The 72089-nt window shown below is 38.0% G+C and overlaps 2 protein-coding genes across 2 annotated transcripts; both read right to left on the reverse strand.

Annotated features, from left to right (window-relative positions):
- Positions 1-23814: 23814 nt before the first annotated feature.
- On the reverse strand, positions 23815-28549 carry LOC107766051 (protein BOLA2-like). The gene is made up of 3 exons (XM_016584765.2): positions 28351-28549; positions 24320-24342; positions 23815-24213 (listed from the first exon to the last, which is right to left on the reverse strand). The coding sequence occupies exons 1-3, from the start codon at positions 28411-28413 to the stop codon at positions 24018-24020; spliced, it is 282 nt and encodes a 93-aa protein (XP_016440251.1). The 5' UTR covers positions 28414-28549; the 3' UTR covers positions 23815-24017.
- Positions 28550-49566: 21017 nt separating this feature from the next.
- On the reverse strand, positions 49567-53584 carry LOC107822166 (sm-like protein LSM3A). Its single transcript, XM_075224969.1, has 3 exons — positions 53417-53584; positions 52020-52115; positions 49567-49974 (listed from the first exon to the last, which is right to left on the reverse strand). The coding sequence occupies exons 1-3, from the start codon at positions 53531-53533 to the stop codon at positions 49894-49896; spliced, it is 294 nt and encodes a 97-aa protein (XP_075081070.1). The 5' UTR covers positions 53534-53584; the 3' UTR covers positions 49567-49893.
- Between the last annotated feature and the right edge of the window lie 18505 nt (positions 53585-72089).

Consider the following 72089-nt stretch of genomic DNA (forward strand, 5'->3'; position numbering starts at 1 on the left):
AGCATAAGCCCCATATTCGTCATTCTTGCATTAGGAATTTCTACCCGTTAGTGGACCACCTAGGTAAATGCTGCATCCCTAGTGCTTTTATCTATCTTGCATACAATTTAGAATCATAATTTTAGCATAACCTAGTTTTACAACTGTAGTTGATAAATTGTAGCTCTTAAACAAAAGAAAACCAAAAATGTTAGAAGATCAATTATGAGCTAAAACACTATCCTAGACCATACAAATACTCGACTCCAATTTGAAGTTCCCTGTGGAAAATCGACCCCGATATCGCTATTGGGTAAAAGTATTAGCGCCCACTCATCCTTAGGTTGAGTCTGCTGCGATCAGTCGGATGTCCATATGCAATACCGAGTGATTGAGCACTTTAGGGTGGGAGCACATGGTGAATTTCATACATTCTGTGCATTGGCATGTAGGGTTAGCTGAGCCTTATATTTTACATTGTTCAAATCTGTATTTATTTCACCATTGAAATGTATTACTGAAAGAATAGCATGCCTACTTTACTACACAACTTATTTCTGTTTTCTATTAAGGTTACGTTCGTCACTACTTATTAGTCCAAAGGTTGGACTTTTTCCTTACTGAGTTGGCGTACTCACGTTACCCTCTGCACCTTGTGTGCAGATCCAGGTACTTTTGGCCCTGGTGGTAGTCGCTGATTGATGTTGCAGGCTGTGGAGTTTGTTGAGGTATCTGCATGGCATTCGCAGGCCTTAGCTGTCCTTCTCATTTTCCAGTTGTATTACAGTTGCCTATTTAGACACTTTAATAGACTATGTATTCACCTTAGATGCTCATGTACTCTGTGACACCCTAGTTTTGGGATGGTTGTATCGTAATATGAATCTTTCTTTTATGTCTTAAACGATTTATTTAAAATGATGAAAGTTTTTCCGCAAATGATTTGATTTTAGTATTGTGGTTTTGGATTGCGTTGAGTTGAGGCTTGCCTAGTTCTACGATAGGCGCCATCACGACGGGATGAGTTTTGGGTCATGACAGTTATGCTTTCTGAATGAAACTCGTCATGTTTGTGCCGTTAGAGAAGCATTTGCTAAATATGCTCCTGTTGGACCCAAAGAGACGCTTTCTATGGGAAATTCTGCAATGGCCAAAATTAAAGGATATGGGAAGATATTTTTGAAAATGACTTCTGGCAAGGTGGTGACACTATACATCGTCCTTCATGTTCCCGAGATTAGGAAGAACTTAGTCTCTGCTGGACTTCTCATTAAGAACGGGTTTAAATGTGTTTTTGTATCTGATAAGGTTGTAATAAGTAAGAATGAAATGTGTGTAGGAAAAGATTACCTCACTGAGGGCCTTTTCAAGCTAAATGTAATGGTCGTTGAGAATAATAAAATTACAGCTTCTTCTTACTTGCTTGAGTCAATTGATTTATGGCATATACGTTTGGGTCATGTCAATTATAAAACCTTGCAGAAAATGATTAACTTGGAAGTATTGCCTAAGTTTGAATGCGACAAATCAAAATGTCAAATATATGTGGAATCTAAGTATGTTAAACATCCTTATAAGTCAGTTGAAAGGAATTCAAATTCTTTAGACTTAATTCACACAGATATTTGCGACATAAAGTCAATACTATCTCACGGTGGAAAGATGAAGCAATAGATGCATTCTGGCAATACAAAAATAAAGTTGAAACGCAACTTAACAAGAAAATCAAAATGATAAGAAGTGATAGGGGTGGTGAATATGAATCTCCTTTTGAATAAATATGTTTAGAATATGGAATTATTCATCAAACAATGGCCCCTTACATGCCCTAATCCAATGGGATTGCAAAAGAAAGGATCGTTCATTAAAGGAGATGATGAACACATTGTTGATAAGTTCTGGTTTACCACAAAACTTGTAGGGGGAAGCCGTTCTTACGGCTAACTGGATACTAAATCGAGTACCCCATAGCAAAATACAATCCATTTCATATGAAAAATAGAAAGGAAGGAAGTCCAACTTGAATTATTTTAAAGTGTAGGGGTGTTTGACAAAAGTGCAAGTTCCTAAACCTAAAACGGTAAAAATAGGATCGAAAACCATTGATTGTGTTTTCATAGGATATGCGACCAATAGTAAAGCATATCTCCCGACATTCATAATAATACGGTTATAGAATCAGATAATACTCAGTTCTTTGAAAATATATATCCGTATAAAAAGGAATGCCGAGTTCTTTGAAAATATATATCCGTATAAAAAGGAATGTGAGTCGATTGGTGAATTATCTAAACGACCTCGGGAAGAAACAAAAGAAAGTACATTTAATCAGGAGGATCCAAGATATAGTAAACGTCAAAGAACTTCTACTTCATTTGGACCAGATTTTGTGACTTTTTTATTGGAAAATGAGCCTCGAATATTTAAAGATGTTATGTCTTCTTCGGAATTATTATTTTGGAAAGAGACAGTCAATAGTGAAATAGAATCCATATTAAACAACCATACATGGAAATTGGTTGATCTTCCTCCTGGAAATAAACCTTTGAGTTCTAAATCAATTTTTAAGAGGAAAAATGAAAGATGATGGCACTATTGATAAATATAAGGCAAGACTTATAGTCAAAGGGTTTAGACAACGAGAAGGTTTTGACTATTTTGATACATACTCTCCAGTTACAAGAATTACGTCCATACAAATGTTAGTGGCATTAGTTGAGTTTATGGTCTTGAAATTCATCAAATGGATGTTAAGACGGCCTTCTTAAATGGAGATTTGGAGGAAGAAATCTACATGGAACAACCTGAAGAGTTTGTAGTTCTAGGTAAAGAAACGAAGGCATGTAGACTTGTTAAGTCTCTTTACGGACTAAAACAAGCACCCAAACAATGGCATGCGAAATTTCACCAAACAATGTTGTCAAATGGTTTTAAGATAAATGAATGTGATAAATGTGTATACATTAAAAATGTTCCAAATCACATAGTCATTGTTTGCTTATATGTGGATGATATGCGGATAATGAGGAATAACATTGCTAACATAAATGTGACTAAGTGTATGCTAACTAGAAAGTTTTATATGAAGGACTTGGGAGTTGCTGATTTAATTCTGGGGATTAAGATCCATAAGATTCCTCAAGGTCTGACATTGTCACAATCTCATTATATTAAAACAGTACTTGGAAAATTCAAGCACTTAGGGTTTAAAGTTGCAAAGACTCCAATTGACGTGAATCTTGCATTAGCAAAGAACAAAGGCCAAAGCATATCACAATTGGATTATGCTCGTGTGTTAGGATGCTTAATGTATATCATGAATTGTGCACGACCAGATATAACTTGTGCTATAAGTAAATTGGGTCGATACACGAGCAATCCATGTCAATCTCATTGGATGGCACTGAAACAAGTTTTAGGATATTTGGAACATACCCAGGACTTTGCTTTACACTACAGTAAATATCCTATGGTGATTGAGGGATACTGTGATGCAAATTGGATCACCGGTTCAACTGATTATAAGTCCATAAGTGGATATGTATTCACTATTGGTGGAGGAGCGGTATCTTGAAAGTCGTCCAAACAAACTTGTATTGCCCGCTCTACAATGGAGGCTAAGTTCATAGCCTTAAATAAAGCTGGTGAAGAAGCTGAATGGCTCCGAAATTTCTTGGAAGACATTCCATTTTGGCCCTAACCGTTGGCACCATATGCATATATTGTGATAGTCAAGAGGCAATCTCGTCATATACGACGAAGACATAAAACCGTTAGGCAACTACTCTCTAGAGGAATTATAACGATTGATTATGTAAAACCAAGTGATAATATGTCGGATCCACTTACAAAAGGCCTAACTAGAGAGGTAGTTGAGAAATCATTGAGGGGAATGGGACTATGGCCGAGAACAAGTCATTGTGGCGGTAACTCTACCTAGAAGACTGGAGATCCCAAGATCTAGGCTCAAGGAGATCAAACAAAGTCATTAATGACGGTTCAACATTGTCAACTAAAATTTTGGTCCATTCTCGTGATGAGACAATGTTCGGTACCAAGGATAAAACATTAAGGATTTTTAATAATTTCTAAATTTGATACGGGGTATATCAATAGTGTATCGACGGGATGACATGTTTAGGAATCACCTATGTAAGCGTGAAATGTTAGCTGCTTCAAGGAGAATTTTGTAAGGCCAACTTCTCTACGTACTTATGAAACCAGGCAGTATTCATGGCTGAAACGAATACAACAATGAGAAGCAATGACGGTTAAGAGTTGATTGTGTGACATGGTTGTCTAGGTATACACCAAAGCTCGACGGTTCAAAGATATAAAATCTACCGATTGACCGAGTATATCTGACATAAGTTCACTACGGAAAGTTCAAAGGAAAACTTACTTATCGAGATGCGATTAATCATTGCTTGCGAATCACACAGTTTTTCATGCATATTTCCGTGATGCAGCCATTCCAAATTGATGTGGGGGATTGTTGAGTATTTTAAGCTAAAATAAGCTTAAAAGAGGGTGAATGAGAAATGGAGGGAAAATAAAATATTTGAATTTTCCTCCTTGACAAAGGGACATTGTCCCATATTGGAAAAGGAAAATATTTTTGATGGGTATATATATAATTGCTCTTCTTCTAGCTCTTAAAGAGTTAAGAAGAAGGCAAGCCTTACGCCGTCGTCGTTGTCGCTCGCTCGACTCGGCTTCGGATTTGGATTTGGATTTGATCGATTGACGTAATATTATTAAATATCCGATTTTTGTAAACGGGAAATTAATATGAAATCCAAATTATTCGTTTCCTCAATGTCCGTTTTCCGTTTTTTGTAACAGAAAAATTAAGTTCCCTTCCCGTCCGTTTTTCATTTTTGTAACGGAAAAATAAGGTTTTGAATTCCCATTTTATTATTGCGTAAATAACCATTTACGTTATGGCCGTTTTGCATAAATGATAGCCCTTCTGAAGAGTTGTACCTCTTCAATTTGAACTCAACATATTGGCTATATATATCAGCTCATTCTCTCAGATTTTCCATACGAATTTCTGAATACTCCTCCTTTCTTCTGCATTGATTTAACTACAAAGAAAGCAACAGTAAGTGTAATTTGCTACCGATCATTGTGTTCGCTGAAACACTAGGGTTTGAAGTACCGCTACACCAGTGTGTAATTCGTTCTATCCTAGGAGGAAATAATCCACAACCTTGGGTACTGGAGGGATTAAGTTCCTTAAGGAAACACTGTGAATTTAGTGGGCTCAGATTAAATTATGTTTCTGTTTTTCATTTCTATTTATACGTTATTTTATATTCTCCAGAATTATTTTACAAATACAGTATACAAACAAATATTTCTTTGTTACGAGTGTTGTAGACCATGAGCTTCATTTTCAGCTCGTGAGAGATGGACTTAGAATTTGACAGATAACGAGAAATTAAGCCCCCATTTGGCCATAGATTTTGCCAAATATTTTCCAAATTATTTTTGGCAAATACCTATTTGTTTATAGATTTTATCATATTTTGGCAAATTTTCAAATCCCAAAACCAGCTCAAGAACTATTTTTGGACAAAAATATTACCGTTTGGTTTTTAAAAAAATTACAAAAATTTTCCCAAACTTTTGTATTTTATAAAAAAATTATTTTCTGTTATTATGACTCAACTAATCCATATCTACCCTTTTTCCCTCATCAAACTAACGCGGCTTTGCCCTTCTCTATAAACAAAAGAAACCCTTCGCCAAAGTTGTGTCAATCTTTGGCAATCCACCGCAAAGACAAAATTTGAAGGTAATTTGCTAAAATATGTTAATGTTTGTATAAATTTTCTTCAGATTTGTTTCGCTTATTTTGTATGAATTTTTTGTAGATTTGTTTCACATATTTTGTATGAATTTTCTTCAGAGTTGTTAGGTAGTTTTGATAGTTTTTAAAACTTATGGATATATATATAGATATATATATCACATTTAATGTTTTTTTTTTTGAAAAAAGTGAATTATGTTTTGAAAAATTATGTCCAAACGATTTTCATCTTCAAACCAAACTTTATCAAATCAGATTTTTTAAAACAAATTTAGGAATGTATGATCAAAAACTAGCTAAATTTCATGGATTATACTGTACCATCAAGGGTGTATGGAAACTGGAGTAGTTGATTGGGATTCCTCGCAAGAGTTGCGTTCGAACTTTGGAAATCCATAACCTTTCAATAAGGAGCGATTTATGTCTTTTGGTGAGGTTATTCGACGTAAATCTAAATTAATTAGAAACTTCAAACAGGAATTATTGAGAAAGTTTTCTGAATTGTGCCTTTTCTTTTCCCCTTTTTGGGTACAAGAGCCACTATAGGACATAATTTTTTTCTTTTCCCCTTTTTTTTTGGGTACAGAGCCACTATAGAACATAAACAGGAGATATTAATTAAATCGATATCCATTTAGGCCTGCAAATTAAAGAGCAAGGTTCAAGGAACTTGGAGTTACAAGCCACGGCCATCTATATTGATTATTGTTGTACTTTGAGAACTTTATATTCTTTTTCCTTTTGGTTGGAGAAAACCTCTCTAGAAATGAAAAGTTCACCCTTATCCCTTTTTCCTTTTGGTCTGAGGAAGCAATATGACATGGAACTGCTATTGCTTTCAATAAAATGTAGCACTTTGCCAAATATCCATATAATGCACTAGTTGTTTCTCCTTCCTATACATCTTCCAAAAGGTCAGGTTGAGTTGTCCAGCCTAAAAATAATTCTACTTTCTTTTTATCTACATATATAGTCTTTTTGAAGGAGAAAATTACAAGTTCATAGAACTTGGATGTAGTGAGACTCGCTTTGCTTTTATACTATCAAGTCAAGCAGCCTCTTCAAAAAGGCAAATGTCTCTATGCTTTCCGCTTCAAGTGACATTTCTATCTATTAGTCAAGTGATCAATTTGCAAAAGGCAAGATGGGACGCACCTAATTTATGTTGGAGAGCACTTTGGTGATCAGCTAATTCCAACATAAACTGGGACTTGTTCATCCTTTAGATGAAGAAGACACGTGGTCCCTTTATTCGCTTTAGCATTGTTAGTGTTGGATGTATGTGAACTGAAGGATAGCAATTATTTACCCACGTTAGATAGAGCGTAAATCGTAAAATAAGAATTTACTTGTTTTTTTTTGAAGTGGAAGCAAAAATTTGAAACGAATTGCGGCTGGAATCACTAGTCGGCAGTATTATTACAGGCGCGCTTAAGCCTTGAAGAGAGGCTCAAAACATGTTGAGCGCTACGTGTTGCTTTGTGGGCGCTTTAGTATCGCATCAAGGCTCTTAGGCATACTTTTACTTGCCAATGAGTGTAAACCTGAAAAGACAATATTAAACAATTGATATTTCACTTTATCACAAATTTTTTTCAATTTCTTTGTCCATATATTTGTTATTCATGCTTATAATTATTAGTCTTAAACTACATATACATATTTTTACTTTTTCTCCAGTTGCGCTTTTTCTCATTAAAGCTCACGCTTTATTTGCGCTTAAAGCCCCAACGGATCTTAGAGCTTTCTTGCGTTATTCGCCTTTGATAACACTGCTGGACGATGGTAATTGTCACATTGTGTGGAGGAACCTTCTAGTCTACAGTCTAAACCCTGGTCAAACTTTCTGAGAAGACTAAAAGCAGGAAAATATTAGGTATTTAGTGTTTTTAGTTGTACACTGTATGTGTACTTATATAGGGAATATTAGGGTTTTATTGGGCCTTAGAGCACCCCTTATGGATGGACCCAAAATTTCATATATGAACAGTCTCACGTGGAAAGTAGAAAAGAAAAAGAAGCTACTTATAAGGAATTGGATACTCTTAATTAGGGGTGGCAAAATGGTTCAAAAAAAAACAGTTAACCGCCCATATTATCCACTAAAAAATGGGTTGGATAATGAACTTTTTAAAAATGGGTCAAATATGGATAAAAATCATATTATCCATTTAGAAAATGGATAACCAATAAGTAACCAATGGATAACCAATGAGTTTAACTTTTACATTTGTAATCCCTCAAATTGGAAGTTCCTCAAGTTAGGGAGACTAAGAATCTCCCAAAAGTGATCATATACAAGAAGTCATGGATAATATGGGTAACCCATATTATCCGTCGGTTAACCCTTTTTTTTATCCGTATTAAATATGGGTCGGGTTGGATTATTGATCCGTTTTTTCATTACCCGTTTTCGACCCGAACCATATCCGATCCGACCCGCTCGTTTGTCACTCCTACTCTTAATGATGTAAGACCTTTTGAAGAAACCATACGAATTTTGCCCAAAGCAGACAATATCATATCATATTAAGAATTCCCTATGTTAAAGACTAACTTTTATTTTGATGTCACGCGTCTTTTAACTGTAACACTAAATATCCAACTGAATAATGTGACGGTCGTACTGTTGCTGAGGTCTTTTCTTTTGCTATTTTGGATGGCAGTCAGATTTGAATTGGGGACCCGTTATACCATGTTATATTGTCAACCTACCTCGTTTAAAAACTTAAGCTATACAAAAATTGTACCTTTAATTACTACTAATTAATTACTTATGTCTCTACTGTACACATTTTCTTTTTCTAGAAATACAGCAGTGCCAACTTTTAATAACTAAAATTATTATAAGACTAAACATTGTAGCAATAACTACACAATTACTTCTCCTTCATTGTTAACTTAACATAGTCATAATCTGGTTCCTAATTACAGTACCCATGAATGATTAGTTATTCAGTGCCCTCTTTGTTGACTGAACATACTCTGGTTCCTTGATACTCCAGCCGTCCTAACTTACGTAGTACCGTTCCGATTTTGAGAATGAAACTTCTTAATTCTGATATAAAATTTTTAAGTTGTTTTCTAAAAGAAAATTAACATATTTAAAAATTACATAAAAGTACTATAAGTCATAATAAATTAACAATTCAAAATATTTAAAAAGCACATAAAAATTTATGGTCAAGGTTGTATACAGTCAAAACCGGGCGTGCTCTTTGCATGATTAATCGAGATCGAAATACGATAGGTACAAGGTTCGACCTCGTGTTATATCGAACCATGGTGCAAAGATAGATCGTCGAGCTTGTGACCTAGAGACCGATGAAGGTCGAGATAGGCCAAGATCGAGACCGAGCAAGATAGAGATGGAGCAAGATCGACGGAAACCTACCGAACCAAATAACGCAAAGCCGAAATATCCGCAATCGAGCGAGGATCACGGCGGAAATTCCGGCACATATCAAGAAGAGGTCGATAATTAGCTAATCATGAGATTTCCTACCTCATATAGAACTGTACCAAGAGTAGGACTCATCTACTATATAAATGAGGTCTGATTATTTGTAAAACACATCATATTCACGCAATACAAAGCAATATACTATTATTTTCTAGCTTTCACTATCTTGTTATTCTGTTTATAAGTCGGTTGAAACATCTTTTGGTTCAAGGGTGACTGAACTTGAGGGCCATGGCTATTCAATTTGTGTGGTTTGTATTTATTCTTTTGTCGTCAATTTTATAATTAATTTATTCTTCTTAATTTGTACCAAGTTATATCACGTATCTTTAAAACCGCGTGTAAATTCAATTTTTATCCGATTTTAGGGCAAAAAGTTTGGCGCCCACAGTGGGGCTAAGGATAATAGTGCTTACTCAGTGCAAACTTTCATAACACACACTATTTTTCACTTGTTCTTTGGAGTAGCTTTGATTCCAGGACAAGAATGTCGAACTCTCAGTCAGCACCCCTTCACGTTGACAACGATTCCGACTACCACGACGAGAATGATAATATAGCACAAGGAAACGACGTACCCCCGGTTGACCTCGATGGAGTTTCGGTTGTAGACCCAATCGACGTCAGCTCACGTGTAGCCCTCAATGCCAATTTGGTAGTCGATCCCGAGGACAGCGTCCGCAGGGGAGTTCAATCAGTCGCTCAAAATGCACGTGGCGGTGAAGACGGCGGGATCAACCTGTGAGTGATCTTCGAAATGTTGCAGGCCCAACAGGCAGCGATAGCCCAGCTCTAGAATCAGAATAACCCACCGAGCAGGATCAAGCCCGGACCGTCACAGGAAGTTGTCCACAGGATCGAATCAGTTTCAAAGAAATCGAATGATAAAGAATTAGGGACCAATCCTGCAATCATGACAATGCTCGAAGAAATGACAAAATGAATTGAGTCGGGGGAAAAAAAGATCGAGGCAAATGATAAGAAGGTGGAAACTTGCAACTCCCGGGTCGATCAAATCCCGGGGGCACCCCTAATATTGAAGGATCTGGATTCCAAGAAGTTCGTGCAAAAGCCTTTTCCCCCGAGTGCGGCTCCCAAGCCGATCCCCAAGAAATTCCGAACGCCAAAGATTCCTAAATACAACAGAACAACCGATCCGAACGAGCATGTCACCTCTTATACATGTGTTATCAAAGGGAACGACTTAGAGGATGACGAATTGAATCTGTCTTGCTAAAGAAGTTCGAAGAGATCCTGTCGAAGGGGTTATGATATGGTACCATAATTTACCGGCTAATTCTATTGACTCGTTTGCTATGCTTGCAGATTCTTTCATAAAGGCACACGCCGGAGCCATCAAGGTTGAAACCAGGAAATCAAACCTTTTCAAGGTAAGGCAGAAGGACAGCGAAATGACCGGAGAATTCGTGTCTCGATTCCAAATGGAATGGATGGACCTGCCACCAGTCGCCGATGATTGGGCAGTTCAAGTTTTCACCCAAGGACTCAATGTCGAAGCTTGGTGGCTACGCAGTAGTTAAAACAAAATTTTGATAGAATATCTGGTTGTCACTTGGGCCGATGTGCATAATCGATATCAATCGAAGATTAGGGTCGAAGACGACCAACTCGGGGCTCCTTCCAGGTCCATTTATCCTATCAGAACCGTTGACAAAATTAAGAGGGATGTCGACCGAGAACCAAGGTCGAACAGAGATCGATACCATCCATATAGTGGAAATCGCAAGAGCTGCGGGCCTGGGTGGAATCCTGCACGAAATGAAAGGAAAAATGATCGAGGTCAGGGCTCTCGAGGGATCATGAGCAAGAATGGCTTCGACAAGCCTATCAGACCAAAAGAAGCACCTCGATTATCAGAATACAACTTTAATGTTGACGTAGCCGCATGTATCAACTATTGGATGCATCAAAGATACCAGATGGCCTCGACCTCTACAAAAGAATCCAGACCGAAGAGATCCCAACCATCTGTGCGAATATCATGGCACCCATGGCTACAGAACGAAAGATTTTTGGCAATTAAGAGAAGAAATTGCCCGGTTATTCAACAACAGGCATCTTCGGGAGTTTCTGAGCGACCGAGCCAAGAATCATTTCAGAAACAGGGATTCCAATAAACAAAACGAGCAAGAAGAGCCTCAACACATGATTCATATGATCATCAGAGGGGTCGATGTTCCTCAAGGTCCAATGTTTAAGCGCACCAAAGTATCAATCACGAGGGAAAAGCGGACTCGACCTTACATGCCAGAAGGAACTTTATTTTTCAACGATGAGGATGCGGAAAGAATCACATAACCCCATAATGATGCACTAGTAATATTTGTACTCATGAATAAAACTCGAGTTAAACCTGTGTTAATTGATTCAGGAATCTTGGCCAACATCATTCGATCGAGGATCGTAACACAACTCGGCTTACAAGACCGAATCATACTTGTAGCCCGAAGGCTAAACGGGTTCAACATGGATTGTGAAACCACTAAGGGAGAAATAACATTGTCGGTAAATGCGTCCAGAACTATCCAAGAGACCAAATTTTACGTGATCGAGGGGGACATGAGGTATCACGCTTTGTTCGAAAGACCGTGGATCCACAACATGCGAGTTGTGCCCTTGAACCTTCACCAGGTGTAGAAATTCACGACATCATAGGGAATTAAAATGATCTACGGGGAGCATCCTGCCGCAAAGGAAATGTTTGCCATCGATGAAGTAATTCCTGTATTGACACCCTTATCAACAAAGGAGCCGGATTCGAAAACAAAATAAGAAGCCAAATAGCAATCATCGATGTTTTCCTCGACCCAACAGGACAAACATGGGACTGACAAAGACGAGGATTACGGGGTTTCTCGGTCCTTCATAATCCCCGATGATTCCGACACTACCAAATCGACAGTCGAAGAGCTGGAGCAAGTCACACTGATCAAACATCAGCTCGATAAAAAGGTATATCGAGGCACAAAGTTAACCCTTGAGCTTAAAAATAACTTATTCAATTTCTTATAACTAACATGGATTGTTTTGCTTGGTCCCACCTTGATATGACAGGGATCCCACCAGAGATCATCACTCATAAACTGAGCCTGGACCCAAAATTCCATCCGGTGAAGCAAAAGAGGAGAGCAAAGACCAAGATCAAACATGTTTTCATCAAGGACGAGGTAACTAAGCTCCTTAAAATAGGGTCCATCTGGGAAATCAAATACCTGGAATGACTAGCAAACGTAGTAGTAGTAGTCCCTAAAAAGGGAACAAACTAAGAATGTGTGTGGATTACAAGGATTTAAGCAAAGCATGCCCTAAAGACTCTTTCCCTTTGCCTAACATCGATCGCATGATCGATGCTATAGCCGGCCACGAGATCCTTAGTTTTCTCAATGCCTATTCCGGGTACAACCAAATACGAATGAACCCGGAGGATTAAGAAAAGACCTCTTTCATCAATAAGTACGGCACGTACTGTTATAATGTAATTCCATTTGGGTTAAAAAATGCTGATGACACTTACCAATACCTAGTAAACCGAATGTTCGAAGAACAAATAAGTAAATCTATGGAAGTTTATATTGATGATATGTTAGTTAAGTCCATGCGAGCAGAGGACCATTGAAAGCATTTGCAGGAAAACTTCAATATATTGAAGAAGTACAACATGAAACTGAATCCGGAAAAATGCACGTTTGGAGATGGATCGGGTTAATTTATCGGGTTCATGGTATCTTACCGGGGAATTGAGATCAACCCCGATAAGATCAAAGCCATCAAGGATATCACAGTAGTGGACAATGTGAAGGCCTTACAAAGGCTAACCGGGCGCATAGCTGCTTTGGGGCGGTTCATCTCGAGGTCTTTCGATAAGAGTCATCGATATTTCTCATTGCTAAAGAAGAAAAACAACTTCACCTGGACTCTGGAATGCTAACGGGACTTGGAAGAACTCAAGATATACCTATCGAGCCCATATCTACTTCATACACCAAATGCGGACGAACAACTATACCTATATTTGGCAGTAATAGAGATAGCGGTAAGTGGAGTCCTAGTTCGAGAAGAGCAAAGTACGCAATTTTCGATTTATTATGTTAGCCGGACCTTAGGTGAGGTCGAAAGTAGATATCATCACTTAGAAAAACTGGTGCTCGCTTTGTTGAGCGCCTCTAGGAAACTAAAACCGTACTTTTAGTGCCACCCTATTTGTGTTGTGACAACTTACCCATTGCGAAATATAATGCATAAGCCCGAACTCTCAGGGCAATTGGCCAAATGGGCCGTAGAAGACAGCGGGTACGATATTGAGTATCGGCCCCAGGCAACCATTAATTCTCAAATTTTGGCATTCGTGGCTGACTTCACACCGGTCCTGATACCTGAGGTCGAAAAGGAGTTATTGATAAACTCGGGGACCTCTTTGGGAATCTGGACCCTCTTTAAGTACGGTACGTCAAACGTAAATGGGTCTATACTTGGCAGTGTACTGAAGCCACCAACATGCAATATAGTCAGGCAGTCCATTAGAACTGTAAAATTGACTAACAATAAGGCCAAATATGAGGCCATGATTGCAGGTCTTCGACTGGCAAAGAGTTTAGGGGCGGAGATGATCGAAGTTAAGTGCGACTCCCTCCTTGTGGTAAATAAAGTTAACGGAACGTTCGAAGTCAGAGAAGAACGGATGCAAAGGTTACTAGATAAGTTACAGGTGACATTACATCGATTCAAAGAGTGTACTTTGCAGCACGTACCTCGAGATTAGAATAGTGTGGCCGATGCACTTGCAAACTTAGGCTCTTCGGTCGAAGACAACAAGCTCAAATCGGGGGTAGTCGTACAACTCATGTGATCGGCAGTAGAGGAGGGTCATGCCGAATTAAACTCTACAAGCCTAACTTAGGATTGGAGGAATAAATATATAGAATATTTGAAGACTGGCAAAGCACCCTCAGATCTTAAAGAGTCGAGGGCCCTGCGCATAAAGGCAGCTCAATTCAGCTTGTCCGAGGACAGAACCTTGTTCAGAAAAATGTTCGATGGCCCACTAGCTATATGTTTGGGACCGGGAGATACTGAGTACGTTCTGAGGGAAGTCCACGAAGACACCTACGGGAACCACTCAGGCACCGAATCATTAGTTCAAAAGGTAATCAGAGTTGGCTATTACTCGATCGATATGGAAAAAGATGCGAAGGTGTTCGTACAAAAATGTGATAAATACCAAATACATGCTCCCATGATTCATCAACCCGGAGAACTACTGCATTCGGTGTTGTTGCCATGGATATTCATGAAGTGGGGAATGGAAATTGTCGTCCCTCTTCAATGGGCACCAAGTAAGGCTCAATTTATCTTATTTATGACTGACTACTTTTCTAAGTGGCTTGAAGCCCAGGCGTACCAGAAGGTCAGGGAGAAGGAAGTCATCGACTTCATTTGGAACTATATCATATGTCGGTTCTAGATGCCATCTGAAATCGTATGTGACAACGGGAAATAATTTATTGGCAGCAAAGTGACCAAGTTTCTCGAGGATCATAAAATCAAAAGGATCTTCTCCACACCTTATAACCCCAGTGGGAACGGACAGGTTGAATCGACCAACAAAACTAGAATCCAAAATCTTAATAAAAAGTTGACCGACACCAAAGAAAAATGGAAGAAAATTCTTCCCGAAGTTCTTTGGCATACCGCACAACCTCGAAATCCAGTACCGGGGCTACCCCATTCTCATTCGTTTATGGCGTCGAAGCTCTAATGCCAATCGAAGTCGAGGAGCCAAGAATTAGGTTCCGATATGCTATAAAGGAACCCAATGACGAGGCCATGAATACTAGCTTGGAACTATTGGATGAAAGGCGTGAAGCCACCCTTATCCGATTGGCCGCCCAAAAGTAGCGATCAAAAGGTATTATAATGGAAGGGCCAACCTTCAATACTTTAATGTCAGGGGCTTAGTACTAAGGAAAGTCACGCTGAGCACCTGAAATTCAAACGATGGGAAATTGGGCCCGAATTGGGAAAGACCATACCAGATTCTTTAGGTCACAGGGAAAGGATCCTATAAACTCGGGATGATGAACGGGGAACAACTACCGATCAATTGGAATGTATCTCACCTAAAACAATATTACTGCTAAGGTACGACCCCATTCATTTCCTTTTATTGTTTGACTAACACTTGCAGGAGATCGACAAAAAGCAGCACAAAGTCTTTAGGTTTGAAAGCACGCGTTGCACTCTTCTTTCCTTAGACCAATTTTGTCCCAAATGGGTTTTCCAGCAAGGTTTTTAATGAGGAAATCGTGCTAACTTAGAATCAAAGGTCGATCATGAATCGGTGTCGAAGATTGTATTTACAGTATCTAATATTTGTCTACAATCAACCTTGAATACTAGGGGTCATTAACCTCGGATATCAAATTACTTTAGCAAGGAAATTGTTTCATAGTGAAAGGGTCTCAATATGTAGGATTTGTTGTAAGGGCCAAACGGTCAAACGAACCGTGCTCACGGAGATTGCTCGAGCCTTGACATAAAACATGTACGCATGTATAACTGTTTAGCACAATAATAAAGGGAAGTGCTTTCCTTGCATTCATCTTAAGTTTAAAAGTTTTCTCTTTACATCCCTTAAATAACTTCATACTTTTGAACTCCTCAAAGAAACGAGCTTAAGGGCCGACTATAACCAGAATTCGGATGATCACTCCCTCACTCGGGGGCTGTCGTCCGAAAACAAACTCAAACAAATCGAGCTATTAAACATCGGGGATGCAAGACCTATTAGGAAACCCCTGAATTTTAAAGGCCACGGCCACACGCACTCAGGGACTGTTATCTTAGGAAAGCCTGGATAACTCAGGGAAGCAAGCCTACTGGGATACGCCAGAAATTAAAATTCCACGACCATATTAACTCGCTCAGAGACGTCCGAGAGCCGTAATAAAAAATAGGCCTTTGAAATTTTCGTAACCGTTTCTAAAGGCTACCCTCGGCAAACTATATTTTGAATTACTTACTTTGGGAGAAAGTTCCCCATGACACCGAACTCAAAACGCCTCAGAACAGAATAATATAAAGGCAGGGTTTGTTTGAACTTACACAATCTAAGTTATTTTATGCTAAGACATTCCAACCTTTATGAATACAAGTAATAAAGCAAAGAAAAATTTCGAAAACCAAAAGGGAAAAGAAAGCCTATATATTTACCCAATAGTCTTTTACAGAGGCCAAAATGGCTTAATTTAAAATTTTATAATGGCCGAAACAACCTCAAAAAGATGCAAAAGAAAAGCAAAAAATATAAAGGCCTAAATGGCCTGGTCTTCATCGAAGGCAGCATCTCCGCCCTCAGGATCTTCCCCGCCTTCAGATTCACTTAAACTCTCTGAGTCTTCCTCGGAAAAGGCCAACTTTTGAGACCTGGCTTCTTCTGCTTTGGCGTTCTCGAGTTCAGCCAGTATATCGAAGCCCCAAGCATGGACTTCCTCAAGAGCTTCCCTTCGAGCTTGCCACTTTGCATGATCCGCCATGCGTTTGGCCAGCACCTGGATGGCCTCGACGTCGACCTTATATTGGGCCACTTTAGCATCAACTTTGGTGTTGGCCATGGCCACCTCAGATTTGGCCGCCTCAAGTTCATTGGCCAAGTTTGCCTTATCATAAATAACCGAGTCCAATTGGGATTGAAACTCCTCAATTTTCTTGACCTGCACCAAGGCTTTCTCTCTTGCAGCACGGAGCTGGGACTCGGCCGATTCCAGCTCTACTTGGATGGCCTCCTTTTTCGAGGCCAAGATGTCCATATTTTTCTTGAACTCCTCAGCCTCAGCCCATATTGTATCTACCTGTTCCTAAAGCTAACCGATCTGTTCAAGCCTTTGACAGACCTGCAGGATCGGATCATTAGTAGTGATATCCAGTTTGTCTTCACTATCGTGAAGCACTCGAAATACCTGCTCGGCCATCTCGGTATTCTTCCCCCGAGCTACTTCTAATTTGGCCTGAAACTTCTCACTCCGAAGCTTGTAAACATCCCTCTTCTTGGTGAGTTCCCGAACCTCAGCCTCGTGCTCCTCCAAAATTCGGAGGAAAGCCTCATAATGCAATACCGAAGCCTGCAAGCAAGAAAGAAGATGTTAGAATTATTTACAACTCCAAGTTTAAAATAAATAATGAAGTGGCCCTCGAAGTTACCCAATTCAGAGCATGTTGGACCTTATTAAATAGGCAAGGAGCTCCCACCGCATTCATCACAGCTTGATCTTCCTCGGTTACCAAGCATTTAAGGTAGCTAGCAACCCCCACGAGGGTAGAGAAGACCAGGTTGGCATCCTCCATGATAGAAAAAGCTATCGACCGCCTGCGATCGGGGTTAACACTTGGGGCCGGAAATTGATCCACCAGTTTTGGGCTCGATGAAGACCTTGTAGCACCCAATGACGGTACTTTCTTTGGCACTGGCAAGTCACTAAACCCAGTGACATCCTCCGAGGCAACGGACTCAAATCTGTCCAAGAAGCCATAGATATCAGTCGCCCCCTAAGGCCCCTCATAAGAACGACCTTCTAACATACCGACCTTGCGGATCATAGCGTCCGAAATCTGAGGGGATCCGGAAGTATCGATCACTCCAAGATCGTCCCTTGGGACATCTTCCGCTACTCGAGAAGCCTCATCCCCGGTCTCTCTCTCTCGACCATCTCAGCTTGGGACAGAGTGGCCTCAACTCCTTCTGGTTTGGGAACTTCGGCCAAAGCTCCCTTATCAACCTCCTCCGGTTTGGAGGGCTTTTGTATCGAAGCACTAGTCCGCACGCGGTCCACCAGTTTAGACCTTCATCTTCTTCTTCTTCGGACTCATCCCTTAGTCAACGGATTGAGTTCGAAGGTAGAGCACCGGAACACCCCCCCCCTCCCGAGTTTGCGAGACCTCCTCGTCGGTCTCTTCTTTTCCGAGTTCGGGGGACTCGAGACCCTTTTTATCTTCTTGTCGTCGTCGTGCTTCAGAGCAGGGGACTTGGGAGGCACATCCTCATCACCGGATGGAGGCCTCATAGCGACGTCTTTAGGGAGACCTACAAAAGGAAACAGAGCAAATAAGAATTTCGCAATGCAATAAGGAAATCAAATAATATCGAATCAGAGGAGAAAACCTACCATGATTAAGGGCCTCTCATCGACCCTTCAATAACTCCATCCAAGCATGCTCGGAGTATGGTCTCTGTGACACCAGTCCCTTGACCTATTGCTTGAGTTCGGGAACTACGTCCGGTACCTGGGCCACATCTGCAACGACAAAAGCATAGATGAGGAAAGAAGATAAGAAGTAAAACAGCAAAATTCAACATTCAAGGCGAAGTACTACTCACGCTTCATGTTTCATTTCTCAGGAAACAGCATGTCTTCGGCAAGGATCAGGTCCAAAGTCCTTATTCGGACGAATCGGCCCATCCAACCTCAATCACGAGCCTCGTTTATGCTCGAGAATGGGGCCTTGCTGGTCCGGCGAGCAAGCTTGATCAGCCCTCCTTGATAGATCGTCGAGCTTGTGACCCAGAGACCGATGAAGATCAAAATCGGCCAAGATCGAGACCGAGTAAGATAGAGATGGAGCAAGATCGAGGGAAACCTACCGAGCCAAATAACGGAAAGCCGAAATATACGCAATTGGGCGAGGATCACGGTGGAAATCCCGGCATGTATCAAGAAGAGGCCGGTTAATTAGCTAATCATGAGATTTCCTACCTCATATAGAATTGTACCAAGAGTAGGACTCCCGTACTATATAAAGCAGGTCTGATTATTTGTAAAACAAATCATATTCACGCAATACAAAACAATATACTATCGTTTTCTAGTTTTCACTATCTTGTTATTTTGTTCATAAGTCGGTTGAAACATCTTTTGGTTCAAGGGTGACTGAACTCTAAGGCCAAGGCTATTCAATTTGTGTGGTTTGCAAGACAATTTCAATATTAATTTATTCTTCTTAATCTGTACCAAGTTATATCACATATACTTAAAATCGCGTATAAATTCAATTGTTATCCGATTTTAAGATAAGCAAAAACTCGTTTGACTATGAATCCAAATGGTGTATAAATTAGGACGAAGGAAGTAATGAATGCTATTTCCCGATGTATCTCACTAATTTGAGAGCCTCCAAAGGCAAATATCAAAATTATTGATTTTGGTGTGACCCTTCGACCAGTTAGTGACATGATCAAGATGAGTCACTTCAATGTTTGGCGAAATCAAAAATTTGTCCAGGAAAAACGAAAATGTAGTTTAGAAAAGGCAAGACAATGGACATTAATTAGAACCATTTTTGGAAAAGTTTTTGAAAATTTTGTCAATTTTTTGAAAAGTTTCGCTCCAAATGGCTTCAAAATAGGAAATCCGAAAAGAATTAAAGGGTAAAAACCTAGTCTAGGTGCGTTTGTTCCAAAAACAGTTGAAAGAGATTTTCTTGAATTATTTTCAGCCAAACACTAGAGAAAAGTTTTTTTATAATTTTCAATAGTTGAAATACTACCAATACATCACCAATTTTTTTATTTTTTTGGGGCAAAGTTCAAAGAATTTTTTAAAAAGTTTTCCACTTCTTCAGGCAAACGATTTGATTCAAACCACTTATTCACCGATATAGTGGAACCAACCATTTTGGCTTCAAACAGAAAGTTTAGAGCTCAAAATATGCCGTATTGAAATACGGAAAAATGTCAAAATATATCTTTTATGTAACTTGAATAGCTGAATGGTCAATCCTGCGCCAACCGTTGAGAAACTATTGAAGAACTATTATGACAGGTATTGGACCTCTCCTTCCAAGAAATGTTCTTCCCTTAGCTTAAGCTACAGTAAACTAAAGGAGGGAGGGATTCTGTGATTAGACATTTTGAGGCCATATGAACTTCAAAGCATAACTTGTGCATATATTGTCAAATCTCTTATGTTAAAGAACAAAGTTCTTATCAGATAGAAACGAAGAGAACGTCAATGCTAGTTTTCAGTCGATTGAACAAATCGACCATTGATGCATAGAATAGAAGTTTATATATCAGAATTTGATTCTTGAGTAAAAGCAATTTTATTGAGTTAACTACACAATGCAAGTAATATATATGGTGCATCTGATAAAGAATAAAATTTGAAGTCAACGAACATAAACCAAGAATGTCTCATCATAAAAATGTAATATGAGGCGATAAGTCTTTTTGAAGTATAGACCATAAAGCGGAACTAGAAGAAAACTTTCTTTCTCTTTAGAGATGGACCACATTTTTCAAATTTTCTTTCTAATTCATTCTCGAGATGAATTTAGGTTTATATTCGACGGCATTTGAGTGTATAAGAATATGATCTCTTTCGGAATATGATTTTTGATTAGACCAAAATGAGCAGTCTTGTCTATTTATACATTGAATAGGAGACGTACTGAAGACTGAAAATATTGAAGAACATTGACAAGATCATAATTTCCACCAAATCATTAGACTTGTTATATAAGGTGCCAATATTAGATGAACCAAGGAGCAACTTGATGAAAGTTTAAGGAGTTTAATGTCACTTTTAAATTTCACAAGTGGCATTCTTTGCTTAGAAACCCCTAAATAGATGTTTTGGTCATTAACAATTACTGATCATAAAGAATTACACCTAGAATTTGGAAAAAAACGATACTTTTTTTTCTAATAATTCAAATTTATAAGGAGTTTCTTAAGATGTTAGTATTTGTTATGAAGCCCAAAAATAATGTTAACGTGAAACTTTGTAAAAATAGCACGGTATAGCTAGTTTTCGGACTGGTCATTCAAAAATAGCCAGCGTTTACGAAATCAATGAAAAATAGCCACTATTTTGCTGCAACAGAGACCAGTCCAGCATAATATACTGGAGTTCGGTGCACCTGTGTATGAACTCCAGTATATTATACTGGACTGGTATACTTTGCTGACTCCAGTATAATTTACTGGAGACTGGAGCGCCGGTGCTCCAAACTCCAGTATATTATACTGGACAATTATACTTGCTGGAACTCCAGTATATTATGCTGGAATTCTAGTGTACTCGTGCTGGAACTCCATCATATTATGCTGGAGTTCCAGCATACTTATCCTGGAACTCCAGTATAATATGCTGGAGTTCAAGCATACTTATGCTGGAACTCTAGTATAATATACTGGCGTATTTTTCGGGTTTTGAACAGTGTTTTTGCTCAAATTTATCTTTACATGAAAAGTGGCTAAATTTCGATTACTTTTAAAACTGGGCTATTTTTGAACGACCAGTTGTAAATCTGACTATTTTTGAATTTCTCCCTGAAACTTTAGATAATTAAGAAGAGTCATTGCGTTATAGAATATTAGTTACCTGATAAAATTGTTAAGATTTTCCTAGTAGTAAGCTATTAAATGTATTATGAGATAATATGACTACTAAAACATAATTAAAGTAACAATTACCTCTCCAATAGCCTAATCCAAGATCCAATGAGTATTATCTTATTTTCAACGTAGGTATTTTATGCTTATTATTCGGAATAGTGTCAATTGTCATATCCTAAAGATGTGACAATTAATTGATAAAAATATTCTTAAGGACTCTCAGTCTCAACTTTAAAATATTATTCTACGGTTATATTGCTTCTAAGCGAATTAAAGAATAGCAAGATAGTGTGATTAGACTCTTTTAGGTGACATGAACAGGATTCCACGATGTTGTGATTCCTCTGTGTGTGTTTTTTTCCTTTCAGAAACATGAATAAGTTTGAAAATAATTGTGTGCTAAAAGCACGTGAAAATGACTCATTGCAGCTTGCAAGCAGGTGGAGTTAGAACTTGAAGTTTATGGATTGTAATTTTTAAAATAGTGACATTAAGTGTTAATACTTAATTCTGAATTTAATGTTTTACATATTTAGTAAATTTCTTTTTACAAATACAAATATTGACTTACTAGTTTCATCGAACCGTACTTAACCCTCTAGCTATGTCCCAACAAGCGTAATGGATCTTGAAATTCTAATATGTACTGTACATCAGAAAATGGCTATCTGGAGCTATACGATTGGCTCGATACAAATATTTATAGTAACTTTCTTAATTATTTTCTGTATTAGAGAAATTTTACTTCTAAGTACTTTTTCTTAGTATATGCATAACCTTATCTACTATTTTCTTCACTTAATTCATAGTTCTCCAATAATTATGCTCATTGTCATATACCTGAGGGTGGTACTGAAAAAAAAGAGTGATCTATATTTGACAACCTCATATTAACCTTCTCTTATCCATCTCACGAAAAAAAAAAGTTGGATTTGTTCTTTGGTCGTGACTCGTGCGCATTGGCTAGAGATGGCGGACATGAGTTTGCCAAGTATTTGCCAAACTAAAAAGGTTATGAATATGAGTATATGACTCTAGTTTATTGTAGTTTCAGGTTAACCAAGATATGAGTTTATAGACCAACTTAACAAGTATGACATGATTTTTGGGTATGAAAAAGTTTTTGACTCGCAAACATAACTTTAAACACTTCACTCCCCTAATTATTCTTTTTATTAGTAGGAGTTTTAGCATGAGAATCAAAAACAAGATTTTACTCTCCGATATGTCCATCTAGAATTTTAGATTTTCTACTAGCAAGGCAAGGAAATTGGAATGACAGCCACCCCTAGGAATGCTAGGTCATTTCGTCCAATCCACCTACGTCTAGGTGAGCTGCTAATGGAAGCCTAAACTAGCCCGAACACCATTGTTGAAAAAAACAAAAAAAAACATAACTAAGTCAATTTTGCAACATCATCCTTCCGCTTGATTAGACAGAAGGTATTGGTTTCTAGGCAAAAACAATCAAGAACTTAAATGGCAATGCTCACAACCTACTGTTATACACATGAGCAGTAAAGTTCTCAGCTCATAATAAGCTGAATGAGCTCGTTCAAGCAACAGAAGTCCCTAGATTTTAGACTACAAACTCACCACCCCAAACGAGCTGTGGAACTCCCAAGAAGATTCATGCAACAAAACATCCGTAACAATAATGATATAGCAGCGGAAGACACTATACATGCCAATAGGAGCTGAGCCTAATGCAAAGCTCCAGATCACACAAAGACAACACTCTCATGTATATAACAAACACCAACCAAACCTCTAATTAAAGAAAAGGCATGAGAGACAACTCTCACAGTTCCATCATCTCTCTCCTGATCTGTCAACAATGCGCCTAGTCTAACTAGCTAGTTTCGCCATCTTTCTTCCCTAATCTCTCCACAAATTGCCAAGTTAAACTATGAGCCGAAGCTAAACCCCCACCCCACCTACAAAAGAAAACTCGGGAGGTTCCACCTTCTACCTCCCTTTTTAGCTCATCCCTCAGTCCCTCTTCACCATCAAGCTTCCAGCTGAGCATCTGAGCCCAAAACCTTCTACCTCACCTAAGTTCATCAGCTTCACACCTTCACCTGAACTCATTTTCTCTATAGGTAAAAACATGTCATAACTTGTCAATTAAGCAATAACGATTGATTGAATCTGAAAGCTACTGCATTATTCATTATATAGTTAAAGTATCATGGTCTCAAATCAAGAAAGTTTGACTAACACATGATATAAGACTCTGTTTCTTAACCTCCTATAGCAGTTACCCCCTCATCAGATAAGGAGAAGAGAGTATTATGCTTATATGCCTGAATCATCAAGCATTTAAGCAACGAAGATGATATCAAATTTTAAGCAGTTGCTTGAGATTTTTCAGATTCCTGCTGTTGTTTCCACTGCTCTGGAGTTGCAGCTTTTGTAATAGAGAGAGCATGGATTTCCTTCATCTCCTCAGCTAGTGCACCATTAACCAGTCGGTGCCTCTCCAGCAATCTTTTGCCTTCAAATTGTTCAGTCACAATGACAATCGAGAATTTTGCACCACATCTGGAATCGAGAACAAGAATTCTATGTCAGAAAAGAGAACTAAAATGGAATGGAGCTTTAAAAGCAGTTTCGTAGTTCTGAATGCACTCCATGTATAGGAACTTACCCCCCAGATGTATCAATCACTTCCTGAAAAAAAAAGAAGGAAACAAAACAATGCTTAGGTGATTTTACTGGGCAAAAAAGAATGGAATAAATAATCATATGAAGGTTTTTGAGGTGTTTGAAAGAGAAATTAAAACACAAGAAGTAATGGCTGAGTGCTTTCGAATATCAAATGCTCGCTTAGATGGTGCATGAAATGCTCAAAGAACAGAACTAATAGCCACATGCATTTTAATGTGTGGAATTCTAATAAGCTACCCCTTCTACATCGCATTCAGGACTCCAATAATTAGAAGGTAACATCTGGTCAGAGGATTAGAAATAACCTCTCTTTTATGATTAATTAAGCAATTAATTATGTATAAGTGATTCTTAAGATAAATACTTTAAAACAGAGTAATAATGCTGGTGAAATATTTGTTCATCTGATGGCTTTGAAATGCAAAATTCTGTTAGAAGCACTAATGATTGATAAAGTTTTACAAGAAATTAAGATCATCTACATATGATTAACCATAAAATTCCTAATTTGATTCAATGGATTCACATCCCACAAATCCAAATAATGTCAATAATGCAAGAAATCTGAAGAATTGATAGCAGAAATCGCCGTAATGGTAGTGAGGAGAGAGGAGAACCATGAGGTCTCAGGTTTAAATCCTAGCGGAGGCAAAAAAAATACTGGGTGATTTCTTTCCATCTATCTAAACCTAACCTTATAAAAGATAATTGTGTGTGCTCACCTAATTCAAACCCAGAAACTACCTCATCTTAAGTTATCCACAATGAACAATGAGTAGGAAAATTCTTCTGGTTATCTAGGGTTATATAGCAGGAGGTTCAGATGGACAAGCTCTCTGCTTTTTTTCTCTTTTGGACAATTTGTACTATTGTATTAGTCCCCTGTATTTAGTTCCCATTCAATTAATTAGAATGGTTATGGTTCCTACCATCTGGGCAGAGGAAAGAAACGGAAAGAGATCAAGTTAAGCAGCATATGTATTAATCATCTAATGTAGAAGGAAAAGAAAAGATTCACATCATGGGTATTAAAGAATTCCTACAAGCAGCATACAGGAAAAGAAGGATTCACGAAAAAACAATCTCAAAAAGAGAGGAACAGATACAACGGATTAGTATAGCAAACACAACTACAATGGAATTTGGGACCAAGGCAGAGTTAACTGATCAAGTGTACAAGGAAAAGGCATGGAATTCCATATATCTCGAGTAGGAAGTACAAGCAAGAGCGTCAATATGCTAGTCCAAATGTGCATATAACAATCTGTAAGCAGATGATGAAAAACAACTATATTCAGTTAATAAACAACGGACAACTATCGCAAAGAATGATAATAGACAAATAACTATAACATGCCCAAGAAGTACTGAGGTGACGGAACACATTTGTGGCTTTTCTAGATCAAAGTACAAATTATTTATTCCATGTGAAATTCCTCTTCTCCAATTTACAACTGATCAGTGTCTGCTGCTTATGAGGGACAGGATATTAACTTCAAGATGCTTGCCTCATAAGCCTACATTCAGTTCTAATCTCCTAATTATGCTCACTGCAAACTCATACCTTTGTTCCTTAAACCTGACATAGCTATAAGATCTTTCCTTTCGCACTCATTATTCTTTTCTATTTTACAAAGTGTGGTTGAAACGATAATGCTTCAAAATAAAATGTTCTTGGAGCTTTAATCATGTAGCACCTTTTATGTTTACAGATTGGCATACTACAACACTTAATCAGATACAGTAAAGAAGGGTAACGACCTACATGACAAACGTCTCTCTTATTGACATAAAGAATAGGTAATTCATATATGTACATTCTATGTATTCCCAGAGGCAGATCCAAGATTTAAACTTAATGGATTCAACCTTTAAGGAATTACTACTGAACTCATTATACTTCTAATATTATGAGTTCAGATCTAATATTTGTTGAACTTTAGTGGGTTTTCCGTGGCGAAACTACTGGATTCAAAAGAACCTGTTGTCGAAGAGTTGCATCCGCCACTGTATTCCCAGAAAAAGAGAAACTCTCTCAGGTTCCTCAAAGATTTAAGTTTCTCTCAGTTAGACCTTGATATACCTGAAATCTTAGTATGCTGGGATATGCTCTTAAGATAAGGTGTTATTCAAGCACTTTTTCAGTACACACTCCACCAACAAGTTCAGCTCATCTTTTAGAAAATCATTTCAACGTTAAATGTTTTAACTCTCTTCATTTCCGAGACAGGCAATTTGTGACTAGCGATCACAACCAGGAAACCCTCTCATACTCAGAGAAATTTCACTACAAATGCGCTATAGCTCACCTGCCTTCCCTAACTTCAAGCAAATGTACCAGGGAATGTACCAAATTAGTAGTACAGGGGATACCATTTTATAGTTTTCCGCATTTCCAAGAATTTAGCTGCAGTCTAAAATTAGGAAGATACCTAGTAGAAAACATAGTTAAACGAATTTGTGAAGTAACGAGTAGATACCAAAGTCATTCTCCATGGATGGCTTTGTCCTTCTCACATGCTACTTATGCTAACCAAAAAACGAAGTAAGCTAAACAACCTCAGAAGTTTTTTACATAATTCAACATTTCGAAATCCAATTCCATGCCTAATTCCTCACCCGACTCTAACACACTTCCCACGCAGATTCCCACATGTGGCAGTTTTCCCCTGGTTGTTGCAACAGAACTACACAACCAATTAAATGAATTTCTTTTTAATAATAGTGTTGCCTTGGCCAAGTTGTTCGTTGTCCTGGCCAACTTGCATGCACTAGACTATTCCACAAGGTACCTAACCTCCCACCAGCACATACGGGTAACTCTTGCCACCAAGGCTTAGGCAGATGGGAAGAAATAAATCACCTAACCTTTTTGTCTCCACTGAGATTTGAACCCTAGTCTCAATGATTTTCACCCACACCATCGACCACTGGGTCACACACTTGGGTGCAATACCAACTAATGGAAATTCACACCTTTAACCAAATAGCAGTAAAGAGAATACTAATATACAAGCTTGATGGAATTTGAACCTAAAACCTCTTGGTCTCATCGCTTCCACCTCAAACATTAGGCCAAGATGAAAATTGGCTATCATCTATTTCTAGTGTTTGAAATTACAGTTTATATGCCAAAGTGAAACCCTACAAAATTTGGATTGCAAAGTGGCAAATCCCACAAATATCAACTTCCTAGTGCAGAACCCCAAGCAAAGCAGATTATAAGTTAACGAGGGCACTGCTTCATGATTAAATCCACTAACAATTCAAACAAAACAAATAATCCCAGAAACACTTATTCCTGAGACTTTTGCTAACAAATAACGGCTTCCAACATCAACAGCCAAATACAAACAACAACAACAACCTAGTATAATCCCACAAGTGGGGTCAGGGGAGGGTAGTATGTACAAACAACAAAAACTTCAAAATTATTTTCATATCAGATATTTAGTGAAAAACACCTAGGTGAACGGAGTTACTCGGTATCTATGTTGGTTGGAGATAGCAGGTACACCGTGGAATTAGTCGAGGTGTGCACAAGCTAGCTCCAACACCACAATTATCAAAAAAAAAAGATTCATTTTTTTTTAAATACTCAATTCCTTACTACATAATCACTCATCTAAAACTTAAAAATGTTTTGGACCTATTTTTGCATAATCATGTTTTATGTATACTGCAAAATTTGTGCATTTGGGAAAATTCACATTAGAAGGCAGTATCCCGTATTCTCACTTACTTCAAATATCACTCGACAAATCATTTTATTTGACTGGTAAATTCAAACAAGAGAAAACCCAAGAGCAATTCACTAGGTTTTAACAAACTCTTAACACTATTATAACCGCAAGTGCCTGTTTAGTTGAGATTTCCTGTTATAACTAGTAGGTAGCTCAATAAATTGAAAGAACACACAAAATGCATGAAGTTTAAAAATAAAAATAAAAAATAAAAAATAAAAACACCATAATATATACGAGTAAATGCAGAAAAAAGAGAGATTTTTACCAGATGAGAAGGGTTTAGCTTTGCCGTTAATGAAGATTCAACCTGCTCCTTTGTCACCCCCATTATCCAACCCTCTCTACTTACAGTTACAACTTACACCGCTTTGGTTTGCCTTTGCCCTTCTTTGTGGTTTTTTCTTTAATTAGAGGGAATTGCAAAAGATCTTTTTGGCTGTTCACTCCCCCACTAAAATATTATTAGTATTCTTTTGGCAAGTTAAATATTATTACTAGATCGTAAATACATAATAGAGTTTGGAGTAGAAAGGTCAAATGTTCTGACTTATATTGTTTTTTTACTATAAGTTCTAAAAATTACTACATATTCAAAAAGTAGGTAAATAATATACTATAAACACACAATCCTTTAAAAGTGAAAAAATAGTTAAATGTCGTATGAGAAAATTATCTTTTGAAGAAGAAAAAAATTAACTTTCTAAAGAGTAATGATATCTGCAAAATAAGACCAATGTTTTTATGAAATAAGTAGTAGTTTGTTAAAAGGGAAACTGAAAATGTTGAAAGAGAAAAAAAAAAGTTGAATAAGAAACATAACCATTTCTTCTTCTATATTAATTGTTTATTGTTTTAAAGGACAATTTTGCTAAAGAATTGAAAACCCAAACTTAGGGCAAACGAGGTCATATAGTCAAACTTCTGTCAACTGCCAAGACAAACTAAAAGAAGAAAATTCGCTTCAAATTAGCTTCTATATGGGGGGGAGAGCAAGGAAAGTGACCCATTATTCGAAAAATATAGGGAATTTTTGACCGTGGCATAACGCATATATCCCGACTGGAATCTAATTCGAATAAAATGAATCAGAATGAAAAGAGGGAAGAAAAAAAAAATAAGAGTTAACGGAGAGCAGAAACAGCAGAAATCCCCCAACCTTTACACACTCAACGCAACACACTTGTGTCACGTAGCAAAAATAGTATATATCGGACACACTCTAAAAGGTAAAGTGTATAAAGTTATTTTCGTGTCCGCAAATAGTGTATAACAAGAATTTAATCCATAAATGAGGTGATAACTTATGTATTTTGCTTGGCTTTTTTCTTCTTCGAACTACTCAATTCCACCACATTTTCAAGGCTCTTTGTCACACCTTCTTTTTGCGCGCCCACCTCAAAGGGTAAAATGCGCGAGAGAGTTTTTTCAATTTAAGTGACAATATTCGAAATGAGATTATTTATTTAATTCAGAGTCGCCACTTGGGAAAGGTTTGGTTTTTGGTGTCCCAAGTCACCGGTTTATCTTGAATCCCAAATCGAGGAAAATATTCGACTTTCCAAATGAAGTCTGTAAACCAGAAATTCTAAGTAAGGAATTCTGTTGACCCGAGGGAAGGTGTTAGGCACCATCGAATCCCGTGGTTCTAGCACGGTCGCTTAAATTGTTATAATGGCTTAAATATCTGATTTAAATACATATTGTGACTTATGTGCTTTTATTAAGTTTAAACCGCTTTTATTATTATCATTTATTTTTTATAGAATTGCAACGTCGTGAAAATGCATCTCGAACCACGTCACAATCAATGCACCCGTAGTTGTTAACACATTTCGACTCCGTTGAGATTTGAATTTGGGTCACATAAATGCGCACCCGAATTTAAGAATGTAATTTAATTAAGTCGCGCCTAAAGAGTCTAACACGTTATTATCTTTGGGAAAGGCAGTGAAATTCACTAAACAGTCCATCCCAAATTCTAAGTATTTATTATGATCAATTATTGAGGGCCCCGCAATTTGCATTTTTATTTGGTGAGGCTCGTCTCATTATTTTTTAAAAGGATAATCTTAGCATGACTACATTTTCTATTTTTTGTTTTCTAAAATAAATGAAGATAAGGTCCTACTTTATTTACATACTTTCGAGTTATTATGGTTAAGTTTCAAAAGTGAGTTGTTTAAGGAGTTTGCATGGCAACGCATAGAACATTCTACATACAGACAGTAAAAGAAGGAAAAGACTACATTAAATTACAACTTCAAATCTTTCTCATTTGTTTGCATTCATGCCTCGAGTGGCTTACAAGATGAACCAGTGTATCAGTTTGTGTACCTGGTATTTGGGAAAGCAAGGAAAGAAGATGAAGATCAGTAGAAGCAGCAGTAGTGTAAATACACAGCAACAACAGCAACCCAACAACAACAAATTCGAATCAGATTCAAGGCCTAGAAAACTTTGAGGAAAAACCGAACAACTCAATAGAATAAACCCAAAAGTTTGTAAGCAAGCTAAACAGCAACAAACCACGCGTGTATTAAACCCGAGACTAAACTCGCTTCTCCCTTTGTTTTTTTTTTTTGTTTTTTTTTAACTCTCTAACACTCTTGGGATTTTCGGAATGTCTTCCTCTCTCAAATTAATACTCAAAAATCTTTCAAGTTTAGTCTAAGTTTTTTCTCTCAAGTCTTAGTCTTTTTTTGTTCAAGTCCTAATGACTCCATTTATAGCAAGACTCTTGTCTTGAATCCCCAACCCCAAATATTCCCTCAATTACATGCTTTGTCCCCACTACTTAATATTTTCTTTATTTTAAACCCTTGCCCCTCATGCCTACATGTTTTGTCCCTCACTACATTAAATAAATATATCAACCCCAACCCATTACATCTTGTCCTCCATGCCTAACATAAACAATTACAATATTCCCCCCCCCCCCACTACATTATGTCTTGTCCCCTACTATATTAAACAATTATATTAACTCCACCCCATTACATCTTGTCCCCCATGCTTAACATAAAAAATTATTCAAAATGTTCAATTCTAAAACTACCCCTCCGACCTTATTGCAATTACCATTTTACCCCTGAACGTACTGCAATTTACCAAACTACCCCATCAGCTATAACCAATTCACCTAATCAATCTCAACCAAAATATAGCAAATATGACCAATTTCTAAACAAATTCAACAACAAATCACATGAACACAAATTGAACAACATCAAATTAATGTGAATAAATTAACCATATTGGGAACCAATCCTGGTTAACTTAGACCAAAAATGAATGAGCAAAAAAGACAACAATATTAACAACAAAGATACATGATTCAAACTAAATCAACAAGTCAAAAACCAAAACAAACTCAAATTAAATTACTGGATGAACTTCAAACAAAGAATAAACATGCATTAAAATCTATTTTAAACAACAAAACATGACGGATTCAAACAACAACAAAACGATTTAACAATTTCTGAAAAAATACATAACAACACATGAAACAAACTGAAGAAATAATTAATTAAACTTCAATTTGAATCTAACAACATTAAACTAACAATTTCACATGAACAAACTGAAAAATTAACAAAACAATGAACACGAACAAAACAAAAATCAAACACTTAACGATTTTAGATTTGAGAATATCAAAAACAAAACACGGACAAAAGTGAAACTCAAAATCCACTAATCGGATCGAAACGACGAACAACGACTGACCAACGACAAACTCGAACTAGGTACGGACTGTTTTGACGACCCCAACCAAAACTCGAACAAACGACGACGAAGACGATCCTAAGAAGCAACTGAAGGAGGTGAAGCAGAAAACATAACCATGGCAGCGATGAAGCAGTAGCGGTGGGAATTGGTTTTGAACGTGATGGACGACGGGGCAGCAGCAACGCAGCTGAAGCAGGCTGGGAAACGACTGAAGAAGATGAAGCACAGTCTTGAAGCAGCCATAGATGTCGAGCTCAAGCTCGAGCTTGACGAAGAACGAAGAAGATGAAGCAGAAACAGAACGGCTTGGCCATGGAAGTCGCTGCTGGTGGAGCTCGACGGAGCAGCAGCAGCAACACTGCTGGAGCAGCCATGGCTGCTCGTCGTAGCTGGACGCGGGCAGCAGCAGCGACGAGGAAGCAACAGCGACGAGGAAGCAGCAGCGACGAGGGTCGTTTGGACGCGACGACGATAGTGGAGCTGCTGGGAGACATTGCTGCTCGTTCATGGCTGCTTGGGGCTGTTTGAGGTCGTCCATGGGTGGACGTGGTGGAGAAGACGACGAAGAAAAAGGCAGGGTGCTAGGGTGCTGTTCGTCGAGGAAGGCAGCCATGGGAGCTCGAGCTCGAGCTCGACGACGAAGAAGAAAGCAACCTGTTTGGCTTTTGGTTTGGAGCTGTGTGTGTGTGTGTTTGTGTCGAAGAACATGATGCAAGGGCAGCCATGGATGGGGCGTGAGGAAGCTTTGGAGAAGATGGAGAGAAAAGAGGGGGGCAGACCTCTTTAGGTTTTTTAGGTTTTTTTATTTTGTAAAATGTAAGATAGGGGGGTGTTGGGTATTTGGGTTATGGACTGGGTCGACCCGGTTTGAAATGGACCGGGTCGTAGGGGAAGGTTGGGCATTTTTGGGCTTGTGGTTTACAATTGAAGAAGTGGCCCAATCCGATTTTTCCTTGTATTTTTTCTCTCTTTTCTTCTTTTATTTTTCTAAAACTAAATCCTAAAAATCATTAAATTATTATTAAGTTATAAAAGTGCAAATTAACTCCCAATAACAATTAACGCACAATTAAGTAATAATTAAGCATAAAATTGTACATTTGGACATTAAATGCTAAAAATGCAAAAGATGCCTATTTTTGTAATTTTCAATTTTTGTAAAACAAACTTAATTAGTAAAAATTGTAGAATTAAATCCTACATGCAAAATGCGACATATTTTTGTATTTTTTATTAATTTAACAAATAAACATGCACAGACAAATACAAATAATTATCCAAAAATGTCACAAAAATTCTCAAAATTGCACACCAAGGAAAATTATTTTATTTTGAATTTTTTGGGAGTAATTCTTTCATAGGGCAAAAATCACGTGCTTACAGCTGCCCCTCTTTGCCCGAAGACACGAAGGGTTTTCGTGCAAAGATAAAGTGAGCGATTTTTGCCCATCCGAGTACTCCGTGTGAAGCATTTTTTGAAAAAGATTTAACCGAACCTTTGCTTCAAAGGTTTCCTACATATCCCTGGCTAAAGGGGAATCAGGTTAACGTAGTTCGGGAAATTTCGGTAGCTGGGACTACCATGGGATTGCAATGCTTGTTGTTACTGCTGTTGCTGTTGCCACTACCGCTTTACTGACCTCCTTATTACAACCAAAGGAAATTGAAACTGAACTAACTACTTATGTCTGTCAACCGCTAGTTACAAGATTCCTATCTATAATTCTTTTGCAACTTGATCTTGGGTCTTAGCTGATTCTGCTTGTAGACTTCGATCCGAATCTTGATGCTCGCAAGTTGTAGGCGCTTGTTTATTTCTGCAGTATTGAGTGAAACGCGATTGGCGGAGCTCAGGAATTTGATCCAATTTTTGAGCGACCTGCCCTTTGTTTGTTCCAATATGTGGGAACATCTTCTTTTTTTTGTTCTTTTCTTCTTTTCTTTATTCTGGATTGAGACTCATCCCGTAGGTCGTCTCGATCCATGCACCTCAGGGTCAGACCTGCTGAGACAACAAAACAAACGAACGAATTTTTTCTGCCCCAGTTTCACTAGGAAAATTTCATGAGTTAATTGCCATAATAATCTATAGGATTGATGAGGGGATGGGACAACTCTAGTCTAAAAAGCGCAACTCAGGGATTGGAGCCCTAATGTCGCAAAAGGTAAAAATGCGCAACTCAGGGATTGGAGCCCTAATGCTGGCTAAAGGAAAGTTGCTCAACTCAGGGATTGGAGCCCTAATGCTGGCTAAAGGAAAAACGTTCGACTCAGGGATTGGAACCTTAATGTCGGCTAAACAGGAAAAATGCTCAGTTCAGGGATTGGAGCCCTAATGTTGGCTAACAGAAAAAATGCTCAGTTCAGGGATTGGAGCCCTAATGCTGGCTAAATGGAAAAGTGCTCAACTCAGGGATTGGAGCCCTAATGTCGGCTAACAGAAAAAATGCTCAGTTCAGGGATTGGAGCCCTAATGCTGGCTAACAGAAAAAACGCTCAGTTCAGGGATTGGAGCCCTAATGCTGGCTAAAACAAAATGCTCAACTCAGGGATTGGAGCCCTAGTGTCGGCTAAATGGAAAAGCGCTCAACTCAGGGATTGGAGCCCTAATGTCGGCTAACAGGAAAACGCTCAACTCAGGGATTGGAGCCCTAATGTCGGCTAGCAGAAAAAATGCTCAGTTCAGGGGTTGGAGCCCTAATGTTGGCTAACAAAAAAACGCTCAGTTCAGGGATTGGAGCCCTAATGCTGGCTACAAAAATGCTCAACTCAGGGATTGGAGCCCTAATGTCGGCTAACAGAAAAATGCTCAGTTCAGGGATTGGAGCCCTAATGCTGGCTAAATGGAAAAGTTCTCAACTCAGGGATTGGAGCCCTAATGTCGGCTAACAGAAAAAATGCTCAGTTCAGGGATTGGAGCCCTAATGCTGGCTAACAGAAAAACACTCAGTTCAGGGATTGGAGCCCTAATGCTGGCTAAAACAAAATGCTCAACTCAGGGATTGGAGCCCTAGTGTCGGCTAAATGGAAAAGTGCTCAACTCAGGGATTGGAGCCCTAATATCGGCTAGCAGAAAAAATGCTCAGTTCAGGGATTGGAGCCCTAATGCTGGCTAACAGAAAAACGCTCAGTTCAGGGATTGGAGCCCTAATGCTTGCTACAAAAATGCTCAACTCAGGGATTGGAGCCCTAATGTCGGCTAACAGAAAAATGCTCAGTTCAGGGATTGGAGCCCTAATGCTGGTTAAATGGAAAAGTGCTCAACTCAGGGATTGGAGCCCTAATGTCGGCTAACAGAAAAATGCCCAGTTCAGGGATTGGAGCCCTAATGCTGGCTAAATGGAAAAGTGCTCAACTCAGGGATTGGAGCCCTAATGTCGGCTTAACAGAAAAATGCTCAGTTCAGGGATTAGAGCCCTAATGCTGGCTAAATAGAAAAGCGCTCAACTCAGGGATTGGAGCCCTAATGTCGGCTTAACAGAAAAAAGCTCAACTCAGGGGTTGGAGCCCTAATGTTAGGAGGATTTCCAGGTTATGCCGGAAAAATGACCGGGTTATGCCGGGAGAAAAGGAAAAAAGGGCTTCTGGGTTATGCCAGGGAGCTTCAAGGGTTATGCCGTGAAGAAAAGAGGTCCTCGGGTTATGCCGGAAAAGGGCAAGAGTCCTCGGGTTATGCCGGGGAAGTCATCGGGTTATGCCGGAAAAGGGAAAGAGTCCTTGGGTTATGCTGGGGAAGTCATCGGGTTATGCCGAAAAAGAGTCCTCGGGTTATGCCGGGGAAGTCATCAGGTTATGCCGAAAAAGGGAAAGAGTCATCGGGTTATGCCGGGGAAGTCATCGGGTTATACCGAAAAAGGAAAAGAGTCCTCGGGTTATGCCGGGGATTTGGATAGAAAAAGCTCCTTGGGTTATGCCAGGGAGATCCGTGGTTTATACCGGGATAGTTGAGGAATGAGGTCCTATGCTACCATGATTTGTTTTTCTTTTGGGATTTTCATTTTTATTTCTTGTCTTCTTTCTTTTCTTTGGTTTTCCTTTTTTATTTCCTTTTATTTATCAAAATGCATGAAAGAATTCTGGGGAAACTTCCTTTTGGTCGTTTTCTTGCTGTAAAGCTGTTTCAATGCTCGCACATTTCATTTCTTTTTGGGCTACACCTGCTTCTTGCACGGTTGCTTTGGATCGCACCTGTCTCAATTTTCCTAAACAAAGAAAAATTGTCAGTTTGAAAATGGTGGTTGGTTCGGTGGCCTTGATCGTTCCAATTGCTTGGTCTCGGCCTAATTCCTGTTGAGAAACTCTGCCATTGATTGGATTCACAGGCGACCCCTTTTAAACTGATCAGACTCGCATTTCCGGATTTTGTGATGATTTGCCCGTGTAAGGCTTTGGTTCTTTCATCCCATTCTGCTTGGGGATTCTTTACGAGGCCAACTCAGTGGGGATTTTTATTAGGGAGACTCTGTGGGGATTTGTACAAGGCAGACTCGTTGGGGATTTGCTGGGGCAGACTCTTTGGGGGATTGTACAAGGGGAGACTCTGTGGGGATTTTTACAAAGGGAGACCCTGTGGGGATTTGTACAAAGGGAGACCCTGTGGGGATTTGCCGTTTTTTTTTTTTTTTTTTTGGGTGCATTAGGGAATTTTTTATCCTCAAACCTAACTGCAATGGCTAGTCGCGTGGGACTTAACCTTTCCAACTTTATTTTGCCTTTGTAGGCCTTTCTTTTCTGTCTTTTTTCTTCCAACTTCAATTTTAGAGCATTTGGGGGTACCTTGGTTTCTTCAACTTCGCTGAGGCGATTAGCCACGTGAAACTCAACCCTTTCAACTTCAATTGCCTTTATAAGCGCTTTAATTTGATTTTCTCCTTCCAAGAGTTTTGATTCCTGAGCATCGGCTGCCATGGCCAGTCGAGGTCGTCTTGATGCACCTGCTGAGGCTGGGTGCCTTTTGCACATTAGCGTGTATCAAATGAAAGCCCTGTAAATCAGTCTTGCCATCCTTTCTTTGTCTTGGTTTTGGAAGAGTGTTAGACTAAAAGGATCCAAAAGAGAAACAAATAATTGAATGGAGAATGAGTTTAAAACTAGAAGTGTCCCTTTCGGGGAAAGTAGAGAAGGACTTATCTGGAGTACATGCGGACTTCAATGAACATGACATGCCTTTTGGACTGGATGCCTGACCTGTGTAAACCGTCCGACTCTCAAAAATTCATCACTATTTTGCCTTGAATACCGAGGAACCTTGCCAGGACTTTGTTGATGCTGATGGCTGTGAGGATCTTATTTTCGATCATGGGCGCCTTTTGTGGGTTTTCACGAGCTGGCATTTTTCATTTTATTTCTTACCATCTCCTTATAGTGCCCGTGTGGGTGTTCACTAACAAGACTTCTCATTTTGATTTTCTCTGCATACCGTCGCCTTACGGTGCCCGTGTGGGTTTTCACCAATAAGACTCTCTCATTTTATTCTTCTCATTTTGTTGTATCAGATCCAAATAACTCCATCCTCCCATTTTGAACCAATTTGCCGATTGATCAGAAGGACTTGAACAAGGTTTGGGGTGAAAAGAATTTGGATTGAACTACAACTTTGAAACCCTTTGGGCGGGATCATTGCCGAACCATTATAACTTCTGCCCCAGTTTCACTTTTGGGGGACTTCTTGGATTTTTGTTTTGGTGTGACTTAACCCCAAGGAGAGATTGCCTACGTATCCTTTCGGAATCAAGTCAAACGTAGTTCAGGCAACTTTTGTTTTTGGATTTTTTTTTGTTTTTCTGATTTACTTTGTTTTTCACTTCCCTTCCCTTTTTTTCATTTTCATTATCTTTTTTTTGTATATATATTTTCTTATTTTTCCAATTCTTTCTTCTTCTTTTTTTCATTTCAATTTCTTTTTTTTCATTTTATTTTCAATAATATTTTCAGGTTCCAAAGGGGGTAATCAAAGAAGAGTAACCTGCTCAAATGGGTTTGCAAAGGGTTGATAGTGTTTGGGTAGCGAGAATGAAAGCCTTCGTCATCTCAACCGAAAAAGATTTTATTATATAAAGGATCCAACATAGTACCTTTTGACTGCATTTGCATTGACAGTTATTTCAAGGACATTTCCTTCGATGTGTCCCAAGTACAACACACTCTTTTTGGCAGTACTCTTGTTGTAATGTATGGACCTTTCCAATTTCGGGAATCAATTTTCCTTCAGTTGTTCCAACTCTTTGTCTTGTTTCCTTAAGCTATTCTTCATTGCGACCCAATTCTTGATTCATTATTTCGAGGTCTGACAGAGTTTTAAGATCCGGGCATGAAGTCCGCAAGCATGTCATATTATTGAAATCTGCATTTAACAGAACTAAAAGAGAATGAGAAAATTGACAAGATTTTAAGAAAAGAGACATTCCGGGAAAATGAAATATCAATTTCATTTGATTTTTTTTTTGATTTTTTTGATTTTTTTTAATTTTTGAAGGTAGAAGGGTTTACATCGGAAAGTAAGACAATAAAGTAAAACATCTGGATCACACCCCTGAGACAATCCAGATGCAGAAAGGATAGCAAGACTGGCTACCGAGACTCCCGTCTGATGGGGAACTTTCAGGCTTGACAATCGTTTTTTTGGCTTTTCTTCTATCTCGGCAATGGCTGCAATAGCCTTCAGTGCCGGATCAAATTCCTCAGCTTCACAGATCATTCCGTCTATTGGCCCATTTGTGAGAGTAGGCAGGGGAATGTTCATTGTCACACCTCCTTTTTCCGTACCCGAGAGGGTACAAGAGAGTTTTTTCCAATTAAAGGACAATCGAAACGGGATTTATTTATTTATTTCAGAGTCGCCACTTGGGAGATTTAGGGTGTCCCAAGTCACCAATTTAATCCCGAATCGAGGAAAAGAATGACTCTATATTACAGTCTGCGTACCAGAAATCTGGATAAGGAATTCTGTTAACCCGGGAGAAGGTGTTAGGCATTCCCGAGTTCCGTGGTTCTAGCACGGTCGCTCAACTGTCATATTCGGCTTGATTATCTGATTTTATACAAATGTGAACTTATGTGCAAATTTTATCTTTTTACCGCTTTCATAATTATTATTTTACGAGAATTGCAACGTCGTGAAAACATATCTCGAACCACATTACATCAATGCACCCGTGGTTATTGACATATCTCGACTCGATTGAGATTTGGATTTGGGTCACATAAATGTGCACCCGAGTTAAGGAAAATAAATTATTAAAGGCGCGCCTAAAGCAACTAGCGTATAGTCATTTTGGGAAGACTGTAAAATTCGCTAAACGGCCTGTCCCGAATTCTAAGTATTTTAATATATACATTTAGAGGGCCCCGCAGCTTGTGCATTTTTGTTTGTCGAGGCTCGTCTCATCCATTATTTTAAAAAAAAAATTTACAACGTCATGGAAGTGCATCTCAGACCACGTCACAATCAATGTACCCGTGATTAGAGACACATTTCGATTCCGTTGAGATTTGGATCTGGGTCACATAAATGTGCACCCGAGTTTAAAGAGATAACGTTATTAAATACGCGCCTAAAGTGACTAGCGTATCATTATTTTAGGAAGGCCGTGGAATTTTGCTAAACGGTCCATCCCGAAGTCTATGCAATTTTAAAGCAAATATTTACCGAGGGCCCCGCGATTTTTGTATTTTTCGGCGAGGCTCATCTCATTTTTATTTTTAAGGATAAACCTACAGTGACTACATTTTTTCTATTAAGTTTGTCTCTAAAACAAAAGAAAATACCTCAATTAATTACATGCGGAAAAGATGTAACTTATTAGTTATTAGTTTACGGTTAATGCGAATGGAAAATTGCGATCGAGTTTGTTCAAAGAAAAACTACTTTCATTCTATATTCTTTTATTCAATAATACTAGAACATGAGATTGACACACCATAATATCAAAACAGATTAACTATTTTTCGAGTAATTTAAACTAACATTATTATATGAAGAAGTTATACATATGTAACCTTATTACTCATTAATCAATCAACTACATTTTTATACAAAGAGAGGAAAATTAATATTCAAACACAAATCTAAACAGGAGGAATTCAACAGAAACAAAGCCTGATTAATATTTCATTTTTTCGCTTCAAGCCAAGAGTGTACAAATGTGTACCTGGAAATGGCAGTACAAGAAGAAAAGAAGTAGGAGAGTAGTATGTAACACAGCAACATACAGCAGCAGAAAGCCCAACACAGTAGCTTCAACACCTCAGTCCAGAAATCCCAGCAACACGGAGAAAACTAGTAAAAATGGAGAAGATAAATAGTGCGGAAATCTCTCTTTATTTTTTCTTTCTAGATTTGAACTCTCTATGGTGTTCTTCCACTCTCAATATTTCAGAAAATTTGTTTCTATCTTTTTTACTCTCTCCAAAATGAATTCTGTCCCTGTATATTCTGTGTATCCAGAGTGTATATCGAGTGTATACTGCTCTCTCCGCCCCCTCTTTTCTTCTTCTCTCTATCTAGTTTTTCCTCTTTTTTTCCCCTCCCTTCTTCCTAAATTTTCTCTTCTATTTATAGCAAAATTTTCGAAATTTTCAGATTTGTTTTTTATTATTTTATTATTTTTTAATTAAAAGAAATCCCACTTACAAATTGCTTTTATTTTTTTAGAAAAAGAAATCCCACCTTTATTTACTTTTATTTTTAAAATTTCAACTTTAATTACTTTATCTTATTTAAAATCTGACTTTTTATTTTTTTAAAAGAGAATCTCACTTTATTTAACTTTTCTTTAAAAAACAAACCACTATCTTTTCTTTATCTTTCAAAAATGCTACTTTCAATTACTTTAAATTTTTTTAAATTTTCAGATACCTTTATATTTATTTTTTAATTCCAACCTTCTTTTACTTTTAAATTTTTTAAAAATTTCCACAAAACTTTTTATTTTTTTAAATTTTCTACATTCTTTTACTTTTTTTTAAAAAAAAAAGAAGAGAATTTCACCTATTTTTACTTTTATATTTTTTTATTCAATACTTCCCTTTTTCTTATTTTTTTTAAATCATTCCCGAAATTATTATATATATTTTGTTTTTTAAAAAATAAAAATAAAAATAAAATATTTTCGGATTTTTTATATATATATAAAAAACTATTAATAGTGATAATTCACCTTTTAATTTTTTATTTTTTTGGTTTTGTTTTGTGTTGGACAAAAATGAAGAAGGGGTGTTGGGTTAATGGAGCGGACCGGGTCGACCCGTTTTGAAGTGGACCGGGTCATGGGGAAAGTTGGGCAATTATTTGGGCCTGTGGTTTGAAATTGAAGAAGTGGCCCAATCCGATTTTTCTTTGTATTTTTGTTCTTTTTTCTTCTTTTATTTTTCTAAAACTAAATTATAAAAGTACTTAAATTATTATTTAGAACTAAATTAAGTTATAAAAGCGCAAATTAACTTCCAATAACAATTAACGCAGAATTAAGTAATAATTAAGCATAAAATTGTTCATTTGGACATTAAATGCTAAAAATGCAAAAGATGCCTATTTTTGTAATTTTTAATTTTTGTAAACAAATTTAATTACTAACAATTGTAGAATTAAATCCTACATGCAAAATGCTACATATTTTGTATTTTTTATTAATTTAACAAATAAACATGCATAGACAAACATACAAATAGTTACACAAAATATCACAAAATATCACAAAAATTGCACACCAAGAAAAATTATTTTATTCTTGAATTTTTTGGGAGTAATTCTCATATAGGGCAAAAATCACGTGCTTACATTCATCATATTAGGAACCTTTTCGTCCTGGAGAACGATTCTTTCAGCTTCAATTTTGTCTTCATCTGCCATTTTGAGGGTCCAATGATCAACAGTCCTTTATACCGTGTCCCACTGCTCTAGAGTGGTATTCACATCTAGTATCAGCTCGATGCGGGGAGGGGGGACTCAGTGTTTGCCGATTTGGGGCCACTGGCTGCAGCAGATTTCGCCTGACTAGCTTTTGGAACAAGCTTTAGTATGATTCACCAATAGGGGTGAACTGATTCCTTTTGAAAGACTCTATTGGGTGAGGATTGTATTGAGGAACATTTGATTGGGGACTATATGGAGCTTGGTAAGGATGGACATTTCTGGGAGGTGGAGCTCAGTTTTGTGTATAATGTTGTGGCCGCGTGCAAGGCTGCTCATCACCGCATACCAACAAAACCAATCACCTGAACAGAACCTGGCTAATTTACTCGCACGCACAACCTTGTTAGTTTTGAGGCATTTAACATATAGAAAATCGCACGATGGGATGCAATGCACCTAAACAGTTAAACGTTTTTACCATGTGTTTGAACGGGTTGCATGTTTCATCCCGGCCTTAAACTAGCCCTCTTCACTATGAACCTCTTTTCTTTTATTCTTGCCTCTCTTTAACCACTCTTGATCTTGTTTTTGCCATTTTTTTTTGCACTCTTTTTTTTTGTTTTTTTTTTATTTTTGTCACTCTTTTTCCTTCTTTTTTTCACTATTTTTTTCTTTTCTCTTTTTCACTCAATTTTCTTTCTCCTTTTCTTTCAGTTTATTTTTTCACTCAATTTATTTTATAGCTATGATCGAATCCGATGGAGATTGCCTACGTATCATGACCCCGCATGAATCAGATCTTGCGTAGTTCGGGACTAACAAGTGCAAAAATAAAGAAACAAGTGTTCATTTTGCATTGTGCTCATCCTGCACATTTATTAAAGTGATTTAAGCAAAAATGATTTGACTCAAAAATGATTTGACTATATTTTAGAAAGAAAGATCTGATTTTCGAACACGGCCTTTCAGCACTTCGGGGATGAAGATTTTAAGGCTGTGAGGGTCAACCGATCAAAACTCTAAAAGATGATCGAAAGTGGCCGTTTATGCAAAGTCAGCCTTCCGCTGTCCCTTTCGGGAGCATTTGGCTGTTTTTGACAAAAACAACATCACTTGACTTATTTATGACTCTTTTTTTCAAAATGGTGACCCGACATTGGGAACATGGCCTCGCAGAGCCTCGGGGACGAGGATCCTAAGGCCATTGGGCAATTTGGTCAGAATTTTAAAAAATGACCAAAAATGGCTGTTTGTGCAAAGTCAGCCTTCCGCCGTCCCTTTCGGGAACATTTGGCTGTTTTTGACAAAAACAACATCACTTGATTTATTTATCACTCTTTTTTTCAGAATGGTGACCCGACATTGGGAACATGGCCTCGCAGAGCCTCGGGGACGAGGATCCTAAGGCCATTGGGTAATTTGGTCAGAATTTTAAAAAATGACCAAAAATGGCTGTTTGTGCAAAGTCAGCCTTCCGCCGTCCCTTTCGGGAACATTCGGCTATTCTTGACAAAACGGCATCACCTGACTCATAAATTAAAATTCTGACATTTTGGCTATTTCTGAAAAAGGGGAGGTTGGACCCGATGAGGGTTGCCTATGTATCTCACACCCTGTGAGAATCAAACCGGCGTAGTTCGGACGATCGTGAATAGAGTAAGTAAACTAACTTTTTTTTTTTTTGGAATAATTTTTTTTTAAAAAAAATGCTTTTAAAAGAATAAAGGTTTTTTTTTTGGATTTTTGTTTCTTTTGGATTTTACTAAAAACAATGCTTTAAAAGTAGAAAAGGATATATTTTTTGGATTTTTGAACTTGACTCTATTTTTTATTTGAAAGAAAGACTTCTAAAAAAACAATTCCTTTTCTTTTGATTGGAACTTTGAGAATTTTTAAAAGTAAAAAAAAGAAAATATTTTTGTTTGAATTTTCATTTGTTCTCTCTTTTTCTAAATAAGAAAGAAAATATTTTCTTTGGATTTTGGCTGTCGTCTCTTAATTTTCGAAAGAGGCACTTTTAAGAAAATATTTTGGATTTTCGAGTTTATTTTTTTTTTAAATTTACAAAAGTACTTCTAAAGAAAAATGAAAATATTTTTGGACTTTAATTTTTTAATTCTATGATATTTACGAAAGAAAGACTTTTAAAGAAGGAAAGTCATTAAAAGAATGAATATATATATATATATATATATATATATATATATATATATATATATATATATATATATATATATATATATATTCTCTTTATTCTGATTTGTTTTTATTTTATGGAAAATTACTTCAAAATAAAAGAAACACGTATTTTGGATTTTGATTTTTTATTTCTTTTATTATTATTTTTTTCTTTTATTTCTTTTTCCGTATGAAATACTTCAGAAAGAAGGAAACTACCCTATTTTTTTTGAGTTTTAAAAACTTTTTTTTTTTTTGAATTTTCTAAGGAAAGTTTTCTAAAGAAGGAACTAATGAAAAATATTTTTGGATTTTTTGAAAATTGGGGTCGGAACCGATGAGGTTTGCCTACGTATCTCACATCCGGTGAGAATCAGAACCGCGTAGTTCGGTACAAACAGGAGTAGAGGAAATAAACTAAACCCCTTCTGAATACAATCTTTTAAAGAAAATGAGAAAATATTTTTTCTGGATTTTTATATTTTTTTTTGTTTTTTTTTTATTTTTGAAAAGAGATGAAGTCTAAAGAAATATTTTTTCTTTGAACTTTTTTTTTTTACCTTTTTTTTTGAAATCTCGAAAAATCTTTTAAGGAAGTATTTGGACTATTAGTCTGAATTTATAAAAGAGATACTACAAAAGAAACAACATTTTTTTTTTTTGAATTTTGAATTTTCCCTTCTTTTTTTACTTTTAAATAAATATATATATATATATTTTGGATTTTGAAAGTGAATAAAAGGTTTTTTTTATATATGTTTTTTTCATAAATCAAACTAAAAGACAAATTTTGTTTTATTTTTTATTTTCTTTTTTTTTTTAATTTTTTTTTAGAAATCGGTCAGCATGCAGATCCGAAGCAAATAAATGCGCAAAACAAACGGGATGCAGTAGGATGGTCTTTTCATTTCAGGTTGCCTGTCCTAGACGGACCCAACCCCTGTGTTGAGTCCCCTATGTCAAATGCAACATGATGCAAATAAGCGTTCCTACTAGGGATCCGGCATGAAGTTTTGTTATACTAGGTTTATAACCTGGGTATATGTTCTAGACTGTGTACCCGAGCGGACAACTCGAGTCGAGGAGGGGGCTACGTACTGGGGACCCGCGAGATCGTCCGGCTTTGTAACTTGTCCGGCCTCTTTCTTATTTCAGGTATTGACACTAACAGAATAGGGAGTCTCGACCAGCGAGCTTCTCCCCGGAGGTAAGAAGAGAAGGGTGTCGGCACAGTTTATATACAGTTCAGATAATATCAAAACGGTAACAGACAACATTTAGCACGTTATGCCAAAACATGTAATAAAGATCAGATAATAAAGCCAAATATAACAATTATTCTAAGCTCGAATTCTTGAACCCTGAACCAAAGGTTCTGGGTTAATTCCCCAGCAGAGTCGCCAGAGCTGTCACACCTCCTTTTTGCGCGCCCACCTCAAAGGGTAAAATGCGCGAGGGAGTTTTTTCAATTTAAGTGACAATATTCGAAATGAGATTATTTATTTAATTCAGAGTCGCCACTTGGGAAAGGTTTGGCTTTTGGTGTCCCAAGTCACCGGTTTATCTTGAATCCCAAATCGAGGATAATAATCGACTTTCCAAATGAAGTCTGCGAACCAAAAATTCTAAGTAAGGAATTCTGTTGACCCGAGGGAAGGTGTTAGGCACCCTCGAATCCCGTGGTTCTAGCACGGTCGCTTAAATTGTTATAATGGCTAAATATCTGATTTAAATACATGTTGTGACTTATGTGCTTTTATTAAGTTTAAACCGCTTTTATTATTATCATTTATTTTTTATAGAATTGCAACGTCGTGAAAATGCATCTCGAACCACGTCACAATCAATGCACCCGTAGTTGTTAACACATTTCGACTCCGTTGAGATTTGGATTTGGGTCACATAAATGTGCACCCGAATTTAAGAATATAATTTAATTAAGTCGCGCCTAAAGAGTCTAACGCGTTTTTATCTTTGGGGAAGGCAGTGAAATTCACTAAACAGTCCATCCCAAATTCTAAGTATTTATTATGATCAATTATTGAGGGCCCCGCAATTTGCATTTTTATTTGGCGAGGCTCGTCTCATTATTTTTTAAAAGGATAATCTTAGCATGACTACATTTTCTATTTTTTGTTTTCTAAAATAAATGAAGATAAGGTCCTACTTTATTTACATACTTTCGAGTTATTATGGTTAAGTTTCAAAAGTGAGTTGTTTAAGGAGTTTGCATGACAACGCATAGAACATTCTACATACAGACAGTAAAAGAAGGAAAAGACTACATTAAATTACAACTTCAAATCTTTCTCATTTGTTTGCATTCATGCCTCGAGTGACTTACAAGATGAACCAGTGTATCAGTTTGTGTACCTGGTATTTGGGAAAGCAAGGAAAGAAAATGAAGATCATTAGAAGCAGCAGTAGTGTAAATACACATCAACAACAGCAACCCAACAGCAACAAATTCGAATCAGATTCAAGGCCCAGAAAACTTTGAGGAAAAACCGAACAACTCAATAGAATAAACCCAAAAGTTTGTAAGCAAGCTAAACAACAACAAACCACGCGTGTATTAAACCCAAGACTAAACTCGCTTCTCCCTTTGTTTTTTTTTTTTGTTTTTTTTAACTCTCTAACACTCTTGGGATTTTCGGAATGTCTTCCTCTCTCAAATTAATACTCAAAAATCTTTCAAGTTCAGTCTAAGTTTTTTCTCTCAAGTCTTAGTCTTTTTTTGTTCAAGTCCTAATGACTCCATTTATAACAAGACTCTTGTCTTGAATCCCCAACCCCAAATATTCCCTCAATTGCATGCTTTGTCCCCACTACTTAATATTTTCTTTATTTTAAACCCTTGTCCCCCATGCCTACATGCTTTGTCCCCCACTACATTAAATAAATATATCAACCCCAACCCATTACATCTTGTCCCCCATGCCTAACATAAACAATTACAATATTCCCCCCACTACATTATGTCTTGTCCCCCACTATATGAAACAATTATATTAACCCCACCCCATTACATCTTGTCCCCCATGCTTAACATAAAGAATTATTCAAAATGTTCAATTCCAAAACTACCCCTCCGACCTTATTGCAATTACCATTTTACCCCTGAACGTACTGCAATTTACCAAACTACCCCATCAGCTATAACCAATTCACCTAATCAATCTCAACCAAAATATAACAAATATGACCAATTTCTAAACAAATTCAACAACAAATCACATGAACACAAATTGAACAACATCAAATTAATGTGAATAAATTAACCATATTGGGAACCAATCCTGGTTAACTTAGACCAAAAATGAATGAGCAAAAAAGACAACAATATTAACAACAAAGATACATGATTCAAACTAAATCAACAAGTCAAAAACCAAAACAAACTCAAATTAAATTACTGAATGAACTTCAAACAAAGAATAAACATGCATTAAAATCTATTTTAAACAACAAAACATGACGGATTCAAACAACAACAAAACGATTTAACAATTTCTGAAAAAATACATAACAACACATGAAACAAACTGAAGAAATAATTAATTAAACTTCAATTTGAATCTAACAACATTAAACTAACAATTTCACATGAACAAACTGAAAAATTAACAAAACAATGAACACGAACAAAACAAAAATCAAACACTTAACGATTTTAGATTTGAGAATATCAAAAACAAAACACGGACAAAAGTGAAACTCAAAATCCACTAATCGGATCGAAACGACGAACAACGACTGACCAACGACGAACTCGAACTAGGTACGGAATGTTTTGACGACCCCAACCAAAACTCGAACAAACGACGACGAAGACGGTCCTAAGAAGCAACTGAAGGAGGTGAAGCAGAAGACATAACCATGGCAGCGATGAAGCAGTAGCGGTGGGAATTGGTTTTGAACGTGATGGACGACGGGGCAGCAGCAACGCAGCTAAAGCAGGCTGGGAAACGACTGAAGAAGATGAAGCACAGTCTTGAAGCAGCCATAGATGTCGAGCTCAAGCTCGAGCTTGACGAAGAACGAAGAAGATGAAGCAGAAACAGAAGCGACTTGGCCATGGCAGTCGCTGCTGGTGGAGCTCGACGGAGCAGCAGCAACAACACTGCTGGAGCAGCCATGGCTGCTCGTCGTAGCTGGACGCGGGCAGCAGTAGCGACGAGGAAGCAGCAACGACGAGGAAGCAACAACGACGAGGGTCGTTTGGACGCGACGACGATGGTGGAGCTGCTGGGAGACATTGCTGCTCGTTCATGGCTGCTTGGGGCTGTTTGAGGTCGTCCATGACTGGACGTGGTGGAGAAGACGACGAAGAAAAAGGCAAGGTGCTAGGGTGCTGTTCGTCGAGGAAGGCAGCCATGGGAGCTCGAGCTCGAGCTCGACGACGACGAAGAAAGCAGCCTGTTTGGCTTTTGGTTTGGAGCTGTGTGTGTGTGTGTTTGTGTCGAAGAAGATGATGCAAGGGCAGCCATGGATGGGGCGTGAGGAAGCTTTGGAGAAGATGGAGAGAAAAGGGGGGGGCGGATCTCTTTAGGTTTTTTAGGTTTTTTTTGTTTTGTAAAATGTAAGATAGGGAGGTGTTGGGTATTTGGGTTATGGACTGGGTCGACCCGGTTTGAAATGGACCGGGTCGACCCAGTTTGAAATGGACCGGGTCGTAGGGGAAGGTTGGGCATTTTTGGGCTTGTGGTTTACAATTGAAGAAGTGGCCCAATCCGATTTTTCCTTGTATTTTTGCTCTCTTTTCTTCTTTTATTTTTCTAAAACTAAGTCCTAAAAATCCTTAAATTATTATTAAGTTATAAAAGTGCAAATTAACTCCCAATAACAATTAACGCACAATTAAGTAATAATTAAGCATAAAATTGTACATTTGGACATTAAATGCTAAAAATGCAAAAGATGCCTATTTTTGTAATTTTCAATTTTTGTAAAACAAACTTAATTAGTAAAAATTGTAGAATTAAATCCTACATGCAAAATGCGACATATTTTTATATTTTTTATTAATTTAACAAATAAACATGCACAGACAAATACAAATAATTATCCAAAAATGTCACAAAAATTCTCAAAATTGCATACCAAGGAAAATCATTTTATTTTAAATTTTTTGGGAGTAATTTTTTCATAGGGCAAAAATCACGTGCTCACACTGTTATCCCAACTTATTTCTCTTAACATACGCTTAAATAGAAAAGGTGGTGACAAACAGCAAGGAAAAGGTTTTTTCAGATGGTAGAGCACTCGTATAGAAATATCCCCCACAAAGCCACAAACGCCTTTTTAACTCTAGCGTTGTGAACTTGCATGTCCCAAACTCAGATAAAGAATGACAGTTGCCATAATTTGACAATCAATGTAAATTAACTAACTTATAAAAATTCTCATAATACACAATGAATACTGCCTGTCATCTGATATCATTTTCCTTGTTTTTTGCAAAACCAACCAACGGCAACTGATACCCCTTGGAACAAGGAATTATACGCCCAACATACAAGAATCTACCAGGGAGAGAAATCATTAAAAAGCCAATGACGAGCAAATAAGGAAAAAAATAGAACAGACAATTCTCTCATTTAGCAGTTGTCCCTTAGCAACAGGTTAACTTAACCAGTCAAATAGTCGATATGCAAGCCGGCCCAGCTCCACCTTTACCAAAAAACAAAAGTAAGGCAGATTCAAGTTAAGAGCATGTTGTCAGTCTTTGACACCCCTATTTTGATAAACAGTCACTTTGATCATTTTACAGCTGCACCTTAGAAATAGGCAGTTCAAGATTCATGAGGTCCTAATCAATTACATAAACTTATGAAGCTCAGGGTACAAAAGCGAATGCTAGAATGATCACAAGGATTTCAAAATTAGTAGTCTTTTGCTTCGAAAACCAGATTGTTACACAGACCACCTTCCTCAACCTTTCCCCAGTAATAGTCTATTGAGTCAACTGCAGCACCTTAAACAAAATATAATGTGATTGCAGATTTGGATACACAATTATGACCAGCACAGCTTTTCTCCTGATCAAACAGTCCGCAGTGGAGGAGACACCAGTATTACACCATCTCCACGAACAAATAGGAAAGGGACGGTCCGTCTCGTCGTCTAAAACACAATCAAGAGAACCAGGTCAGCTGATTTTGCAATCATCAGTGTGCAGAAATATTGGAAATAATTCCTCCCCAACTAACCTTAACAGACAAAGAGCAACTCTTGCAAAAAGCAATCCAAAATAAACACATTCCGCTACAAGTGCAATATGTGTGTGGGTGGGGGGGGGGGGAGTCAAATTTCAAAGTGCATAACTTTTCACTTAACAGTATGTGATGCTCTGCCTTTTACCGGAAATTATGTACATGTACGAAGATCAAGTTTGTGTTAAGACAAAAAGAGGTTACTGCCGCTTCAATTAGATCAAATTAGATACATCACTCAATTTTCATGCAACGTAACTACAAAAGAATTAAGTATCATGGCATTGTTTGATTCTGAAGAAAGATTAAATAATTCCAGGTCTTTGTATTTTGTCTAAGAGTAGAAAACTTCTTGGAACTTCAGGATTAGAAAGGAGCTAAATCAGGCTGAGAACTACGTTAGTCAGACCCTTAAAATCACCTGGAACACCCTGGGGAGTGGGGTCCAAGATGACCTGATATGCTGTGGTTGAGATCCGCTTCTGAGATACACACATAGGTGCCTCTCTAGCCTTTTCAGGCATGATCAATTACCATAAATATATCGGCTTATACCCCAGAAGGTTAGAATGGAGAGAACACAAGAGGATAACTTAAACTTGTTTTAATCCTAAATGCCTAGAACAAGTATGCGAAAAGAGACAATTCTACTCCAAACATTTAACTCCCAAAATAAAGCTAATTTAATCATCAGCCTTGTAGATTAGTGCATAACGGGAACTGCATTTACTTGTTATCAATAGCCTTACACCAACTCTCAGTTGGTATCCTTGTATCCATATTAAGGGACCTAGGCAAATCAATTGCCTCAACATGCATTCTTACTTTACTTACCCGAGTTCATATAACATAGGAAAAGCAACATAGTTTTCCATCAACTATAACTCATCACGCATAAAGCAATAAAGGGCAACCCGGTGCATTAAGCTCCCACTATGCGCAGGGTTCGGGGAAGGGCCGAAGCACAAGGGTCTATTATACGCAACCTTACCCTACATTTCTGCAAGAGGTTGTTTCCATGGCTCGAACCCATGACCTCCTGGTCACATGGCATCAACTTTACCAGTTACGCCAAGGCTCCCCTTCATCAGGCAGAAAACAATGCTTAGTGAAAATGTCATATTTTACTTTAGATAATCGGCTTCCTCCACTACTAAATTAGGTTTCTACTTCATCAGGTACACAGAGAATATAACCCGAGCTCAAAAATGGGTACCCGCAACATTTGAGACCCTAAAGACATTGTTAGCATGACCTTCCGATTAAAGAGCTACCCAATACTTGCACAATATTATCTCTACTCAGAAATAGCAAATTATTGCACTCATAGATTCCTCTTTCTCAAGTATAACTGTAGCATAACATTAGAACCCAAAGATAACCCCTAGTTAAAGAAATACTATCACGTCTTTCAAGACCAAAAGGATTTCATGTCAGAAGTCTTTTTAGCCACCTGGTGCATGTTTCGAAACTCGGTGGATAATGGGTGCATCCAAATACCAGGCCTTTGTTTGGCATGATTCGAACACATGATGTTCGCCTAAGCTACACTTTACTACTAAATCAATGGTTTCATGTGCTCTGATTCATTATTTGGGAGCACTACCGAAGTGTTTCAAAGGTCTGGTTTACTGTTATATCGGGAGTTACTCCACGTACTGCTTGACGTAAAACAGGTAGTGAATTTGTTGTCTTTTGTAGCTCTGGGAACTTGCTTCATTTTCATGAAGAGCTTTGTGAAGTCGCCAAACATATCACTTTACTACTAGACCAAAGCCCCCACTCCAGGAGGGGGGGGGGGTGTTGGGTTACTAGTACATATAATCCACTTTACAAACATCTTACAACAGAGGGTCTTGCTAACTTGAACAATGTATTGCAATGACCAGAAAAAGGAGAAAGAGATATATCTCAAGTTCGAAAACTAAAGAGTAGATATAGAAATATTAAGCGTACCCGCACTATCTCTTCATATGTTTCATCATCAATCTCGACTGTGGTCACAATTTCTTCAACATCACCAAGAATCATATTAAGATGCTGATCATAAGCCTGGAAAGGAAAACCCATGAGCGCTTAGTGTCACCGCACAGCTTTTCTCACTAATGATTTTACGGAATTGGAAAACTCAAAAGTCGTGTGATGCCAGTGAAATTAAACAAGAAGTAAAAGAGAAAAGAAAACATCTAAAAATATTAAAGCAGATAAATAACAAGATGATCCGCAAAAAATAACATAATCCAGTAATTTCCAGCAACATCATGTAATTGTTTTCAGCATTACTAATAATGCAACTATGTTACAACTGTCTTATTTTCCTAATCCAGACTATGTGACCAGGTAACCAAATATTTGCAGAAATAGGCAAACAAGAAAAGCAACCACCAGTTTACATGCAGGTAAAATGTTTCATATAATGTCTGTGCAAATCAGGGAATTAATGTACTGCAACTGCAAGTAGTTTTCAATGAGACACATCATTGCTTATTCCCTCTCCCAAGGTTCTTCGTCAACAATTCCTCGTTTAACCCACCTTGAAATTTGAATGCTAACATTTGGAAAAGATGCCTCTACACATTGCTTGGATAATAGTCTAGTTTTACTTTCACAGATAACGTCTCGTTTCTGCCTCTATTGCTTTCCTATTGTTCTTACTTTTCAGACATCTTATTTTTCATGAGATAATGAAAAATAAAATACCAATCCATTTCCCATGTTTGTATTACCTGCTTGAATAATGATAGTGCATTAGTATCTTTAAACACCCCCTTTCCTATTTTTATGGGTTAGCTCATATTATTATTTATTATATTCTTCTATATCAATCTAGAATTTTTGCACCGCTATATTCGTTAAGAGCCGACCCCAACTAGCTTGGGATTGAGGCGTAGTTGTAGTTGTTGCTACTATAATCTTTAGGACTACATAAGCAACATGAAAATTCAGTAGGTTTTTAGGAAAAATAAGCATACGCTTTGATTTATATGTTTGTGCTCCCTCTACAATTACTAGTATGTGCTAATGCGCAATAATTTGCACCAGATGCGGCTATATAAATAATGTAAATATTATCCATCTAATTGAAAAAAAATACGTTATACAAATGAGCCCGAACATAGGGTAAAAAAGTAGAAAACAAAGAAACAGCATAAACCCTAGAATAAGAAGCAAAAGGGCTAAAGGTACATCATAGGCTAGCTAGAAAAATCGTAAGAATCCACCAACTTGCATACATATATAGCTAAATATGACTATTCAACCAGATAAATTATCACCAAGAAAGATAGAGGAAACATGGGCAATAAAAATTGGAAAAGGAAGAAAAAAAAAGGAGAGGAAAAAGTTAAAAATACATGAAGTTTGCCGCGGAGTTCTCTGTCGGAACGGAGTTTAACGTAGATTCTCTCGTCAAGACTGAGCCTTATGAGATCCAATGGCTCCTTCACTGCACTCTCCTCTTCACTTCCCATTGCGCTCTCTCTCTCTCTCTGGAAATTCAAACGCGACTATTTGATATTATTAGCCAAAGGTTTATGTTATAATGAAGTTGGGAGGGTTAGTCGTGGTGGTTAAGAGGCGCAGGTCCAAAGGTAGGCCCATCTAATAGGCTCGGCCCAAAGGGAAGTGCACCGTTAGCCACTAATAAAATATGTATTTATTTTTAAACTACGGTTTAAAATGTCTTTAGTCTTTAGCCACTATTTTAATAAATTTTACCCACCCGGACGAAAATACCCTTTTGCTCATAAAGTTCAGGACCAAGTGTCTTTAACTTATGAGCTTGTTATTGTAAGTTGAGGACTACTTGTCCTTAACTTTTGAACTTGTAACTCTAAGTTCAGGACTACATGTCCTTAATTTTTGAACTTGGAACTCGAAATTCAGGACTACTTGTCCTTAATTTCTGTGCTTGTAACTCTAAGTCAAGGACTATCTGTCCTTAATTTATGTGCTTGTAACTCTAAGTTAAGGATCAAGTATCCTTAATTTTTGAACTTCTAACTCTAAGTTCAAGACCAAGTGTCCTTAACTTATGAGCTTGTTACTATAAGTTCAGGACAATCTGTCCTTAATTTATGAGCTTGTAAGTCTAAGTTAAGGACTACCTGTCCTTAGTTTTTGAGCTTGTAACTCTAAGTTCAGGACTACATGTTGTCGCGCCCCCTTTTTCCTCGCGGAGTCCGAGCTTCGACATTCATTGGGAACAACTCATTTCCTTTTGGGAATTGGGTATTTGAATTTGAAGAGTCGCCACCTAACGGATTTAAGGTGCGTTAGGCACCTAAAGCAAGTAACTCATAAACCGGTTTACATTACTAGAGATTGTGTAAGGGCTCGAAATAACCTTGAGGGGAAGGTGTTAGGCACCCCTCGCGGTCCACAACGGTGAGTCCCGGCCAAACTCAATTATGTGAATTAGTCATTTAACACACAGCAATCTAAGCACACATATAAGATAAAGAAAATTTTGACAGATAAGTAGTTTGAGCACATATGTACGATAAAGGAATTTTAGCAAATAAGCAGTCTAAGCACACATATGTAAATAAGATGAGGGAAGTCTTAGGTTTCTTAGCCTATAGGATCACATCTGTATAATACCCGATAAGCCTTCCTCAACTAGAGGGGTTACACGTGACATTGGCGCACATGTCATCATATCCTTTACTACCCAATTACCATCCCCTTGGCCATATCCTAAAGCGTTCTAGCAACCTTAAGATGTATCCTATGCGTGCACTACCCGTCCCTTTACTTATATAGTCCTGAAGGTGTTTAGGACTTCTAGTTAAGGTGGATCTAGACTCTCCTACAGTAATTAAAAGGAGAAAACTCTAGGCGACAAGCAAAACACATAGGACTGGACCAATAATAGAACAGTTAAAAGGCTCACATTTTACCTCCACAAATAGAGCAAGTAAGTGCATGTCTCAGACAACAGATTTTAGATATTTCCGAAAGGCCTTAGAACAGGATATCTAGGGAAGCATGACAAACGAAGGATATGCAGTATTGAGTTAAGGCAAAGTGTTAAAGACCAGTTTGCCTACTAAAATTTTTAGAACCTGTTGAATCTGGGCAGTCATAAGCAAATCATAGGTTTAAAGTTTTTATTAGACATTGATTACCTATAAGCTTGCCTAGGCAGGGCTCTATAATACCCTATAAACATATTGCCTAAATGCAATCAGAATTCTGGAATCAGTTTAAAACAAATTGAATTTATTAAGTCCTATAGGCATGTTGGTCTAGGTGTTGAACGTTACAGAGCTGGTTTTCATACATTTAATCCAAGAACATGATATCTAGATATTGGAATTGCTTTTAAACAGAATAGTTACTGATTTATGCGATGTAGACATGGTTTTAAAGCGAATGCAATAACAGTCCTAAAGCAGGATCTCTAATGCACATGACAAATGGACATTTGGTTAAGCAGGATTATAGCAATAATTTAATAACAGAATTTCTAGGTGATCATGATTATGCAGAAGCAGAATTGCATGACAAATGAGATGATGAGCCTATAACATATTTTCTAGTATGCCAAATAATCCTAAAGCATGGTTTCTAAAGCAAGTAAATATAATAAACCTAAGGCATGATTTCTAATGCAAATAAACATAATAAACCTAAATGCATGATTTCTACCCGATTTCCCTCACAAAAATCGTATAAGACTTCCCTTCCCTTTTACTAATTGCCCCAATATCTGTTTACAAGGATTATTATTACAGACCATAAATAAATTACATAATGAATAAAAGCTATACTATAGGCAGCCTGAAATAGGCCCAAAGCGAACCTGGAAATACCAGGCCTTCAAACAGTCCTAGATGTCATAGTCTCATGATGTCCAATAAGGGTATCCTGGTGTGTCAAAGTTCCCAAGGGCCTCAGGGACCCTGGGCAATGCTCACACCAGGATCCTTTTAAATAGAAGAGTAGTTATGTGTTGTGTGGAAGGGCCAACCCCAGTGTGCTAGAGTTCGGAGGAACCTCGTGGATTCCTAGGTAGTACACACACTGGAGGGGCAGAACTTAAGTAATCTAGGAATAGAAGTGGGAGTGCTTGACATAGTTGATTTTTTTTGAAGACAGTATAGAGGTAAAATCTTGAGGAATGAAAATACTTTAGGAGTAGTAATAGTTTGGAGAAACATACTAGGAGTGAAAAACATGTTGAAAAACCTTTTGAGGGAAAGGAAGGTTCAGCAAACAACAACATAGTCACAAAAACATCACATTGCCCAGTTTCAACTTTACCTTGTCAATCAGTTCTAGATGTACAAATAGTTACACAAAAGGGAGCAGGGGTTGGGAACACAAGACACTTAAACAGGAGCACATAAGAAGAAGGGTGAAGGCAGTCATGTTGGTTAATAGAGACATAGAGCAGGCGGGAATACTGATATGAGGTCTAAATTACAATCATACTTAGTGATAAGCATCCTATTTAAGAACACACAAGACTTAAGCACTACAATAAACATGTTAGCTAAACACAGTGAGACATAAGTCTGGATACAGAGGCAATCATGCTGAAGAATACAGGAAGGATCACAAAGATTCAATCACACAAAGTAGCCATACTAATTGAAGTCCATAAGTAGTCATGCTAATTGAAATACAGAAAAGTCATGGATTCAACAGAAGTAAAGCAACAGATAAGAAAACACATAGGTTTAGGCTTCATAACATAATGAATGGCAGTAGGAATGGAAACATACAAGTTAAAGATAGCAAAACAGAAGGTAAAAGTGTGCAGAACTCAATGATTTAGCCTTGGCTTTCAGTCAACTAGACAATGTAGTGAACACAGGTAGCAGAAAGGTTTTAGTGAGAGCAAAGTTTGTGTGTGTGTGTGTGTGTGTTTCTGAACTGTTGTTCGTGTCTTTAGAAGAATTAGAGTGGGAGTATATATAGCACTTAGTAAGGTAAAACAAATAAGGTAAAGAGTGAATCACAACTTATAAAATAAAGGTAATCAAATAATTATAGAATCAATTCATGTAAGGGAGTCCGGAAGAGACCCCTTAATTAGGGGTAATCACTTAACAACAAAAAGAAAGGGTTAATTAGGGTAAGGAATCCAAATCATACAAAATAGGGAATTAGTAAGAATCCTCAAAACCATATGGATAACTTATTAAGGCAAGGCAGGTAAATATTGTAAATAAGGTAAAAGGAGTAATCAAATAATCAATCAATCTTTACAAGGGACAGAAAATCAGGGAATTATTCCCATAAATGACTCGGATTGAGTTTCAAATAAGGCAGAAAGTGGGTTTAACAGCCAGATAGAGTTAGAGCCCATAAATCAAGCAATCAATCATACGAATAAGGCAATCATAGGTAATTAGAAACCAATCAAGGGTCAGTCAATCCCATAATAGGCAAGAGATGCTTATTACGGATCCCTGGATTAAGGTAAGTGAGCAGAAATCAATAATGAAATCCTAGATAATTTAGTTAATCAGTCAATTATTCAAATAATAACGGATGAAAATGTTGAAGTTACACAATCAACAGCCAAGCAATCGAACCAGAAACATAACCATGTGAGAAAGATTAAATAAACATAAGGATCTCAGAAAACTTTTTGCAAAAACAGAAGTAGAAACCCTAAAATTTTATAAATACTTAGGGTTGATTAATAGTAGGAGGATCAGGAGAATCTTTAAGAAATAGTCATGGAAACTCAAAACTACTTCAAACATAGAGGTTCGACCAACAAATAATGAGACAAGTTGGTATCAGAGCTCTAGGTTCATAGGAGTCACGAGACATAGGCCGGTTAGAGTCTCGCTGATCGGAACGGAGATGTATGTACTTATCTACGAGAGGCTATGTAACCGTTAGGAAAATTCCACTTCATTTCATTTCTTATCGTGCGTCATTTATTCAGTTTGGAGCTTATATCATACGTTCTTTTTGCATTCACTCGTGTATTGAAATTGCGCACTCGGTATCAATTTTGCGCCAATGGTTCGTGATGCTACAGAAGGATTATAAGGGAGCCAAGAATTTGCTCAACCGTTGTTACCGCGTGTTATCCATATCGATAATGCAGAAGTATTGAGAGATCATTCAATTGTGCACATGGGGGTGCAATAGGTTCTGACATCTGGTTGAATAGTACGGTCTTAAGAAGGTTTACTTAATTGCCTAATCGTCGCAGTAATGGTAGAGTCACGAGGTGGACGTAGGTCTGAAGATAGTTGGTGGTAATAGGGACTATGTGGTACGTATGAGATGTCTATCTAGCGAAGGGTACAACTAGCAACCGAGATGCTGGAGGAAGTGAGTTTAACTGTCCTAAGAAGGACATATGCCAAACGAATGGCTTGGGGTGTCTCATGATGGTGACATACGAGCGATAAAGGTTAGTATTGTGGAGTATCAAGATGTATCTTATGGCCTTGCACCAAGTGAAGAGAGTTCACTATCAACGATCAAATTGTGGGTCATGTGTCATATCAGATTTGGCATGAGGTGTATTTATGTGGTATCCAAAAGTTCTCTGAAACTTGTATATGAGTAGGAGCTGAGATTTGTATGAGATGATGTGGGGACTTTCGATGTTACCTATTTCATCAGAACACACAGTCAACACACTCCATTATAGTTACTAATCTACATACGCTACAAGATAGAGATGGAGAACGAACGGGCAGATGGCGCCTAAGAGGTGGATGCCCGACCCATTGATATAATTGCTATAGTGTGGCTGAGGCCACTATACCAGATGGTGTCATTACAAGTACAATTCTGATTGTTACAAAAAAAATGATATTTTTTTCCTTAACTTGATTTGATTTTGAAAATTTAGGTGAGTCCTCTTAATATGCTCCACTCATGAGTGAGCTTCGTAATCCTGAAATCTACTTATGTGAATACTCACGTTGGGCTATTATATGGAGATAGCTATCCCTATCATTGTATGTTGTGATTTTCTTTGACGGAAATTATTGAAAAGAAGAAAGAAAGGAAATGAAAAATTTCAGTTGGCACAATGTGCAAATACTTGTGATTCAGAGTTGAGGGTGATATCCTCAAATAATTATATAATGTGAAATATTTTAAACCGAGCTACAAGCTGCGGTGGATGTTATATAAGGACAAGGTCCTGGTAGTGAAAGGTTTATGTGTTTAAAATTCTCCTTTTATGAAATTAAAATTTTTGGTACTATATTTTAAATGGGAGTCATGCCTATTGGGCTTATTTGACAATTCTTGTATATTTTCTGTTCATATTCAACCATTTTTTTGTGTTGTAAACGTTGAGCTCTAGCCTATGAGATGAGCGTCCATGTGGCGTTAAATGTGACTCGTTAATTTGGGTAAGTAATTATGAGGTCTCAATGCCTCGTTGTGAGTAAAGTGGAGGTCTGAAATAAGATGATTGTTAACATAAGGTTAATTGGCAATGTTGTGATTTATGAACAACTATTATGGCCAGAGACATGGTTATTAGCATACAGATGATGTGTTTTATGTCCAGATATCAGCATGATAATGCGATGCTTATAATGATGAGATTAGTGTTATTGATATATACATTGTGGTGTTTCATTGGGTTGTGGATGTGTTGTTAGTAGTTATTTTGGTGTTACTCTGGCAGGTGGATAGACCCAAATACAGGGGAGGCTCTGCCGAAATTTCAAAAAAAATAAAAATAAATAAATAAATAAATAAATTTGGAAGTTAGAAAAATTGAGACCTTAAGATGTGCGAAGAAAGAGATAAGCTACGTCGTGTATTTGAGGATGAATGACCCTAAGTGGGGGAGAATGTAACAACCCGGAGGAATAATTTCGAAGTATTTAAGCATTATTAAAAGTTTAAGTGTGTTGAAATAAGACTAATGCAGTGTGATGATGTGGAATTCGTATCCTATGACGAATGGTAGATTTTGAAGTTTGGGTCCTGTCCTAAGGTTATGGACTAAGGATGAGGTGAAACCTTCAGTTAAGTTGAAGGATCAGTTATAGGAATTTGCTTGTTAAAGGTTTTATTCGGCCCAGTGTATCGCCTTGGAGTGCTCCTGTTTTGTTGGTAAAGAAAAAAAAAGGGGTGCTTCTATGCGTATGTGTATTGATTATCGATAGTTGAACAAAGCTACAGTGAAGAACCGTTATCCTCTGCCTCGTATTGATGATTTATTTGACCAGCTTCAGGGCGCACAGATGTTTTCTAAGATTGACATGCGCTCAGGTTTCCATCAGTTGAAGATTCGGGAACCAGATATCCCGAAGACTGCTTTCAGGACTCGGTATGGCCATTACGAGTTCCTTGTTATGTCATTTGGGCTGACCAACGCCCCATCAGCCTTTATGCATTTGATGCACAGTGTGTTCCGGCCATATCTTGACTCATTCGTCATTGTCTTTATTGATGATATTCTGGTGTATTCCCGGAGTCGGGAAGATCATGAGCAACACCTGGGAACTGTGCTTCAGACTTTGAGAGAGAAGAAGTTATATGCTAAGTTCTTGAAATGTGAGTTCTGGTTGTATTCCGTGGCATTCTTAGGCCACGTGGTATCGAGTGAGGGTATTCGGGTGGATCTAAAGAAAGTAGAAGCAATGCAGAGAGACTTATGGCAATGGATGTTTAGGCCTTAGTCAGCCAGTTTGTGAGATTGGACCTTTCGAAGCCCAGTCGAGTCCTAGCTTGTGTGGTTTCTCGGTCTTCCTTGTTTGACCGTATCAGGGAGTGGATCACCATGGACTTTGTAGTTGGGCTCCCCCGGACTTTGAGAAGGTTCGATGCTATTTGGGTGATTGTGGATCGGCTAACCAAGTCCGCTCACTTTATTCTTGTGTGTACTACTTATTCCTCAGAGCGGTTGGCGGAAATCTATATTCGGGAGATTGTTCGTCTGCATGGTATTCCAGTTTCTATCATCTCAGACATGGGTTCAGTGTTTACATCATGGTTCTAGAGGGCCGTCCAGCACGAGTTGGGTACCCGGGTGACTATGAGTACAACTTTTCACCCTCAGACGGACGGTCAGTCCGAGAGGACTATTCAGATTCTTGAAGATATGCTCCGAGCCTGTGTTATTGACTTTGGAGGCTCGTGGGACCAGTTTTTGCCTTTAGCAGAGTTTGCCTACAACAATAGCTACCAGTCCAGCATCCAGATGGCTCCGTATGAGGCGTTGTATGGTAGGCGATGTCGGTCTCCAGTTGGATGGTTTGAGCCGGGAGAGGCTCGATTATTGGGTATTGATTTGGTTCAGGAGGCCTTGGACAAGGTCAGGATTATTCAGGATAGACTTCGTACAGCTCAGTCCAGATAAAAGAGTTATGCAGACCGCAAGGTCAGAGATGTTGCTTTCATGGTTGGGGAGCGGGTATTGCTCCGTGTATCGCCTATGAAGGGCGTGATGCGATTTGGGAAGAAGGGCAAGCTTAGCCCTAGGTTCATTGGCCCATTTTAGATTCTTGAGAGTGTGGGAGAGGTGGCCTATAGACTTGCCTTGCCTCCTAGCTTGTCAGCCGTGCATCCAGTTTTTCATGTATCCATGCTTCGGAGATATCACAACGATCCAGCCCACGTGTTAGATTTCAGCGCTGTCCAATTGGACAAGGATCTATCATATGAGGAGGAACCGGTAGCTATTCTAGACCGGCAGGTTCGACAGTTGAGGTCGAAGAGTTTTCCTTCGGTGCGTGTTCAGTGGAGAGGTCAGCCTCTTGAGGCATCGACCTGGGAGTCCGAGTCCGATATGCGGGGCCGTTATCCCCATCTATTTCTCGACTCAGGTACTTCTTTCTTTTGTCCGTTCGAGGACGAACGGTTGTTTTAGAGGTGGAGAATGTGACAACCCAAAGGGGCATCACCGTAGTTCTTCCTTGTTCCGCGCTTCCGAGGCCTTGAAAACCTCGCTTTTAGTTGCCTCGATTTGCGTGCTCAGTTCGGGCGCATAGCCGGAAAGTTTTTATGTTAGAATATGTGAATTTTGTGAAAACAATTTGATGGATTTTGATATTAATATGCATAATATTGAGTTCGGTCAACATTTTGGGTAAACGGACCCGGACCTGTGATTCGACGGTCCCGGAGGGTCCGTAGAAAAATATGGGACTTGGGCGTCTGCGCGGAATCAAATTCCGAGGTCCCAAGCCCGAGAAATGAATTTTTGAAAGAAATTGTTTTCTGAAATTTGATATGAAAATTTGAAATGAAAAGAAGTTAGAAAATATAGGTATCAGGCTCGTATTTTGGTTCCGACGCCCGGTACAAGTCTTAAATATGTGTTAAGCACTATCTGTAAAGTTTGGCTAAAAACGGACGTCATATGACGTGTTTCGGACTAAAAATGGAGTATTTGAGTTATGAAAGTTGAAGAACGAAAATCATGTGTTTGAGGCTTGATCCTATGTATATGATGTTATTTTGGCGATTTGATCGCACGAGTAAGTCCGTAAGATCTTTTAAGGTTGTGTGCATGTTTGGTTTGGAGCCCCGAGGGCTCGGGTGAGTTTTGAATGGGGCCCGAGAGGTCTTGGACTTAAGAAAATGCAGGTTCAGGTGTTGCAGACACCAGCGCGGCCGCGGTCATTTCCGCGCGGTCCGTGCTGGAGCCGCGCAGCCGCGATGCCTTTCTGTGCGGTCCGCGTGGCTGAGTTTGAGGGCTAGGGTTTCAGGTTAACCAGCGCGGCCGCACACCAAAACAGTGCGGTCCGCGCTGGAAGGGTTCAGAGAAGCCCCAATTTTTCTCCCACTCGGCACGGCCGCAACACATTTTTGTGCGGTCCGCGCCAGGTCCTCAGAAAGGTATACAAGTTCGGAAAATCTCAGTCATTTTTCACTTTTCAAAAACCAAAAACCTAAGAGGCGATTTTCCAAACAACTTTTCTTCTCCAAAACCATTGGTAAGTGATTTCTAACTTAATTTCTTCACTTCTTAACATCTTTTAACATGATTTCAACTTCAAATCAAAGATTTTCATGGGGAAATTGAGTGTTTTGGGTAGAACCTAGGTTTTCTACAAATTGAGAAGTTGGACCTCAATTTGGGGTCCGATTTCAAAACAAAACATATATTTGGATTCGTGGGAGAATGGGTAACAGGGTTTTGGTCCGAACCTCGAGTTTCAACCACGTGGGTCCGGGGGTATTTTTGACCTTTTTGGGAAAAACCTTGTAAAAACTATTTTTGTGCATTGGGGTTAGTTCCAATAGTAATTATTAATGCATTCAAGTAATTTGTGACTAGATTCGAGCGGTTGGGTGGTGAATTCGAGAGGTAAAGCTATAATCGAGACTTGAGTTGGAGCATTCGAGGTAAGTGGCTTGTCTAACCTTGTGTGGGGGACCTTTCCCCTTAGGATGTGAGGTGACGAGCGCGTACTTGAGCTAATTGTTGAAAATCCGGTTTTTCCTTAAGTATTTCAATTGAGTTCTTTCCTTGTTTTATGCTACTTGTGAATTTAGCATGTTGCTAGTCTAGAAAGGCATGTTTAGTTGACTTAATTACCTATTTGCTTAAATTGCCTGAATTGCATTACGTGAAGCATGTTAGGCTAGAAGTAAATGTTTACTTGGTACAAAATTAGCGTTTAATTTAATATTCTTGTGTTGCTGCTCTGTGTTTTACTTTGGGACTACGGGTTAGATTCCTGGGAGATTCCCCATGTACATTTACTTTGGGACTACGAGTTAGATTCCCGGGAGATTCCCCCTGCACATTTACTTTGGGACTACGGGTTAGAGTCCCGGGAGATCCCCGGCACATATATTGAGGATACCAAGAGATCCTCAGGATACCAAGAGATCCCTGGTTGATATTGAGGATACCAAGAGATCCTTGGGATACCAAGAGATCCATAGTACATATTGAGGATACCAAGAGATCCTCGGGATACCAAGAGATCCCTAACTTATATTGAGGATACCAAGAGATCCTCGGGATACCAAGAGATCCCTGGTTGATATTGAGGATACCAAGAGATCCTCGGGATACCAAGAGATCCCTAGTACATATTGAGGATACCAAGAGATCCTCGGGATACCAAGAGATCCCTAGTACATGACGAGGATACTAAGAGATCCTCGGGATACTTAGAGATCCCCAGTTACTTTCCTTATGGTTTGTTTTCATCATTGTTTCCGTTATTGTACTCTTAATATCCTGCATAGATTCTTACTGTAGGTTCTCAATTGCACTGCTTATCTTATCCTGACATCTTTATTTTTTTATATAACCTCAGTAGGGCCCCGACCTTCCTTGTCACTACCCAACCGAGGTTAGGCTTGACACTTACTGAGTACCGCTGTGGTGTACTCACGCCTCTTCTGCGCATGTTTTCATATGCAGATCCAGGTACCTCTACTCAGGCGCACTATCAGTGAGGCAGGAGGACTACAGAGACTTCGAGGTAGATCTGCTGCGTCCGCAGACCGACGAGTCTCCCTCTTTATTCTATCTTTAGTACTTAGTTCTCTTTCCTTCCGTTTGTTAGATATTCTGGAGTTTGGAGCCTCACTATACATTTTTGTAGCCTATGTTTTCTCGTGAGTTTTTGGGTTTTGGGATGTTACTTTCAGGAGTTGTGTATTAAGTGTATGTGCCAAGCGGCATCGTTATGCACTTCCTTTTCTATTTAGTGTTTGTTTACTATTTTTATTTCGAACTGTTAAATTCCGCAAAGTGTTAGGCTTACCTGGTCACGGAGACTAGGTGCCATCATGACATGTTCACGGTTGGTGAACTAGGGTCATGACATACTTAGGGTTGATTAATAGTAGGAGGATCAGGAGAATCTTTAAGAAACAGTCATGGAAACTCAAAACTACTTCAAACACAGAGGTTCGACCAACAAATAATGAGAAAACCAACCATAATATAACAAAGTGCTAAAAATCAGTTAATTAGTAAAGAAATAAGGGGACCTTAAGGAAAAATCAGTGACGAACTCAAAATCGCTCCAGATCTACAAGGATCTGGATAGACTCAAGTCCAAACATTAGGGTTTTTGAAGAAAAGAAAGGGTAAAGAGAATCTAGTCTTGAATCAGAGATTTGGGTCGTAAAACATCGATAGAAAGCAGTCACAGACCATAGAGAGATCCTTTAAGAGTCTTGAACAAGAGGTGGCTAGATTTCTTCAAGATCCTTCCATTAAATAACAAAATTGGGCAACCATTAGAAGTAGGAGACCAGTAAGAGCCTCAAACAGCCATGAAAATCAATGGAACGGGTAGGAATCAAAGATATTAGAGCTAGTTTTGGGTAAAGGTGTTTATCGAGCGAGCTGGGACGGGCTGGACACAAAAATGGTCAGCCCGTTAGGGTTACGGGCGGGTTGTTAGCGGGCTGGAGTTAACGGGGTGGTGGCGGGCTGGGATTTTTTGGGTCCTATAGGGCCCGTACGGGTTCGGGCGGGTCGGGCTTTCGTTTTTGTTTAAATTTATTTTTAACTATCTTATATTTTTCTTTTTCAATGTTATTGATAGTTAAGTACTTAAGTGTTTTCAAATTTTTAAGGGTTAAAATTAAAGATTAGAATTGAACTTTTAAGGGTTAGAATTAAAGAACAAACTAAAAGTCTAAAATTTGCAAACTAAAAGTCTAAAACATAAAACATATTAACATAAATGCACAAGTCTATAAAAAAATATTGAATAAGAGTATAAGACATTATGCAATATAAAAAATTCACAATATTTAAGTAACTTTGATATTTTTATTGAATAATATATAGTACTTCTAATTAATTTGCAAGTTCTTTTTTGATTTTTTAAATATTTGAACTTGCAAATTAAAAGTTTACAACAATTGTTAAAAAAAAAGAAGTAATAGTAAATCAAATGTTTTGCATCATCTTTGTAAGCTCTTCCATGTCAATGTGAGGTGCTTGGTTTCCGGTATTATAATCGATACCACAAACCATTATATCTCCAATTTCTTGGTCTTCCTCTTCATCTACCTCGTCGCGCCCTTGATTTCGTCGTTCTGATCTAATCCAATCTCTGAATCACACTAGAACTTCCAAAGCCTTGCAGCCCAATGAATGACGGGTATCTCCTAGCTGCTGTCTTGCTTGGCTAAATGCGCTCTCTGATGCGACTGTTGAAATAGGCACATTTAGAACGTCTCGAGCCATGGCCGAAAGAACAGGAAACTGATTTGCGTTGCTCCTCCACCAACTCAGAGGTAAAAAATCCTTTGTGAGGGGCTCCGGTGACTTTTGCAAGTAGAATTGGAGTTCATCAATATTCCGGCTACTGGTTTGTTGATGCTCTCCTAGTGTAGACCAAATCAAATAATCTTGAACATTATCATCATCTTCCAAATTTGTTCCAGATGTTGAAGTATTACTTGAAGGAATATTTGCATCTACAACCGAAGAAGCATCAACAATGTTAGCATAATAATTATACAAAATTTGTAAATGTTTGTGCAGATCAGAAATACAAGTCTCAGTATCAGGAGTTTCAGTTGGTCCAATATCCATATAAGTATATAAAGCACTGATTAATTGGCGACACTTTATCATTTTGATAGTAGGGTTTAAAATAGCACCAATTAGGTAAAAATGGGGAATTGGGAAGAAATATTTTTTAAACTTATCTAGCATGGTTTCAACAACATTAGTATATCCCTCTTTCGCCTTCAACTTATGTAGTAAAAGAGAAATTTCAGCAATGTGAACTAAACCATTTACAATAGTAGGATAATAAGCTCCAGAAAACTCAAGTGTAGCCACATAAAATTTTTGTAAAAATTGTACAACATCATGAATGACATCCCAATTTTTAGATGTTAACAGACGGTTAGGATCGGTACAATGAGAATTAGCAACTTCAGTTATAGGCATTCTATATTTATAACAACATCTTAGGAACAAATAAGTATAATTCCACCTAGTAACTATTTCTTCAGGCATGAGTCTTGGTTTTAGTCCATAGTGTACACATTTTTCCTTAAATGCATTTAATCTAGCACTTCTATTATTTCCTTGAATTACACCAACAACTCTTCTAACTAAAGTTATGTCATTGTGAAATAAGTCAAGGCCACTCTTCACAATCAAGTTATAAATATGACATGCACATCTAATATGAAATATTTCAGGAAGTGGTGGGCGTAGATGCAATTTTAGTAATGTAGTAGCAGAAGTGTTGTTAGAAGCATTATCAAATGACATACACAAAACTTTTTCAGAAAGATTATAAAATAAAGCAACTTCATGGATAGTAGCACTTATAAATGCACCGGTATGACTTTGATCTTTATCATATTTAAAAGCAATAATACGTTTTTGCATACAAAAATTATCATCTATCCAATGACATGTAACAGTTAAATAATTATTTCCATTTACAATACGACCAATATCAGAAGTAAGAGAAACTTTACAAGAAAGACTAGCGAACAAATAACGTATATATGTCTGATATTGTCTATAAAGCCTAAAGATATCAGATCTACAAGTACTTCTAGGAATACCTTTAAACATAGGGTTATAAATTCTTTGAATATAAGTAACAAGATATGGTGAAGAAGCAAAACTAAAAGGTAAACAACCTAAAACAATCATTTTAGCTAATTCTTCTCGATCTTTTTTAATATCGTATTTACCCATTAATCCCCCAGTGACCGGGTTAAGTTTTTGTTGCCCAGCTTCATCGCCTACTCCCCAATCAATTGGATGAATTTCTTCCATGTGCCTACGAAGTTTACCCGTTCCCCCATTCTTACCGGGCTCGTGTTTATAAACTTCATTACATATTTTACATTTTACATAATTTTTCTCATTTTCTAGTCTATCAAAAAAATTCCAACACTTACTTCTTAATCTTCTATTCTTCTTAATAGGCAAAGGAGGCTTACTTACACTTCCACCTCTAATATTTTGACTAGCATTACCGGGTGTAGGTGGTGGTGTTTCAAGATTATCGGGTGATTGAATATCATCTAAAATATCATCTAAATCATCATCAACACCAAAATTTTCTTGAAGTAGCTCATAATCTACATTTACGTTTTCGGGTGAACTTTCAGAAACATGTGTTGCACTACTAGAGGAACCACCTCTTACTCTTTTGGAATTTTTCTTACTACCACCTTTACTAGTGCAAGCATTTTTGGCCGCTCTAAGTAAATCCATTATCTAATTTAAAACAAAAAATTCAAGTAATAATTCTAAATAATAAAGAGAAAGGGATGGAACGAGTGTACCGGGATTCCGAATGCCGCACTAAATTTGATATAGAAACGAGAAAGTAGAAACTCAAACTTCAAATCTTCAATTGATATTTGATAACTTGATAATTGATGTCACACTTCACTTGAATAATTGAATTAGAAATTTATGATAATAATACTTTTGTAATGAAAGTATGAAACTTGTAAGTTGAAACTTGAAAGCTTGAAATAATGAACAATTGAGAATATTATCAAGAGAGAATTGAGAGATAATTAGAGAGAATTGAGAGATAATTGTGAGGAATAATGTAAAAGAAATGGGGTATTTATAGTTTTTTAAAAGGATTCAATTGCAATTTACAAATTATAAAGGGGGGGCTAAAATATAAATAAAATACCAAATTTTGGCTGTTTTGACAGATTTGGCCGTTGGCCAACGGTCATTTTTGAAATTTGACCATTGGCAACGGTCAGATTTAATTTAAAAAAAAAAAAATTTAGGCGGGTTTGCGGGCTGTCGCGGGCTGAGGCCCGTTAAGAACCCGTTAAGCCCTTAACGGGTTGTGGCGGGTTCGGGTACCCGTTTGGCGAAAACTTAACGTTACTAGCCCGCCCCCCGTCCAACCCGTCCCAACCCGCACACATATGCACAGTAACGGGATGGACCGGGCTGGCCCGGGTTGAACCAGGTTGTTAGCGGGTCAGCCCGGCCCAATTAACACCTTTAGTTTTGGGTGGCGGCGATTAGGATTAGAGCTTGGTCTCAGAAAGAATTAGAGAAGAGAGAGTTTGAGGGTGGCAGAAATGAAAAGAATGAAGGGGTTTGGGGGGGGGGTCGTTTGGGATTAATTATGGTAGGTTTAATTGTGGACCGTTGATCAAAATGATCAACGACCACGATTAAATGGGGCTATTGGGTCGGGGCATGTAGATTGGGCCTAAGGGAGTTTTGGGCTGTTTTTGGGTTAATATTAAGGGGTTTGGACTGGTTTTAAAAGAGGCCAGGTCTAAAAAATAAAAGACTATTTGTTAAATACCCAAACAATCGATAAAAAAATATTTTATAAAATAATTAACAGATTATAAAAAATATTTTCATGCATAGAAATGCTTTAAAATAATTACTCAATATTTTAAAAATACCATAAGCTATTTTCTGATAAAATAATTTAATAATGCATGCATGGGCTATAATTGCAAAGTTATTGCATTGTAACCCAAAAATGTAAAATGTGGCTATTTGTGCAATAATTTGAGCCTAATATAAATATAAAAAGCAATATTAAGCTGTGAAATTGTTATAAAGTCCTTTGTGATGCAATTTGTACTTATTTATATAAATAAAATACTGGGATAAACTAATTAAAAATCCTTAAAAATGTAAAAATTATGAAAAAAATGTCAATTGATGCTAATGCATAGTTTTGAAGGCATACAACGTTTGAAAAAATATTATAGGGAAAAATTGGGTATCAACAACTGCCTCTCTTTACGCGAGAAGGATGAAAGAGTTTTCGGGTAAAGAAATGATGACCAATTTTGACTGATTGGGATGTTTTGAAAAATAGAGGCCGAACCCTGGTCTCTAAGCTGCCTACATATCCTTGGCTTTACAGGAATCATGCCATGTATAGTTCTGGACCCACCAGTGAATGTAGGCGACAGAGTTGTTATAAGAATGGTGGCCAGTTTCCGCAAAGGTTCTTTTGTGAAGAGTAATGTCTGATGGAGTTATGATTTGAATCTGGAATGTAATAGATGCATTATAGGGAAAATATTTGAATAGTTACAGAGTAAGCTGGGTGATTGATGGGAATCGATTATAATGGCAAAGTGAAAATGTTATGAGCGGAAACCGGAGGGAAGGCTGCTCTTGTTTGAAGAGCAGTTACTTTCTGGATTTCCTGCAAAACTTAAAATGCAATGCATGCGAGTGTATAAATTACTGCAAGAATTTAAACGTGATGCAAATTCCCTTTGGACCATGAAAGATTGTCTTTGGATGGTGTGGATGACGTCCTTAGACTATGATGTCCTAAGCCATGAATTGTAAGATAGGGGATTCGTAGGCCTTGAAATGATGTTCTCGGGCCATGAGGATGGTGCCTCTAAACCATGATGCCTTTGAATAATGATATGTAAATTTGAGAGATCCTCAGGCCATGACATGGTGTCTTCCGGCTATGAAGATGATGCCTTTAGACAATGACGCCTTTGGACAAGTTGGCGATGTTTCAGCCTATAAGATGCAATAATATGATGCTAAAATCAACAAGACAAGGCTTAGTCTTGTGAGGTTGAGGGAAAAGCTTATACCGAAAGACGAGCAAATAGATAGAGCCGGAGAGACAACGCTTAGTCTCAGAAAATAAAGGCGATGATTGGCCTTATGCAAATAGGAGGCAGAGCTTAGCCTCATGCAAGATTCGGGACAAGGCTTAGTCCCATGCAAATGAAAGGTAGAGCTTAGCCTTATGCAGATATGGAGGCAGGGCTTAGCCTCATGCAGATGGAGATAAACCTTAGTCTCATGCAAGATTCGAGACATGGCTTACTCCCATGCAAATGGAAGGCAGTGCTTAGCCTTATGCAGATACGGAGGCAGAGCTTAGCCTCATGCGGATGGAGACAAAGCTTAGTCTCATGCAAGATTCAGGACAAGGCTTAGTCCCATGCAAAGAGAAGGCAGTGTTTAGCCTTATGCAAATATGGAGGCAGGGCTTAGCCTCATGCAAGATTGGAGATAGAGCTTAGTATCATGCAAGGAGAAGGAAATGCTTAGCCTTATGCAAATATGGAGGTAGGGCTTAGCCTCATGCAAGATTTGAGACAGGGCTTAGTCTCATGCAAAGAGAAGGCAATGTTTAGCCTTATGCAAATATGGAGGTAGGGTTAAGCCTCATGCAAGATTTGATAGAGGACTTAGTCTCATGCAAAGAGAAGGAAATGCTTAGCCTTATGTAAATATAGAGGCAGGGCTTAGCCTCATGCAAGATTGGAGACAGAGCTTAGTCTCATGCAAGGAGAAGGCAATGCTTAGCCTTATGCAAATATGGACATAGGGTTTAGCCTCATGTAAGATTTGAGACAGGACTTAGTCTCATGCAAAGAGAAGGCAGTGCTTAGCCTTATGCAAATATGGAGGCAAGACTTAGCCTCATGCAAGATTAGAGACAGAGCTTAGTCTCATGCAAAGAGAAGGCAGTGCTTAGCCTTATGCAAATGGAGGCAGGGCTTAGCCTCATGCAAGATTGGAGAGAGAGCTTAGTCTCTTGCAAAGAGAAGGCAGTGCTTAGCCTTATGCAAATAAGGAGGCAGGGCTTAGCCTCATGCAAGATTTGAGACAGGACTTAGTCTCATACAAAGAGAAGGAAATGCTTAGCCTTATGCAACAAACATATAGTAAATAGGAGTAGAGTATTTCTTAATTGGATATATATTCGGTGTTTGGTGGCCCGATTGATAGTGATTTTGATATGCGTATATATCTGTGAATGCTACTGTTACGTCAGATGTGCCTGCGCTCAAAGAAAAATTGTAAGTTTTGTAAGGGGAGGTTGGTTCATGCCTTCGTCTGCTGGCTTTGTTCCGCTCCATTCTGGAGGCCTTGTTTGAGTTGCCCTGGGTAGCACCTGGCTATCACGGAAATAGAGTTTTCGAAAATATGCATTTATTGATGATACTAGTGTTATTTTTTGTAGAAAACACAGTGAAATATTGAGTAATTTTAGATGAACTAATGACTGTAACACATTTAAGAGACATTGCAGCTTTCTTGTATTAGAATTTTGAGGGTCCTTCTCAAAATTCTGCCCTAGTTTGGTAAATGATCCTTTGGCCGTTTGCGAGTGACGAAACTTG

The sequence above is a fragment of the Nicotiana tabacum genome, chromosome 11, assembly GCF_000715075.1.
Source record: "Nicotiana tabacum cultivar K326 chromosome 11, ASM71507v2, whole genome shotgun sequence".
In the NCBI taxonomy this organism is placed as follows: domain Eukaryota; kingdom Viridiplantae; phylum Streptophyta; class Magnoliopsida; order Solanales; family Solanaceae; genus Nicotiana; species Nicotiana tabacum.

Bases quoted from the DNA above. Each gene is read 5' to 3' on its own strand.
- LOC107766051 (XM_016584765.2), bottom strand. From the start codon at position 28,413: ATGGGGGTGACAAAGGAGCAGGTTGAATCTTCATTAACGGCAAAGCTA. The intron at 24,343-28,350 runs GTAAAAATCTCT...TTTTTTTTTCAG, and splicing joins AGCTAAACCCTTCTCATCTG to GAAGTGATTGATACATCTGG. The intron at 24,214-24,319 runs GTAAGTTCCTAT...TCTCGATTCCAG, and splicing joins GTGATTGATACATCTGGGGG to ATGTGGTGCAAAATTCTCGA.
- LOC107822166 (XM_075224969.1), bottom strand. From the start codon at position 53,533: ATGGGAAGTGAAGAGGAGAGTGCAGTGAAGGAGCCATTGGATCTCATA. The intron at 52,116-53,416 runs GTATTTTTAACT...TTTCCTTTCCAG, and splicing joins AACTCCGCGGCAAACTTCAT to GCTTATGATCAGCATCTTAA. The intron at 49,975-52,019 runs GTACGCTTAATA...ATTGTGTTTTAG, and splicing joins CATATGAAGAGATAGTGCGG to ACGACGAGACGGACCGTCCC.